The 71,683-nt window shown below is 47.2% G+C and overlaps 1 protein-coding gene across 2 annotated transcripts; it reads right to left on the reverse strand.

The window, feature by feature from the left end:
• Nucleotides 1-1,312: 1,312 nt before the first annotated feature.
• Cdh5 (cadherin 5) lies at nucleotides 1,313-40,389 on the reverse strand. Of its 2 annotated transcripts, none has more exons than XM_087594401.1 (12): nucleotides 40,336-40,389; nucleotides 28,919-29,117; nucleotides 17,539-17,827; nucleotides 16,615-16,731; nucleotides 15,030-15,194; nucleotides 13,768-13,955; nucleotides 12,145-12,395; nucleotides 8,456-8,598; nucleotides 7,382-7,506; nucleotides 6,932-7,040; nucleotides 4,976-5,221; nucleotides 1,313-3,418 (listed from the first exon to the last, which is right to left on the reverse strand). In XM_087594401.1, exons 2-12 carry the CDS (start codon nucleotides 29,096-29,098, stop codon nucleotides 2,898-2,900), a joined length of 2,334 nt encoding a protein of 777 aa, XP_087450527.1. In that variant the 5' UTR covers nucleotides 29,099-29,117; nucleotides 40,336-40,389; the 3' UTR covers nucleotides 1,313-2,897.
• Nucleotides 40,390-71,683: the final 31,294 nt, after the last annotated feature.

Genomic DNA, 71,683 nt, shown 5'->3' on the forward strand with positions numbered 1-71,683 from the left:
TCCCCAGGGGCTGTCCCTGGGCCTGTTGCTTGCCTGCCTGCTTGTGTATCCTGGGCCCCTAAATAGACCGTCTTGTCTGGCCTCAGTGGGAGAGGATCTGCCTAGTCCCACAGCAACTTGATGTGCTGGGGTTGGGGATTGGTGGTGTTGTGTTAGTGTGTGTGTGGGGTGACACTACCCAGAGGGACCTTCCCCTTCTCAAAAGAAAAGGGGAAGGAAGAATGGGGAAGAGGTACTGTAACTTGGTCATAACTCTATCTCCCGCTTCCTGCACCTTGGAGCCCTGCTTCCAGGAGCATCACCATTGGGAAGAACACAAGGGACCATGGAAAGAGTAGCCCAGAAGCTGTGCATCTTCACAATCTGTTCCCAGGTGACTTGCTGAGCTACCTGGTGGACTATCCAGACAACTCTTTTTTTTTTTTTTTCGGAGCTGGGGACCGAACCCAGGGCCTTGCACTTGCTAGGAAAGCGCTCTACCACTGAGCTAAATCCCCAACCCTCCAGACAACTCTTGCAAGGCCTTGTTCATTTGACTTGACTGGGAGGAACTCCAGAACAGTCTTTCCCGTTCTGGGCTTGTTAGAAACAGTCCCCACCAGCTGCTTAACATGAAAGGTGTCTTTGCCAACGCCAGGGAAGAGGTGATCAAACCTTCAGAAAGGGCAAATGGAAGAGAAAGCTTTTTTGTAGAAGGATTTGAAAAGCACAGGCATATGCTTTGCGACCGAGATGCCCCTAACCCCCCATGTGTGTGTGCAGGGCTGTGTGTCTCTCTGCCCAGGAAAAGAACCTACTTCTTTGCTCATTACAAATGGTGTTGTAGCTCCCTTTCCCAAAACAGCAGCCTGACTGCTGTGTATAGTGGAGCATTGAGGAAGTGGGGGGCGGGGGTTGGAGGGAGGCTGAATGGATAGAAGGTTGAATTAGATCTCTCTCATTTTCTGTCACTATTATTTTTCTCTTTTAAAAGAATAGACCTTTTGGTTATCTGTGAACAAGTATGCTTAAAGTCAAGTGTCCTCCAAGGTCAGAAGATGCCCTGGAACTAGAGTTACAGGTAAACTGTCCAACGTAGATCCTGGGAACTGACCTTGGGTTTTCTGCAAGAGCAGTAAACAAGCTTAACCAATGAGTGATTTATATAGCCCCATAATCCACTTTCTTGGTGACTTACAAGCTCCCTTGTCATCTGAGTTCCTCTGACGAGAGCAGTAGCAGTTGTATATGTATGTGCGTGTCTGTGTGTATGAGACTGTGTGTGCATTTGCACACTTGCACGAGTATGTGTTTCAATCAGCTCTCTCAGTTCTAGAAAGGGAAGAATTTCAAGAGGTCTTTATTTAGATATAAAAAAAAGGTACAGTACATCTCATGCACCAGGGTGACTAATAGATAGTCATTATCCTTACAGCAATTACTACAAAAGGAAATCGAAACTTTCGGGAATTGTTCATCTAACTAAGAAACCTGAATCAAAAAATTGTTAGCCTAAATAGCAAACTGCTTATTATGCAACAAGCCTTATTCTATGTTTGTGAGAACTAGAGACTTATAAGTGTCGTTAGTAAAAAAAAATTAAGAGAAACTAATTATTGATTAGACAAATGTCAGTGCTATCTATAGTCCCCTGCAGAGAGGCCTTGTTGGGGGAAGGGTCCACAAAGGAGGGTGAGCTGACGGCATGTTTCTGCCTCACCTGGACTTCTTTTTGTCTATATGTCCCTTCCTCCAGCTGTGACCCAGTGGAAAGTTACTCAGCTCCCTCCAAGGGAGAGATACAGAGACGCCACTGCTCCTGAAAAAGGACAGGGGCCTTGTATTCTGCAAGGCGTGCCCGGGGCTTGGGGTTCATTCCCTGAGATGTGGCAACTAGGCAAAAGGCAAGTGGTGTGGTGGCTCTGTGGATGCAGTTACATTTGCTTTGGGGCATTGGCCAGGCTTTTGGAGGCTGCCTTTTGGGAGCCTCCAAGAGATAAGCAAACAGCAAAAGAAAAGGAAGGGTGAGTGACCAGGCGAGGCAGGTACCTCCCACAGGTAACCCGGGCAGGTCTTAGCTCTTCTGGGATCTTTCTGGTGAGTGGGTTGGAGGCTATCCTTGCTCTATGACCCTGTCACCTATGGTCTCCACTGTCCTTCCTGGGTGAATTCACAGTTGCTTCAAAATTCGACAAGCCATTTCCCTGAAGTGGACAGAATGGGTCATTGCTCAGTAAAGCAGTAAATAGGGCTGGGCCTGCCGGATCATCTCAGGACCCAAGGTCAGGAGCAGCTGACTGTCTCCTTCCTCCCTGGACAGGCCTGGGGAGGGGCTGGGGAGTAGCTGGGCATTGGGTAGATGTGAGGGAGACTCAGCAGTGCTGGGCCTCCTGAGAGCAGGCATAATGGATCAGTTACAGCCTCCCTCTGGACTGGGCTTGAAGTCCTGTTCAATAGCTCATGCCATCCAGTCTTCTGCCATCAGACAGACAGATAGCCTTACCAGGGGCTCGGAGACCCTTGCGGAAGACTAGAAGTTTAGCATAGTCAGTTTTGCTTGGCAGTTTTGAAGGGACAGGAGGTCTGGAATAGATTGGGAGTGTGTGTGTGTGTGTGTGTGTGTGTGTGTGTGTGTGTGTGTGTGTGGCGGGGGGGGGGCAGGATGGGATCCCAGAGAGAATACTAGTCTCGCTTTTCCAGTTTTTTGGAGTGGCCATCAATAAGATATGTTTCTGTTCCTGGATATTTAAGGGGCCTGAAATTTGCTACCTTGGGGATGGAAGTGTCTTTGGTACCCACAGGCAAGGGCCACTGGGTTGGAGAGTCTGTGTCACACCTTGGAAATCAGGGAAGGCAATGTCGGGTGTCTGATCCAGGTTGCAATGAGATTGGGTCCCCAGGCCCAAAGACCACAAACCCTAGATGATGAGCTCTTCCTGAGGATCTGAGCCATACAGCTCTGCCAGCATCTTGAACCTGGGTCCCCAGTCATTGAGGAAGTCATAGTCGATGTCAGAGTCGGAGGAATTGGTGCTCAGGGAGCTGAGGGACTCTGCGATGGACTCTGTGCCCTCGTAGCCGTAGATGTGCAGTGTATCGTAGGGGGGACCACCGCCATCATTGTCTGCCTCTTCTTTCTTCACCTCGATCATGGTGGCCATCTCTCTGGGCCCTCCGTGCAGGCTAGGCGCCAGTCGTGGAGGCTTCTGCACCTGTGTGTATACTGCTGGCCGGGCATCCATCGTGGACCGCAGAGGCTTGTTGGAGCCGGTGCGCACAGAATTAAGCACAGACACGTCGTAGCTTGTGGTGTCCATCTCGCCACCGCCCTCCTCGTCGTAGGTGACCAACTGCTCATGAATCTCAAGCGCACTCTTGCTATGAGCATGTGCCTGCTTCCGGAGCCGCCTCCGCAGGAAGATCAGCAAGGTGATCACTGCTAGCCAAAAAGTCCGAAGAAGAGATGTGGGTCAGACAGGTTCATTGGATCAGCCTAGACTCCCAGGGCCACTACTATGACTGGGCAAACAGATTTGGTTTGGCCCAAAATATAAGTCAGTGGCATAATATTGACCCTACTGAAGACTGGGTGGGAATGGGTGTGGGAAGGTCCCCTGATCCTTGAGCTGTGGAGAGCTCCCTCAATGAGACCCAAGCCATCAAGTTTTCTAGCCTTGAGTTAGTTACTAATTTGTTAAATACAAAGAGTGACCCTGGCCTCCCCGAGCCCCAGTTTTCCTGTCTGCAGTGTGGATACATTGAATGCCCCCGTGACACTGGTATTTTGCGATTCTGTGATGTGGGTGGCATCAATACTTTCATCATCATCATCACCATCATCATCATCATCATCACCATCATCATTATCATCATCACCACCACCACCACCACCACCACCACCACCACCACCACCACCACCACCACCACCACCATCATCCATGAAAGAGAAGTCAGTCTCTAATGTCTCTGGCACAGAGGTCCAGGAAATGAACACACACAGTGGGAAGTTCAGAGGCCTGGAGCAAAGGCTGCCTGTACCTCATGACATCCTCGCTTCTCTGTGTGCGCCTCAGGGCTGGTACAGCATAGAGAAAGTACTTTCAAGAAGGAACATCCGCTCTCAATGGGAGAAGTCAGACTCTGCTGGGTGCTAGTGTAAAATGCCTTTCCTGGCAGCTTGCTCTTCACAAAGCCTTGTCTGAGATCTGTTTCTTAGGCAATGTCAGACCTAGGTGAAGCCTAAAGTGCCCCAAAGTGACAAGGCTCAAAATGAAACAAAAGCAAAAGCAAAAGCAAAAGCAAAACAAAACAAAACAAAAAAATGCAAACCAAAGCAAAAATGGACTCTGGAGGAATTCTAAAAAAGCAAAAAAAACCCTCCAGCGACATTCCAGGCTAGAAGTCTCAAAACTTTCCATTATAAAGGAATTTCAGAAACAATTAAAGCTAGAAATGGTGGCACACACCTTTAATCCCAGCACTCTGAGGGCAAAAGCAAGTGAATTGGAGGTCCACATGCTCTACAGAGTGAGTTCCAGGCCAGTCAGGGGCTGTACAGTGAGATCTTGTCTCAAAATAGATGAGTAATACAGTAAATAATCATTTTAATGTACATCGGTGCCCCAAACAACACCCAGAATATAGTATGCACTCAAAATATATTTAGCAAATGAAGGAATGCCAAGTGTAGATTCATTTTCTTTTTTGTTTTGAAATTGAAGGTGATATTGAACCTGGTGCTTGACACATGCTAGTGACCCTGTCACTGCAATACACCAGGTTAATTTGAAATGGAGTTAGCTTGAAGAATGATTTTATGGCTCATCCTCCTTTCCCTTATTCCATATAGCACCAGGTTAGTGGGGTTACCTATTTATATCTCTGTATCCTATACATACAAGAACTGTGAACTCCAGAGTAGTGCAGGATAGGGCCAGAACCCTGCCTCTTCTCTGAAGCCCTCTTAATGTCTCCTCCCTGTCTATGAGACACTGACCTGTGATGGTGAGGATGCACAGAAAGATGGCTACCAGTGCCTGGATGCTGACACCCGCCTGTGCGGCCATCTCCTCACAGAAGGTGAACTCGCCCTGTTCGTTGCATTTGCACACAGCCACTGTTAGCGTGCCGGTTCCAGTCAGGCTGGGCATCCCATTGTCGGAGATGAGCACAGGCAGGTAGTGGAACTTGGTATGCTCCCGATTAAACTGTCCATACTTGACTGTGATGTTGGCGGTATTGTCTGCAAGCATCAAGACCACAGAGTGAGGCTCTGCCAGGAGCACCTGCCCTCTTGTCCCATGGGGGGAAGCTGCCTCTTTCTGCGTGATTTCATTGCCCTCTTTGTTTCCCGGCCTCATGTTTGAACCCTTTAAGCACAGGCTTGTCCCTTTGCAGAGGATGTACTTGGGTGGCTGCTTTGACCCAGCCTAAGGGTGGCCAAGTCAGAGTGTAAGACCCCAATTTTCTGTTTCTGTGGTCAGTGGGTACACATTACTTTCTCCAAACCCATCCCAACAGGGGCTTTTGCTCAGCTCATTGCTGTATTATTTTACACACACACACACACACACACACACACACACACACACACACACACACACACAGACACACACAGACACAGACACACACAGACACACACACACAGACACACGCACAGACACACGCACACACAGACACACAGACACACACACACACACACACACACACACACACACACTGCTGTCACTGCTATTCAGTACTCAGTGGCTATGGGCAAAGGAGAGATGGTCTACTTTTTTTTTTTTTTTTTTGTAGGTTCCTGGGAGGTTGTAACACTAATGGTCAGAGGACTTACTTAGCCACACAGCCAAAAGCAAATTGGGAGAAATGAGAGACTCCAATATATAGAACATTTGTATGCAAACGACTCTGAGACCAACAGACCTGCTTCCTGTTGCACATGGGATATGAGTTTGGGGTAGCTCCTAAATTTTCCCTAATGGATCCCAGTTCTTAGTTCGTTCAAGGTACACAAAGGGAATGGGATGATGGGTATTTTTGCAATGACATTTTCTGAGTATTGAGTTGAGTCATTAACTGTCAGCACAGCATGGCTGCCTTCCTCATTCTGTGGGCCATGATGCTCATCTTGCTTGATGCATCTGTGGCTGATTGCCTATATATGCCCCTCACTCTCAGGGACCCTCTTCCCTAGTTTTCCCCAAAGATGACAATGGGCTGTTTCAGTATGGGACCCTCATTGTGTCATCAGTAAGGGACAGGGAGATTTCCTCCCATGTTCGGATGAACAGTTGCTATAGTCATACCTGAGGGTGTACATTTTTCTTAGAGGCTGTGGAAGCCTGGCCACTTTCAGATGGAAATCAGCTTAGGGTCATCACTCTACGAAGTAGATCTTCACCAGGCCTCTGACTGGCCACTACTGACCTCACAAGACTCTCTGGTTTCTGACTGGCTGAATAGATATGCTGTAATATGATGTGATTGGTGGACCGGATCCTGTTCAGGGAACACTTTATGGTTGATACCCGTTCTAGCTGAACTGCAAACAAAGCTCATCACATTTCTGGGGTTTATGACTTCCTATTTCCAAGTTTGAGATCTTTGGAATGATCCCAGTATTAGAAGGAGCCTTTAGATAGTTTGGCTGAGCTGGCTGCCTGCATCCCTGTATCCATTCTGTGTTCCTCTTCAATGAAGCCTCTTTAGGGTAATGGTGACCCTCTGGATTATGTCCTATGGACCATGAAGCCTGGCCAGGAGGCTTCAACTACAACATAGACCAACTGTGCAATCTACGTGGTGAAAGTTGTACAGAACACTCCATAACTTAAAAGACCCTCTGGAGACCTGTCACCCCATGTTGGACTAGTACTTGATCTTAGTGCTTCAAGACTTTTAACCGACACCTCTGACCTTCTAAGAGCCGACCGCCTGCTCTGCGGCTTACCGTGGTTGTTGATGAGGGTGAAGTTGCTGTCCTCGTTCTTCAGGGCAAACTTGAACTTTGTGTTTACTGGCACCACGTCCTTGTCTGTTGCAGAGATCTGTACTACCAGCTGGAATGTGAGAGATGGGGAAGGATCAGTGTGGTTTCCGGGTTCAAGGATGGGTTTAGACAAGGCTGTGGCTGCCTGTCACCTGCGGCACTATGGTCTCCCCCAAGACACTTTGTCTTACTACCATCCTGCACTCACATATCCCTGACCTATTCTTCAGACACTCCTAGAGCCTCCATTTCCCCGCCTGAAAAATGGGAATAGCACTTTATTCAGGGTTGTTATGTAGTTACTTTATACTTAGGTAACTCTAGGTGGGCAGGAAGGTTTTCTCCCAAGTCATCTACCTGAAAACACACTACTTCTTGGTCCCCCATCTCCTCCACTCGAGGCCAACTCACCTTGCCCTGGGCAGCATTCTCACATACTTTAGGTTCGTAGGGCTGGGCAAATTCTGGGGCGTTGTCATTCTCATCCAAAACTTCAATGTAAACCTGTACAATGGATTCTTTACCTACAGGGTTACCTGCAGGGGAGACAGCTTGTCATTATACTGGGCCCAGCTGATGCTGGCCTCTGAAGATGTTTTGATGGACAGTCCTGGGGCAAAGTGTGGTGGAGGCCATTTTTTTTTTAAGGAGGAAAGGCCAAAGATGACATTAGAATGGGAGGAGGACAATGTGGGGGGTAGACCTTCATATGTAAGCAAACTTGCTGATAAGAATTCAAGAGCTAACCATCCTCAGCACATCTGAAGAGGTTGTAAAAGAGTTAGTAAGTAAATCAAGCAAACAGATACAATTGATTAAAACAATGCAATCGGACACATAATCATGCACTTTTAAAAGTAATGTTGTCCCCTCTCAGGAACCCCCATGGGACCTGGTTGCTGTGGGAAATCGAACACTAGTTTGCTGGGTGATTGTTACAACTCCCCTTACTTCTGTCAGAATTCATACCAATTGTTGCAGAACGTTATAATCTCTACCTTTGAGAGCTGCTTCTTGGCTCTTTCACTGGTGCACACATAACTTTTTTTGTGCACAAAGGAGTGTTTGCCAAATGTGTTTGACACTAAGAATCGTGCAGCATTTGTTCCATGCACAGCCTTCGAGGCTCTCTGTGTTCTCTGGACCAAACCCTCAGAAAGTCTGTGTGTAGCATGTGCCTTTGCTGAGTCTCATCACAGAGACACTTGAACAGTGTGTTTTATCACAGAGCTTCTTAAACTATGATGCATTCAGTCTAAGGTGGTACTCTTATTATTCTGTCCTTCCGACAAGGTTTTGGGTGCTCTATATGATGGTGGTCCAAGGAGCACATTTAGAAATGGAAGGTCAAACTACCCCAATCAGAGAATGTTTCCCTGGGGCCCTTAGAATACATTTAGAGATCCGGAATGAAGAGTCATGTCGGTTTTGAAAGAATGAAGGAAAAGAAAGGGCCCAGGTAGCTTGGAAAGTGGGGCCACTCACCCCTAGAATCCAATTCGTTGGCCTCCACAGTCAGGTTATACCAGGCGTGGGTTTCTCTGTCCAGTTCTTTCTCATTATAGATGTTCCCTTGTTTGGTTATTCGGAAGTATTGGCCTCTGTCACTGGTCTTGCGGATGGAGTATCTGTCAGGAGAAATGGGTTCATGGCTTTCCTTGTCCCTTGCTGTTTCCAAAGTCCTCACCATGACAGAGAATTTGACCCCTGTATCCTTCCCCATACCCCTTTCTAGTGTTCCCTACACTTACCACCCCGAGTGAGTAGCCTGTACATGTTCCCAAAGCAGGAGGATGCTTGACCTGAAGGATGTGTTATCTTATGATTGGATGGGGTACCCAAGACTCCACCCAGCTGCATTTCAAACTAAGTAACTTTAAAATCACTTACACTGCAGTTGGAGTGTGTGTGTGTGTGTGTGTGTGTGTGTGTGTGTGACAGAGAGAGAGAGACAGAGAGAGAGAGAGAGAGAGAGAGAGAGAGAGAGAGAGAGAGAGAGAGAAGGTTGTTGCTACTACTGAAAAGCCATGGCAAAAAAAGTAACACAAAATATAATATGCTTTTTTGATAGGAAGAAGGCCTATGTCTACAGATTAAGCAATATTTTGACATAACTATAAAAAATAGCAATAATTAGGCATATTCTGTTAGTCCTTTGAATGTCCCAGTGATGTGAGAAAACTGAAGGGTTCAGACTCTCACGAACGAAAAGTAGATTCCCTAAGAGGAAAGGGAAATTAGACCCACTCCAGATGTTCCCACAAAGGTGAATGCTAGAACACACTGGTGGAACTTTTGAAGAAAAGTCTATGACCTGGAGATTGTACAAGTACATCATTCACAAAGATAGGTTCTGATTATGCACAGAAGAAATTGTTTTGAAGCTTTAAAAGTTGTCCTAATCAAAAGTAGAAACCTGGTTTGGGAGGAACTGAAATGAAGTTGTTGAAGCATGCATGAGTGATGCTTTTCATTAGAAAACATTTAAGATTTTGTAGACAGAAGTAAATCTGCGGTCAAATGTCTATGAGAAAAAAAAGGAGGGTTATAGAAAGATGAGGCACAAGAGGAAACCTGTCCCATCTGAGAAATAGGACATATAAAACAAGACAAGTGAGATCAAGCCCAGTACTGAGGATGAAAACAGCAAGCAGGCCGAACACAAACTCTGTTGAGATTAAAAAGCCAGCCCAACTGAGTGCTGTTTTCAAGAGACAGCTTAAAGCCATGCAATCTAGAAAAGTCAGAAGTAAAAGTCGGAGAATTTATCAAACAGAAACAACAAGCTTAATGTCACATGGTGTGGCACTGGGGACCAAAAGCATGAGAACAAACTAGATGGTTTCACAGAGGTGCAGAATTGCAGGTCCTGCACTCAGCTGTGGAGCACTGGCTCTGTGTGCACAGACCCTGGCTTTTAGCCCTTGCACTGGACAAAGAAGTTATAGGACATAAATGAAGGTAAAATAGTGGTAGATCTTAGTTAACTGGACAGAAAAATTAAAATACAGAAGTATTGATATTTCGGTAAAAAGAAAATGGGTGAAATACAACTGTATTATGTCACAGAACATATTAGACCACCCTCAATCCCCACAGCACTAGTACAAGAAAACCAAACCAAGCAAACCCAAGTCAATAAAGTCCCCAACCAAAGAAACAGCCAAAGTTATAATTATAAATCACTTGGAATAGATGACAGTGAGATTGGGTCCCCACATGCGTGAGGTGGACCCAAACTGGAAAGGCTTGCTTTGTTCTCAACAAGAAGACCTAATACTGCCAGGCCTGGTGATGCAGGCCTGAAATTCCAGGAAGCTGAGGCAGAACCTCAAGATCTGTCTGGGCCATCGTGTGAGTTCATGGCTGGATTGGTCCACTTACTGAGACCCTGTCTGAAAATGGGGGTGGGGGGAGAAGGTAGCAGAAGCCTGGGGGTGTGGTCTGAAAGGTAGGGTGCTTGGGAGGCTCTTGACCAGTGTTTGTATTGTAAATAAAGATTTTCCAAAATCAATATATAAAATCAATTCTTGGGTTGTCAAAACGGCTCAGTGGGCAAAGGTATCTGTGGCCAAGCCTGATAACCCGAGTTCTATTCCATGGTCTCACATGGTCCAAGGAGAAAACTGACTCCCATGGGTTACTTCTGACCTCTACATTTGTACTGTGGCACATACCACCTCTTACACACAGAATAAAGACAGAAAAGAGGAATAAAATAAAAAATACCTCATTAGGATATAAATATATTTTAAAACTATATGAAAACTACTTTTATGAAGCCAAGTATGGTGGAATGTATGCTGTAATTTTGGTACTAAAGAGGAAGTGATAGGATTACAGCAGTTCAAGGCCAGTCGAGGCTACATAGACCCTATCTTTAAAAAAAAGGAGAAAAAAATATACTCGAGTGTGAGAATGGTCGTTTCGGATTAGATAAAAATGCAGAGAGAGAAGGGTTCGAGTCAGCAGAAAGCTGTTGCATTGAAGCAGAGTGTCACAGAGGAGCAGGCAGAGTGGGGAATTCAGAGGTAGGGTCAAGGATGGGTAAGAACTTAAATATATAACGCCAGTGATGAAATAATGACGTCAACAGGCCTGGCACAGCTGGCTTCATGTGTGGGATAAAATTGGATTGGATTGAATTCATTCTTACTACCAAATATTAGGAAGTCTGAGCAGATCTATGTATTCCCTTTGTCCCAGAGGGTAGAGGAGGGAAATTTAGTTAAGTCAGAGGAACAAGGACATGGGGCTGAATGTCTCATTCCACACCCTCCAAAGTCCACGTATTAGAAACTCTATCCACAGATGCATGTATTTGTGGTATTTGGAGATTAAGCTCTTGGGAGGTAATTACCATTAGGATTAGGATTGGGTCATGAGGGGTCCCCACGGTGGATTAGTGGCTTTATAAGAAGGTGAAGAAAGACCTACACTGGCAAGCTATTAGGTCTCACCATGTTACAGCAAGTAAAACCTCATTAGATGGCAATCAGGTGCTGGCACCATGCCCTTGGATTTCCAAGCCTTTAGACCCTTAAGATAAATAGAGCTCTGTGGCTCATAAATTATCCAACCCATGCTATGAAGTTGTAGTAATGGGAAACGAACTAGGAACAAGTATTGATGGACTGTGCGGAACATGATCCAAGGAAAACAGCAGCGAAAACACAAACAGTAACAACAAACGCAGCATCAGTGCATTGGTACATTTGTGTGGCCATGAAGGGAAGGAAAGGATACTCAGCCCACCTGAGAATCTGGTGGGAGCAGGAACTACCATAGATCTCTTTATAGAAGTGTATAGTTTCACCAAGTGAAAGCAACACTCTGGCTTTGTGTCTTGGGAGAAATCTCTCTAAACTAGTTTTGGTGATGGGGCTTCAGGTAAGCCATTCCTTTTGATGGCATCATTAGACAGGAACTATGTAAGTCAAGGTCCAAAGTCCTTTAAAAAACAGAGGATGGCCTGGACCAGACAAGAGAGACAAGACAGGAGCTGGTGGGAGAAGAGTGTTAGTAGAAAGAGCCAAGGTTTAGCCTCAGCATCTTTCCATGGAGTTTTGGCAAGACCATGTCCTTCTCTGAGCCCTAGTCTGAGACCATTAGGCATAAGAATGACCATGCTAGGATCACCATGGCATCATCACTTCATGCCCACACTTCTTTACCCTATGCTGCGTTGAGCCTTGTCGGGGTCTTTGGCCACCACAGTGCCAATCAGTGGTTTCTTCTTGTTTTCGGGCAGGTGGAAGTGGTAGAAGCGTCGCTGGAAGACAGGGGGCTCATCCACATCTAGGACATTGATGATGATCTTGGCTTTGTTTTTGCCCGCAGTGCTGCTCAGGTATCCGAGTCTGATAGTGGGGTCTGTGGCCTCGATGTGGAACGTGTACTGCTGGATGAGTTCATAGTCCAGGGGCTGCATGGGCAGGAAGTATAGTGACTGGTTTTAGCCCATTTCGTTTGAATGGTACCACCTCTGTACCTGAGCCTGTTCTATGAATCAAGGACATGCCCAATCCCAGTCCTTCTCTCAAGGGGGCAATACCCTAGTGGTTCTGTTCAAAGGGAGTAACTTTCCTGGTTTTGCTCAAGAGACTTCTCCTGTGTTTGTCTGCCTAGCAAATTTCTTCCTGTTCATCCTGAGGAATGAGTAGTAATTTGCTGTTGAGCAGTTAGTAAGAGACCTTCTCAGCAAGGGGCAACACCTTCTTGTCTGGCATTATTGTGCAGCCTTGAATACACCAGTTACATTTTTTGTTGTTGTTTGTATGCCTATCTTCCCTATTGTCTGAGAGCTTTGTGGACTCTGGTGGCTGTCTGTGCATTCTCAGTCCTCTACTTTAAAATTCTGGAAGCATAAGGCTCCTTCCTCTCCCTACTCTTCTAGATTCAGTAAGTCAGACTGCTTGCTGTCACAGAAGCCACTGTTCATGGCTACTTGTGCCCTTAGTTATACATTCTTTACATATGCTGATAGATTTCTACTATTGGGACACAGGGAGTTAATGTTGGGGGCACAGTGCTGGTGAGTTTTTAAATGTCAACTTGCTGTATAATCTGAAATCACCTGAGAAGGGAACCTCAACTGAGGAACTGTCTAGATCAGGTTACGTATGGGTTTGTCTGTGGGGGATTATCTTGATTGTTAATGGACCCAGTCCATTGTGGGCAGCACCATTCCCTAGGCCTGGTCCTGAACTGTATGAGAGGAGAAAACTAGCTGAGTGCATTCATTTCCTTCTGATTTTGACTGTGGATGTGATGTGACCAGTTGTCTCAAGTTTCTGCCACTGTGACTTTTCCTTAACAATGGACTCAACTTGGAATTGTAAATCAAAAACAGTCTTTCTTCTCCAAAGTTACTTTTGGTCAAGGTTATTTTATCACAACATGAGAAGTGAGACTAGAACAAGTGTTGTCTGTCAGCACTGCAGGGTTTGTGGCTGCTTAGCCCAGAGCCCGATCTTCCTGCTGCAACTCTGAGACATACTCTGGGCTCCACTTGTACCTGTTTATCAGTGATTGCCACCTATCCTTGCGCCTGAGGCTTCTAGGGAATACTACCCAGATAAACATTTCACACCCAAAGTATTGCCTCTGCTGTATCTCTGGAATAACTCAGGCTGAGACTGTGGGCTATAGTCTCCAGGAACTCCTGGCCAACTCTGAGCTGAACAAGAGCATACTCCTTCAATGGCCTGTGGCTCAGAAGTGATCCCTGAGCATGTCCTTTGGATACTGCAAAGTCCACAGCCCATGAATGGATTCAGTTCTGCAGGTCAACGTACCTTTGTGGGTTTGATGATACCCTCATTACGGTCGGGGTCTGTCTCAATGGTGAAGGTGTCCCTGTACTCGCCCTGCATGATGCTGTATTTGGTCATCCGGTTCTGAGGCTCATCTGGGTCCTCAACAGAGAGAGAGCCCAAGGGCTTGCCCACACGGATATCTTCAGGCACCGAAAATGTGTATGTGGCTGATGAGGTGAGCATAGGATACCGCAAAGAGTTAATGAGATAGATAAGACAATTGTCTCTTCATATTATCTCACACACACACACACACACACACACACACACACACACACACACACCACATGCACACATTGTCCCTTCATATTATCATACACATGCATGCACGTATGCACACACAAACAATAGAAATTTTACCAAGGGTCTTACCCAGGCTAGGCAAGCACTCTATCACTGAACTATTCCCCTAGCCTTTGGAATTTTGAGATTGAGGCTTGCTCTGTAGCCCAAGGTGGGTTTGAACTTGCAAATCTCCTGTCTCTGTCTCTTCAATGCTAGGGTCACAGGCATCTGCTGCCACCTATCTGGGTATCAAACCATATTTTGCTACAGAAAACAGGCAAGAAACTTAGGATTGTGTGATTCTGGGTCCGAAGATAAGGAGGCCTGCCTTGCCTTTTGCCCATCTGTCAAGCTAGCAGGGAGTTAGCTCATTCTGTACATTGGAACATCAATAGACAAGAGAGACAAATCTTGCCTTCAGGAAGTAATAGAGCTACTTTAGAACTAGATAATTTGGGGGTCAGCTGAGGCCTGAATTTCCACATAGCTAGTGGGTTCCATGAACATACCAACTTACTTTTCCTGCCTCTCTCACTCGGAGCACAGGAAAAGCTCTTGACACACAGTTTCTAAAGGGAAAATCAATTTGTAGGCATGTTTACAGCAGGCTTTGGTTGTACCCTATTCTCTGGGATTTTATAGCTGGGCCCTCAGTCTCAGAGGATCTGGGCGAAATTGCTTTTGTCTCACAATGGGACTTGAAGCATTGCAGTGCTATCAGCAAGGCTGTGATTTTTTTTTTAAATCTGGTCTGTGAAGGACTCAGCAGTGGACAGTTGGGTGACTTGGAGAGCAAGGCATTAGGATGCACCAGGGTCTCTATATTCTGGCTTCAGAAGTGCCCTGGGATATGGCAAGAAGTAGAGAGATTTGGGGCACTGTCTGAGAGCTCCCAAATCACTGAATCTGGATCGTCTCAGCCCCTGTCTACTTAAGGGCCTATGAGAGGGGCTTACACTGAGTAAAGATGGGGAAGTTGTCATTGATGTCTTCCAATCTGATCAGCACAGTGGCTGTGCCTGACTCTCCCCGCAGACCCTGGGCATCTTGTGCTTCCACCACGATCTTGTATTCAGCCCGTGTCTCTCTGTCCAAGTTTTTGTCCTTTGTGAAAATGAGTCCTGAAAAGAAAGTGACCCAACAGATATTGTGTTACCTGAGGAGCCTTGAGAAAATCTGAATGCCAAGATCCTTTCAGAAATACACCGGTGACTCCACTATATATCTGAGATTGAGATCCCTAGAACTATAGTCCACTGCCTCCATACCTTGCCCTGTATGGCTAAAAGTTGGCCAAATGTATGGTTCAGTATTGTTCCTAGCCAAAGAGAATGTAATGTTGAGAAAGACCATACTGCCAATTCCAGACTCAGAGTGAGATAGATTAGTGATGTCTGCCCTGGTACACATAAATATGATTGGCTATGCTGTGTCTTAGAACTGAGAGTGCTGTACTCGATTAATGATGTCTGTATTGACATATGCAGAAGTGGCTGCCCTTTTTAGTGCTACGAGTGCTGTGATAGATTAGTGACATATCTCTTGGTGCCCTTAGAAGTACCAGTTGCTCTGTGTATTTGCTCATCTTCTGGAAGACAAGTGTGTCTGGCTAGACTAACTGGCCTTCTTTCTTGCTTCCGCGGTTCGGTTCTTACAGTTTTTTAAATTTGTTAAACACCAAATTTGGCCTGAGAAGCCTTCTGTACTTGCAGACTTGAATCCTGTGATGAACTGCAACCTAGTAGCATGTAAATAAACTAAAGCCCTAACTTAGGAGTATGCTCAGCCAATCACAGCAGCTGGGCTTCAGTTAATCATAGGCTGCCACCTGTTCAAAGCTATTCAAATAAAGCAGACACCCCAGCTGGAAACGACCGAGCTGTTTCTAGACTGCAGGTTTTTTTTTTCTTCCCTGCACTATAAATATCACCCAACTATGTGGCAGCCCTGGGGTTTCTCTGAACTTGTTTGGCTTCTGGGGTGTCCCAATTTGTGAACTGTTCTTTGCAAAAATTAAACTCGATAAAATTTAATTGGTCTAAAGTTTTCTCTTAACGAGGCACAAAAAAATTATGTGGCATGGCTGTGCCTATGCAAAATCTAATTCCAACTTCACAGCTACTGCACAAGGGACCATGAGCATTCCTGTTTTCTGGACAAAGGAAGCAAGGTTCTTAGGTGTTAGATAACTTTTCCAAGGGGCTGTAGGGCTGAGAAGCAGTTCTAGGCTCAAATCAGATGTCTCTGAACATGTACAAAGACCTTCCAACCACTATGTTCTTTTGAGTCCTGGTCTATGCTTGGGTGAAAAGGCCCTGATTTTCTTTCTGGACTTGAGTACATGTTTTGGGCAGTTGTCTGCTTTCTTCTCCCCTAACCCACTCCAATATGTCTTTATATTTATTATGCACTCCTTCTCTGGATCAGTGACTGGTAACACCCATCAGATTAGAGTTCTCTCTACATTGGCCCCTGCAATATTCATGCCCCTCTCCCATCCCTCTAAATAGGCACCCTCCCAAAAGGTTTAGTCATACAGACCAGAATTGTCGATGGCGAAGTACTCATTTCCTTTCACCATTTGGTACAAGACAGTGGCGTGGCCAGCCACCGTAGGGTCATCTGCATCCGTCGCTGTCACACGGATGACAGAGGTCCCTGTGGAGAGAGAGAGTTCTGGTGTTTCTGCTCATGACTGTGGTCCTCACCCCGTTTCCTGGTGATAGTAAATGGGGTTCTGCTGTTCCTACTTGCCCAAGCTGAGGGAATGAGGGTTGCTTTGTGCCAGAGGGGCCATCACGAGGACAAAGTGCCAGCAAGGGTGAGCCCAGCCAGATCAGTCAGAAAACAGGCAAAGAGAACAGGTGATTTGTATGTTTGCAGGAGAAATGAAGGTGTTTGGGTTTGAGAGAGTAACTTAGGTGATGTCTGGGTGGATTTTCCTTTTCTGAAAGTATGAGAATGTGGGACTGGGAAGGGTATTGCAAAGCCCCGAGAGGGATGGAGATCCTATTTCTCATCCTTTGGAGTTCTAGACTTCCTCAAGGAGGTCTGGTCCCATGGTCTTGAGCGCAGATCCTGGACAGAAGACTAGAGAAACACACTCTCTGTCTGGACCTTCTGGAAGCAGGTTGAGGATAGGTTAGTACCTCCCAAGCCCATATCTAGGGTGATTACACACTCTGGGGTCAGGATCAGGGCCCAGGCTATAAAGAGAGTCAGTGCTCAGCACATTATGAGGATTAAAACCCATCTATGGTTAGGGTCAGGTTTTAGTTTGGGACTAGATCAGAGGTTAGCCTTTAAGGACACATTTCAAAATCATGTAAAGGTGCAAGACAGCATCACAATTACTTCCTTGAGCTTACTGGAGCCCAGCCTTAAGCATTGAGGTGGTTGATGTGAGAGGTGTCTTCAGGCTGGTGTTGAGGAGGGGAGGAGAGAGAGGAAAGACTAGGCACATACCTATAGCTGACATCTCGGGCACAGATGCGTTGAATACCTGGTGCGTAAACACAGGCCAGTTGTCATTTACATCATGCACCTTGACAGTGAAGCTGGAAGGTTGTTCCAGGTTTTTGTTGGTCTTCTTGTCCACAATGAGGGCAGTAAGGAAGTACTCAGAGACTTTTTCCCGGTCTAACCTCTCATAGGCAAGCACATCCCCTGTGTCAGCATCGACCCTGAAGATCTTGCCAGCTTGTTCTCCTTGGAGCACATACTTAGCATTCTGACGGTTCACATTGGACTTGATCTGGGGAAGAACAGGCAACATGAGCTGGGAATGGGCAGTGGGTGCATACATGAGTGTGCATGCTTGTGTGTGTGCACACATGTGACGATGCATGCATGTATGCTGACCATATGTGTGTGTAGTGCTGAGTAGGGATGCTCACCCTGACACTGACGCTTTAAACAAGAACTTTCAACTGGTCACCAGTGAGCTTGTCTTCACCAGGTCACTGCAAGCACGGTAGTGATGCATCTTTTTTAGCTGTGTCCAATGCCTAGAATGGCACATGGAGCCTAGTCACGCATTTGCCACCAGAGAATAATAGTGTCTTTCTCCCTTGGAAGACATGGGTTTTTACTATCTCATCTTTAAAATGGACCCAATTGGATTCCTAAGGTTGATTTGCACTAATGGATACAGCTTCCCACTTGGAAATGAATGCCAGGAAAGCTTGGCTTCTCTTGTTCCGTGCAAAAATGGGACACGTGCCGGTGATGTGCTAGAACTGGCTTCTATCAATATGGCTTTGAAGACTTGGTTAGAGTTGGGGAATATTTGTGATCAGGCTGTCAAATGTGGCCATATTAAAAATTAAATTATCTGAATGTACAATGAAATAAATCATCATCATAGATGGTTTGTTGACCCAGGATTTGGGCATTTGGAACCAGTCTAGGAGACATGCCTCTGGAGATGGTGCCTGTTGCAATTTTCCTAGAGAGCGTTGACAGGAATGAGAAGGTTCACACTGAGTGTGGGCATCGTCGCCTTACGTACTGGGCAAGTGAAGCAGCTTCGTCCACCTCTCTCTGATTTCTCACTACAGATGCTTGCACTGTAATGTCTTCCCCACCAAGACGGATTGCACCTTTAAACTGTGAGCCCAGTTAGCTCTTCCTTCCTGAACTTTTGTTAAGTATTTTCTCACAGCAACAGAAATGTGACTAATATGGCTATTCGAGAAGCAAAGATTTACACATGCTCAGAATTCAGATGGGGTAGGGCCATGCACGTCTTGTACTAACTCTGCCTTCAGGGATGTCACAGAGCAGTTCAAAGGCTGAGTGTTTACACTGTGGGAATTGGCACGCTCTACACATCTGCACTCTCCCTGCAAAACCAGATGTCAGACATTTATCAGCACAGTTAAGTATTGGTCCCAGTAAATTTGCTTTTGGAATGAGGCACAAGACACTCTCTTCTTGGTGATTTGCAGTGTCTAACCTGCAGAGCAGAACTCCTATGAATTTTGTTTAACTCAGGATGTCATGCACCTCTTAGACCTCTGAGCTTTCTTTCTTTTATACATGCTATTAGTAGCTTAAGGAAAAGCACTGTGTGCCTGGCACCTTGCACTGAACATCATTGAGGTAAATGATAGTAAATGCTAATAATAGACCCACAAGTCAAACAATAATACGAAGTTTGAGAGCTGAATATCCTATATTTTACAACTGGAGGATATTTAGTCTAAATCTTTATGAGCTCAAAATAGTACTTTTTCTAGAAGGCTAGAATGACCCAAACAGAATTCCACTTGAATAAAACAGAAATTGGATGCCTACCAGGTAGCAGGCACGCTATAGAACCCATAGATATCCAAGGCCCCGTTCTGGCTCTCAGAACTGAGGCTGACCCTTTGGATCAGATGAGGCAATACCCTTGTGTGCAGGTGTGCAGTTAGAACTAGTTAAGAAGGTGGGAGAAGAGAGAGGGTGGTCAGGAGGTCAATACGGAAGCCTCAGAGGAGAAGGAGGTAACAAAAGGGTATGGACCAATCCTGGAGTTCCAGAAGTGTCCCTAGAGTTTAACAGTTGTTAGTTCCCATGTGCCTGTTTCCCCTTCACCTCAGTAGCACACGTTACACTAGTGTGGTCCCTTGTTACAACGAAGGGACCAAACGGATGAAGTATTATTGCTTAACACAGGTAACTTCTACAGATTTTCATGTTTTTTAATCTTGTATTTATGTCCCACTCACCATCCAACCATGCCATTTAGTTATGGTTTTACTTTGGTGGTGACAGTTTCCGAGAGTTGATTTTTGATGAACTTGATGGTTTGGAGGAGTGGTGGTCAGGACTCCCACTGGATGCCTTTCCATGTAAACTTCTCTGTTTTTCTCACCAATGAACTGGAGTATAGATTTGGCCCCGCCCCTTTCTAATATCATTGTGTTTGGGTGAAATATCTCAATGCCAACAGCTGCCCTACCCTGGCAGGCTACTCCCAGCTGGCTCCCATTGTCCATCCAGGTTTATAAACAAACGCTCCAGACTTTGACCCTGATAAACACGCACTTCCTTCAGATTGTGTCCTCAGAGCCAGGAGGGGACCCTTGGAGTCCTGTGTTTGTGTCTTGTGCATACTCTTCTTTTATCCAGGATGGGGTTCACGTGTGGTTCCTCTACTTCTCTGACCCCATGTTAGGTACCAAATAGATTCTGTCATCACAAGACACAGAGCATCTGACGCCCTTCCAAAGCTTGTCCTGTTTGGCTCTGGCCTGCACTTTCTGATAGTTCTTCATGACTCATCTTTCAGATCTCCATCACGGCTAACCATTCTCCTCAGAGGATGACTCATGTCCAGTTATCCCATTGGGAAAGCAATAGTTGGACTAATGGCATTTCCCTCTATGACACAGAGCTCACTGTGTAAGTCTAGATGTGTGTCTTTCCTTCTGACTGGTCAGAAGGCAGGATTTACATCAAATCCATTTCCAAAAAAGCCATTCTTGGAAGTCAGAGCAGCCTGTGTGCCCAGTCAGCGGGCTGTGGGTGGGGCTGTTAGTAGACACTTCCCAGACCACTCCACCTGCTTCCTTTAGCAGGAATTGGGGAGGCCATTCTGGTGTTGTGTTCAGACTTGTGCCTTCCCATCAAAGGTCCTCTTCAGCCTGTTTCTGTATCTCCAAAACACTTCTGTCCACACAGCTTGTGGGGTTCATTGATATATGCTGTTCCTCTAGATGTCAGGCTCTCAAAACCTGACATCGACCTCATGTTGTGTCACATGCCTAAATGTAGGAGTTGTGAAAAATTTGGCAACAATGAATACTTTCTTCATGCATAATGACAAAATTCATAATCCAACGTGCGATGGTATCTGTAGCAGTGTTTGCCTGTTCCATATCATAAAACTTCACCACTGCCTTGGTTCTCCACCCATGGCACATGGCATATGCACTAGGAGGCATTGTGTGTGCACTGGGCATTGTGTGCACACTAGGCATTATGTGTGCTGTTGTGCCACAAAACACCAACGAGTGACACCTGAGACACTTGGCTCAGATTTAACATTACTATATGGACTACAGTGACTTTCCTAGGCATACAAAGTTTCAGTTCTTATAGAAATAATGATATGGTAAAAAGACCTTTAATGATTATATATATCCTTATAGGAGATAACCTTTAAATATATATTTATATTTAATATGTTTATATCCTTATATATTTATATATCCTTATAAGATATACACACATATTTATATAATATTAATTGGTAATTTATTTAAAATTAATTAATTAATTAATTATTTAATCATTAATTTAAAATTAATTAATTATTTTTTGGAGATATGGTCTAACTATGTAGCCTTGGCTGTCCTGGAGCTTGCTATGTAGGTCAGATTGGCCCCAGACTCACAGAGATTCACCTGCCTCTCCCCCCAAAGCACCTGGATTAAAGATATATGCCACCATGCTTTGTAAAATAGACTTTTAACATTTTCTTGCCACCATTCCTCGGTGTAAAAGAGTCAACATTAGTGTGTCTTTGAATTGGATTGTGTCAGAGTAGTTGATTTTGAAAATTTCTGTTTCAGTTGTTGGCTTGAGTTTCATTAAAAAAGTAGTTAAATGAATTTTGTCTTTGAAGAAAATAACATAAAATAGTTCTAAACACGCGTCTGCTGTTGTGTGCTATGTTTTTATGCAAAGCAGTGTTTTCACACCGAGTATCACAGAATCAAAATATTGAGCCGGGGTGCCTCACCTTCAATACCAGCTCCTAGGAGACAAAGGCAGGAAGATTTTTGTGAGCTTGAGACCAACCTGAACAACATAGTGAGTTCCAGGCCAGCCAGGGCTAAAAGCAAGACCCTGTTCAAACAGATAGACAGGAAATAGACAAACATATCTATTGTTAAAAACACTGAATCCAACACACTTCATGCCTATAGTAACAAATATTCAGCCAAAGTTTTTTGAAATTTTAGTGTGTGTGTGTGTGTGTGTGTGTGTGTGTGTGTTAGGGGGAGGTGGTGTGTGTACACACATAGTGTATATACATACATGTGGTGGCCAGAGGATAGTCTTGGGTGTGTTTCGAGGCATAGTCCACCTTTCAGGGGGTACAATATGATCCCTTACTAGCCTGAAGCCTGCTAAGTAGGTTAGACTGGCTGGTTCACAAGCCCCATGGATCTACCTGTCTCTGCCTTCTCAGTGCTGGCATTGTAAGCAAACACCTCCATGCCTGGCTTAACAGTTATTTATACAAAAATAAGTGTCAATTTCTTTATGGTGCAAATTTGCTTTATTTTAATGAATGATAGTTACATGTATACCAAAGAATTGTCTAACAATGAGTTTCTTTATGATTTATTATCAGTAAGCCTGCTTTATGTTGACCTGTATACCTATTTTATATGTCTATATAACCTGTTACATAAAAATTCCCCAGGGACAAAGAGATTGTAAAGGGAAGAAGCTTGAGAAGGCCCACCCCAGGCCCAGGCAGAGGGTGGTAAGTGGTTTCTGTAATGGGTCAGAGAGAAAACAATTTTGGCTTTTTGGATCATATAGTCTTGGTCACACAGCACACTCATGCTGCTGTTATAACATAAAAGCTGCCATGGGCGATCAGTAAACTAATTAATGTATCTGTATTCCAATAAAACTTTATTTATAAGATCAGGCAGAGGGCCATATTTGGTCTCTGGGAAAAGGTTTTACATTCCTACTATCCAAGAGAGTGGTGAGCACATTTTTGCCCAGTGCTGTCTTCCTAGCATTCAGTCTAAGGCTTGGAACTGCTCATTCTTCCCCCAGTGCACCGACCTGGCCCTTCCTATAGCTGGAGTATGGATTCAAAGAAGCTGACATGGTGAGACTTCAACGCTGTCAGCTTTCTTCCTCATAGGGCTTAACAAGCTTAATCCATCACCCTCTGACTGCATGTGAAATCACTCTATGCACCCATTCCTTTGAATTAGAGTGGGTGATTTTGATGTTCATGACCCGTTGACACAGTGCGAAGGTTCATTCCTCATTTAGATAGTCTCTAAGTTCTTGGAAGATGGACTTCTGTGGATCATATTTTAGAGTTGGACAACAAAGTCACAGACCTTAACACTGCTTCTCCAGAGGTCAGGTCTAGGTCAAACACCTCATGAGTAGGGGGTCTTAACATTTGGGGAGCTGTGTGGAGTCATGGGGAGCCTAGCAAGGATAATCTGCAAGAACTACCCCTCCCCATTTTATTTTATTAATGTCAGTATCTAACTATATGTCTCAGGCTAGCCTTGAACTCTTGATATTTCTGTTTTGGTCTCTTGAAGGCTGGGATTTGAGGTTTACACCACTATGCTTGATGGAAAAGGTTTTTGAGGAGGCTCAGTGCCCATGAACAAGGTTGGCAGACGATGGCCTGCATGATCAGTGTTGTCACCCACGTGACTTTGTAGAAGGCTGCCAAGACCTTTTGTGACCTCTAAAGCAGGAACATCAAATACGGCCCTAGCTGATCCTTCCCTTAACTTTGAGTCTTCAGGCCAGACTGATCTCTTCAGCCTTAGCACAGGGTGGTCTTGTTAATGATTACTACTCTGCGGATTGACATGTGGGAGAAAAATGAACCACGATGCTCATGGCTGCTTCTGCCACAGGTACAGACCTCATCATAACCATTCTCTTTTACTGTCCATCACCAGAGCCCTCCACCACCATCAGTACCACATTTCCATAATTACCACCATTACTACTTTCTCCATTCCCTTCACCATCTCTGTCAGCACCATCACCACTTCCACCACCTACTCCTTTACTTTCTGCCATGCCCACTGAATCAATACTACCACCAGTAACTCTGTAATGGTCTCCATTCTTGGGGTGGTTTGAATAGGAATGGCCTACACAGGCTCATATATTTGGATGCTTAAGGAGTAGCATTAGGAGGTGTGGCCTTGTTGTAGGAAGTGTGTCACTGGGGGTGGGCTTTTGGGTTTCAAATGCTCAAGTCAGGCCCAGTGTCTCTTTCTCTCTCTTCCTGTTGCCTGTGGATCCAGATATAGAACTCTCAGTTGCCTATCCAGCACCATGTCTGCCTGCATGCCACTATCCTTCTCTCCATGGTAATAATAGACTAAACCTCTGAACTGTAAGACAATCCTCAATTAAATGTTTTCCTTTATGAGTTACCTTGGTTACTATGTCTCTTCATAGCAATAAAATACTGACTAGAACAACTCTCATCTCTCTTTATCCACTTCACTAATATTGTGGCTTAAAACTGAAGTGACGCCCATAGGCTCATGTGTTTGAACACTTGATTCTCAGCTGATAGCACCATTTTAGAGGACTATAAAACCTCTAGGAAGTAGATCCTTGCTGGAGGAAGTAGGTCATTAGGGTGAGACTTGAGGTTTTATAGCATGGACCTACTTCCTGTCCAGTCTCTGCTTCCTGACTGGAGAACACTATGTAGCCCTATTCCTCACACTTGACCCATCATGCCTTTCCTGACGTGATAGACTGCATCCCTTTTGTCCTGTAAGCCAAAGTAAACCCTTCCTCCTTTAAGTTGCTTCTTGTGGGGTGTATTTAATAAAGGATAATCACACTAAATCCAAAGACCGAAAGAAGTTAAAGAGGAAAGATCGTGTGTGTGTGTGTGTGTGTGTGTGTGTGTGTGTGTGTGTGTGTGTAAAACATATTGTCCTGCGAATGGGAGGAAGAATAGATTTTATGGATGGACTGGGGACAAGTGGGGATGGGAACAGGAGGGATCAGTTCGGGGAGGGAGAGATGGAAGGAGAAAGTACAGGGAGAGACTACTGGAATAGGCAGCACTTTAGGGGGTGATATAGAAACCTAGTGCAGTGGGAACTTGGGAATGAGGAGGGTGACCCTAGTGAGGACTCAAACACAACGATAAAAATAAACAAAGAAAAAAGTTAATGAAGTGATACCTAATGGTAATTTGCTATACTCTAGATCTGAGAGGAACCCAGACACCATCAGAGAGGCCTCCTCTAGTAGTTGATGGGAGCAGGTGAAGAGACCCACAGCCAAACACCAGGTGGAACTTGGGGAACCACACAGAAGAGGAAGTAAGGAAGGATTGTAGGAGCCATAGGGGTCAAGGACACTAGAACACAGCCATAGAATCAACTAAACGGGGTTCATCTGTGTTCACCAAGACTGAATTAGCAACCATGGAGCCTGCATGGGTCTGCACTAGGCCCTCTGCATACACGCTTTGGTTGTTTAGTTTGGAATTCTTGTGGGACTCCTAGCAGTGGGAGTGGGGCTGTCTTTGACTCTTCTGCCTGCTTACAGGACCGGTTTCCTCCTACTGGGTTGCCTCGTCCAGCCTTGATATGAGGGTTTGTGCCTGGTCTTACTGTATTTTCTTATGCCACATTCAGTTGATATCATTGGGAAGCCTTCTCTTTTCTGAAGGGAAATGGAGGAGCAGTGGATAGAGGGGAAAGGAGAGGTGGGGGCAGGTGGGAGAAGAGGAGGGAGGGGAGGCTGCCGTTAGGATGTATTGTCTGAGAGAAGAATTTTTTTTAAAGAGAGAGAAATGTGAAAGTGACTAATACAAGTGTCATTATCAATGACACAGTCACCACCACACCATCCATGATCACTTAGGCTCAGTGCCTTGACGTGTAGAAAGGCAGTATATCCTGGTTGAAGTATGTGGTAGAGGAGACTGGTTCACTAATGACATCCAAGAAGCCAATGGGATATGTTCCCATATTTTCGTCTAGGGAACATCCCTGATGACCTAACTTCCTTCTCCTAGGCTTCGCTCCTCAAGATTCCATCATCCTCACTGGGGCCACAACTTTTAGCACATGCTCTTTAGGGGACGTTGAAGACCTAAATATAACATTCTGTTTTAGTATATGTGCTGCCGAAGTGAGCACAACATTCTGTTTTGATCAATAATTAGTGTGTGTGTGTGTGTGTGTGTGTGTGTGTGTGTGTGTGTGTGTTGACCTCTGAGGACAACTTGTGGGAGTTGTTTGTTTCTCTCCTTCTGCCAAGTGGGTCTTGACAATTAGTCATTAGACTCTATGTGAATGCCTCTGCCCACTGAGTCATCTCTCTGGCTCATAAAAAAGCAAATGAAACAAACAAATTCTGTGTGCATGGACGTGAGGGCAGGTGTAAGTGTGTGTCACAGAACACATACAGAGGTCAGAGGACCACTCTCAGCATTCTCTTCTCTCTTGCCATATTTGAACTCAAGTCACTAGGCTTGCGTAGCAGGTACATTATCTGTTGCACCATCTCGCCAGCCCTGAGTGATAATATCCTGGCTCTGATTACCAAGAGCTCATGGTCATCTCCCAACACCAAATGAATGTAGCCAATCTGCAAGAGTCCATGCAGTATCTACAGTTCCTGTATTGCTCCAAAGAAGTTTCTTCTGAGACTGAAGGAAAGCTTCTGAGCCTTTAAGAATAAAAGCTGAGCTGGAAGACATAGTGTCACAGGTCAGGCATTCTTGTTTCATAATTGTGATGGTTGATGTTAATTACCAGCTTGGCTGGATCTTGAGTCAGTCATGAGACAAACCTCTGGGCCCACCTGTGGGGGATTATCTATGTGAGTATAACCTTTGGAGATTCCTTCGAATTCTTCTGTTAATTGAAGTGGGTCTACCCGCCCATTGTGAGAGGGATCATTCCCTGGGCAGAGGTCCAGGTCTGTATGCAGACAGAAAGCCAGCCGAGTAAGCATTCATTGCTTTGTTCTTGATCGTGGATGTAATATACCCAGCTGCTTTAACCCCCTGCTGCCCTGGCTTCCTCTTGATGACAGAGCGTACCCTTGAACTGTGAGCCAAAATAAACACTTTCTCCCTGAAGTTGTTTTTGTTAGATTTTCTAAAATCACAGCAAATGGAAAAGAAACTAAGACAGAAAGGAAGAGTCGGACTCATGTACGATAGAAACCCAGCATGGAAAACACTAAATCTCATAGTTCCAGGTCTAGCATCTCAGGCTCAAGGCAGAAGGATGTGAAATCCAATGGGTTTAGGGAGCCTGTTCCCCATGGCTTGTCTGATTGCAGTCTCAATGGCATCTCTCTTGATCTGGCTCTATGTCTGCACTTCTGGCATATTTAATTTTTGGGAATCCCCATTAAAGATTCACCTTCATTCTCCCAGATTCATAGACTACCTCTCAGGGGATGCCTTCATGGACTCCAAACCTACCATGCTATCTAACTTTCCAGACTTTCCTTTGACATTTTAGTAGAAGCCTGTGACCCCACAATTGTTATAGCTCCATACCTGAAAACCAACCTCATATGAATGATACCCAGGTATAAGGCTGGCTTCAGAAGCAGCCAGACTACCTTAGATTGTGAACTCAGTGGCCTCTGAGTGCCTGACCAGTCAAACTCAGGGAAGGAGATCCCAATCCTGTGGAAATGATTCCATTGTCAGTCCTGTGAGAGTAGGGTGTTCTGGGGTTCTCTTCTCAAACAAGTCTGTGGACCTTAGATGGGTAGTGTCTTGCTGATTTCTGAGATGACCTAAAGGCATCTTTCCTGTCGTCCTGTTGTAAAGAATTTGACTTATTTTTAATGCACCAATTTAAAGGCTCACAACTAAGACCTTTCCTTGAGTCTCAAAAGGTTGTGTGTCTTTGAGCCTGTGTAAAGGAAGAACAACAGGGAAAACCCACAGCAAAGCTAGTTTGTTCAGCTCATGCTGTGTGGGAAGTAGAGCGTGTGTGGTGGGGGATTGGAGTCCCAGTATCACCTTCAACTGCACACTTATAATGACATCCCACTATGCCGGACTCCCTATAACACCACAGGTTGATAAAAAAAATTAGCACATGACCTTTGGGAGGCATTCTAAGGTCCAAATTATAAACTCTCTCACTTACTCATTTAGAGCACTGTCACCATGACCACCAGTGTTATTCCCATTTCCTTCTTCTTGTCTACCAACACCGCAAATATTGTTACCACTACCACCACCACCATTATTACTACTATCTCCACCACCATCAACGCCTCACTTTCCCCTTTACCATCCAAACTATTGGCACCATTACTACTCTTGTCAAGACCAACATTGCCAAGAGCGTCACCATTACAATGACCCTCCCTACCATAACCACTCTCATCTTCCCACTTATTATAAATATGATGGTCACTATCACCACTTCCACCACCTTCATTCATCATTATTATTGCTGCCTCCATTACCACCACTACCACCACCACCACCACCACTACTACCACACCACATCATAGTCGTTGTCAGTCAGTAGTACTATTAACTCCCTTATTCCTCTGTCACTATCATAATTATACTTACCATTACTATCTGGCCATCATTGTCTTTATTATCTTTCCTTCATTTTCACTGGCATTACCACCATCATTTTTATTCCTATAGAAACACCTTCACTCTTATCAGACCCACCATCATCTCATCTCAACTGCCATCACTGTCACCAACCCAACCACTAACTCCCGTACCTTCTTTACTCTCATTACAATAACCTCCACATCTACCACCACCACCCTCACCACCACCACCACATCACCACCACCTCCAACAAAAACAACAACAACAACACCATCACTACTATCACCCTCACCATTACTACCATTATTACCACCACCATAATCAACATTACCACTACCATCCTTCTCCTTACCATCATCACCTTTCTCTTTCCTACCACAACTATCAGCATACATGTCGCCTTCACCATTCTCACCACCCTGTTCATCACCTCCTCCTCTTCAGTGACAACCACTGCTGTACTCATCACCATCTTGGCTACATGGTTGTGACTATGGTCCAGTGTTGATAACGACCATCACCCTGGAACCCAAGACTTACCTTTCCCACATAGTGGGGCAGCGACTCATTTTTCTCTTCATCTATGTGCATTTGATTCCAAATCCAGTCTCTCTTTTGGCGCTGGTGGACAGGCAGCATGTTGGGGCCTGCCATCGCTGCCACTGCCAGCAGGCCCAAGAAGGTGCCCAAAGCAGTGGCCAGCTCTGTGAGCCTCTGCATCCTTCTTGGAGGAGCTGATCTGGGGAAAGAGGATAGACACAATCAGGGCACAGTGGCCACTGTCCTATGGAGCAAGTGGCTCACTCTACATTCCAACATTCCTTTGTCTCTCTCCTTCTTTATCTGTTGATCAGCTGACACCAGCAGAGTGATATGCTGATCTAAGTAGAGAAGGCAAACCCAGAAACGATTTCTCCTTATACCCACATAGGATGACATTAAAGCAGATGTGGGGGTATGAGGTCCCAAGGAACCTGGGAAGGATACCCAGAATACTGATGTTCAAGCTCCCAAAGCACCATGGGGGCACTCAGAATATCACCATTTTGCAGATGAGGGAACTAAGGCACAGAGAGGTTAACTCCAGCTGAGAATGAAGCCCCAGCATCTGACCACAGCCAGTCAGTCACCTCCAGGGAGTGCTCATCATTGGCCTGGCTCTGTTCCAAGTGCTTTAGACACACGGTCTCATTTTCTCTACCTTCCAGCCTCCAAGGCTGGTGTAGTGGTGACCCTCATTTCACAAATGAACTGAGACACAGAGACACTTAGTAACACCCCCAAATCACCAGACTGTAAGGAACTGGGCCAAGGCTTGGACTAAGTCTGTGTGCCTCAAAATTCCAGCTCTTTCCTGACGTCTTCCACAGCTTCTCTGAGGTAGATTTAGTGGCTCCCCTAAACATCTCCAGCCTGAAGTCTCCTTTGGTATTGCTGTTGCTTTAGGAAGGCTCCTATGAAATCTCAAATATCTTTTTTAAAATATATTATTTATCTGTATGTGTTCCACAGAGCCTGGGAGGGGGCCCTGGATCCCCTGAAGCTGGGATTACAGATGGTTGTGAGCCACCATGTTGGTGCTAGGACTTGAACCTAGTTCCTCTGCAAGAGCAGCCAGTGCTCTCCGCCCTTGAGCCACTCCTCCAGTCCCAATCCCAAATACCTTAATCTTGAGGTTAGCTCCTCACTCTAAAACCTTTGGGTGATGGCTGGCCTATTGGAAGGGACTTGGGAGACTGGGGTACACAGGGCTGACTTCACAATTTGTTGGTTCAGTGTAAAGCAGAGTGTGGGTTTCCTTTTTGTTTTTTAATAGAAAATTTGAAGTAGAGATGAAAGAATTTTTTTTATTCTTTTTTTCAGAGCTGGGGACCGAACCCAGGGCCTTGTGCTTGCTAGGCAAGTGCTCTACCACTGAGCTAAATCCCCAACCCCGAGATGAAAGAATTTTAAACTACACAGGAACTACACAGGCTCTACACTCTGGAAGGCAGCTATAGGCTCAAATGGGCATCACTCAGAGATCAAGTTCTGCCTCTTATTTAAGTTTTAAGCGCAGAAAATTTCCAGTGCCTCATGGTGAGAGAGGCCTCGATGTCATCATCCCTATAGCTTCTCATCCCTGACCACCCCTGCCACCCACCCAGGGCCCCTGTCACTGACCTACTGTTCCTGGGATGGTATGGGGAATCGGTACAGGTGCCTGGAGAGAGATGAGGGACTTCAAGGAGCTGGAAGGGATAGCCTCCTGCCCTGCTATTGAGGGAAGGGGTGGGCCCTGCATATCACAGGACTTTCCTAAACTCTAGTAACATTGTCTCCAGACCATTGGTGCCACACTGGCCTCAGTAAGGGTTGGGCTGTCTGCGCTAATCTTAGCACCCATGGTTCCTTGTCTTTCAGTTCCTCTGAGTCTGTCCTAGAAGGAAGTGGACCCCAGTGTTCTAGAATGTTCCCCTAACCCCAATACAGGTGCTATGTGCCTAAGGGAGGTTCTGTATCCTCAGGTAATCATTGAAAAAGGGGTCTGCCTAGAAAATGCCAGGGGCTCTAGGAGTAAGATGCCAGGCAGGAGAACACAGTGACCAAACAGTGGAAAAGGGTAGTGGAAGCTGAAGGCCTGTTAGGAATCTGGTCCTGAGTCAGGGAAGTGACGCTTGACTTCACCTTGCAGGCTATGTGAGTCATTTCCTGCTTTCCTCGGGGAAGAACTGCCAGGCTTGGGTTTTTCTGTTCCCCTCAAGTAAGAAGTGACTAGGAAATAGAAACATGATACAGTAGGAAGTGAAACAGAAGATTGGAAAGAGTTCTCAGGCCTGGGGTGTAAGCAGAGGGCAGGAACCTAAACACTGCACTGCTAGGGGTGAGTACCTCCTGGATGTAGGATTCTTCTAGGCAGTAAGGCAGGCACAGCTGTGAGTCAGGAAGACCTGTCCTGGAGCTGTTCCCCTTCCTGTCCCCTACCCCCCGGCCCCACACTGGGACCAATAGGAAGATAAGAAAGTGGGGATTCCATTGGGAGAAGTACCTGTGAGGAGGAAGTGGTTAGCAGAGACTGGGAGGCCACGGGTGGCCTTTCTGAGGTGGTTTTCTTGTATTTTGTAGCACTGGGGGGTGTAACCAAGGGCCTCATGTGTGCTAGACAAGGGCTCTATCACTGAGTGAACTCCCAGCCCTGTCAAGAAAACTATTTAAGACCTGAGTGTAAGAGGGCCAGAAGAAGGAAGAGAATTTCAGCATGTAGCACTGGGAGGAATGACGCCCCAATGAAGAAGAGCAGTTACCACGTCTGAGGAAATGACGAAGTCTCCTGGGCCAGATGGAAATGAGCAGAAGGGCCAAGGCATTGGAGAGAGGTTATGTCAGTGTGACAAGTGAATGATGTCCTCCTCCAAATACCCATATCCTATACACTAGAACCTGAAAGTCACCTTACAAAGGGACTCTTGGGGGATATGCTTAAACAGAGTATCTTGCTTGAGATGGGGAATTGATCTTGGAATACCCAGGATAATCCCCAGGTCTTTTGAAGACAGAGGGAGAAGGATCAGGATCAAAAATCAGTATCAGGATCAAAGATGGCACTTATTGGTGGGTAGGCCAGTAATCTCAGCTACTTACGTGGCTGTGGCAGAGCTGTCTCAAGATCAAGGCCTTCCTCGGCTACAGGCTGAGTTCAAAGTCAGTCTAGGCAATCAATCTAGGGGGTTGGAGATTTAGCTCAGTGGTAGAGCGCTTGCCTAGGAAGCGCAAGGCCCTGGGTTCGGTCCCCAGCTCCAAAAAAAAAAAAAAAAAAGAACAACAACAAAAAAAAAAGGCAATCAATCTAGGGGAATTCTGTGTCACAAATAAGGATATAGCTCTGTGGGTAGACTGCTTGCCCAGTGTGTACAAAGCCTGAGTTTAATCTCCAGCACCAAGTAAATATATGGCGGCACATGCCCATAATCCCAGCATCTGGAAGGTAGAGGACCAGAAGTTCAAAGGTCACCCTCAGTTGCATAGGAAGCTGGAGACCAGCCTAGGACACTTGCTTCAAAAAAAAAAAAGAAAAACTGAAATAAAAGGAAGTGTGGAGAGAGGGCTCTGAATGTGGTTCTATAGTAAGGCACTTGTCTTGAATATGTGAAGGCCTGGATTCTGGCACCATAAAAAGATGTAGTGAGATGAGGCTGGGGTGCTGAGAGACTACCAGCTAAGGGGTGTAATGGCTGCAGGAGCTGAGAGAGGTCTGGCCATGGGTTCCTTCTGAGGCCTGTAGAGGGGTTACAACTCCAGCTTTATCCCTCTGAGAACCATTCCAGACTCCTGGCTTTCAGAATTGTAAGGCAATACATAAATAAACACGTGTGGCTTTAAGCCCTCAGATCTGTGGTAGCTTGTCACCATCATGGAGGATTATGGTCTGCTTACTGCGCTTGTTCCTGAAGCATGAGCATGCATGCACTTAAGCGGTGCGTGCCTATGATCCCGGGACTTGGGAGGCACAGGTGGAATGACTGTCAGAAACTTGAGGTCCGTGCGAGCTATATCACAATATCTGGTCTCCAAAGAGCAATAACAATATTTTCAGAGAGTTTCTGTAGGTCATTCTTTTTTCTTTCTCCTAGGCACTCTTCCTTGCCCTTACCACCTCTGCAATGAATCACAAAGCTTCTTCTAGGACTACTAGTCTTAGCCTTGGCCTCTGGCTGGGTTTGGCTAAAAATGTCCAGCTGGTGCTCTGGTGATGGGAGGAGAGAAGTGGGCCACTCCCTCCCTGTTCCTCTGGTCTCTCTTTCCCTTTGTGGTTGCAGCCTACAACATGCCAGATCCTAGTGGGCACCCTCAGTGGGATTTTGTCTCTGGGTTCTGCAAATGTTTCTCTTTTGCCCCTTCAGGCCTAGAGTGATAATAACTTTCCCCCATTGCTAATCTCTGGGTGCCTCCATATGTAGCTTGGTCCCTGCCTTACCACCTCCAGCCCTCACTGGAAGCTCCTTCAAAGAGCCCACATTGGACATTGAGTTCCCTCAGGGGACTCTGTGTGACACACAGAGCAAACACAATTTCTTTACGGGACCTGTTGGAATGAGAGATGAGAGAAGGGTTCCGAGGGCCAACGATAGCCACTGGCTATATGAGGAAATTATTCTTATATTAGGCTTCAATGAATCAGAGTTCACCAGTGCACAGGGGACACTAGCCTGTTGACCTTTGGCTGGCCACATAGAATTATCAAAGATGCAGAGCTGACCTTCTACTCTATGTCCAACAGAGGTCTTGTTGTGAACCCTGAAAAGAAAACCTCTAACCCACGAGGTTACCTGCAACTTCTCAACCTCTACTAGGAATGCCTTTTGCTCTCACTGTGTCCTTTACAGCAGGGGACAGGGAGATCTGTTCACTCTGACTTCTTGTCAGTCAGCTGTTGGTGAGGAGGGAGGGCCATAGAGTACAGGCCCGTGGGAGGTGGGATCTTGTGAGGCTGGACCCTATGGTGTAGAGTAGGCTGGCCTCCCTCAGCATATTATCTGATTTAAACCTTGCTATAGCTTTGAGGCAATTACCAATAGTCCCCCTTCTGCAGTTGAGGAGGAGAAGGCTCTGTGGGAGCTCAGACTGGAACAGCTTGTCTTGCATCACATCTCTCTCTCTGGCAATACTTGTCATAATAAGAGTTCTCAGTGCGTGGCTTTCATAGATATCACTTCATTTAAATCTCACACTCTCCCTAGCACGTTTAGGATGTAGAAATTCTCATTCCCATTTTGCAGATGAGGAAGTCTAGAGATTGCCCAGCGCACAATCTGCCCTCTTCTAAATTTTGATTTTCTACATACAGTCTCAGAGGGATCCAGGGGGGTCTTTCCATTCCCATAGCCACACTTACTATTACCTTTAATGTTAGAAATTCAGCAGAGAGGAAGGGTTTTGTGGGATAGCCATTGTCCTTTCTTCCTGTGTAGGGGTGGGAGCTATGATGGCTGTGGTCTCTCTGGAAGCTGAATCTCCTGAACGTTTAGCCACTGCCCAGGTAATGCTGTCTCTATCCTCTTATTTTCCCTAGCAGAGTCTCATCTCTCTTGGCCTTTCTTACTAGCTTCAAAAGGCTTAGAATGTCTCTGTTTGGAATCAGGGCACCAAAGATATCTGAACGGCGTGAGGACCTGTGTAATGACGTGCTGAGCATCTCTGTTGAGTAGCTGGGAACTTGTGTGAACACAGCAGCCAGGGCACAGTGCATAGTGGCTCAGATGTGGGTGTGGGACACTCAGGGGTTGCCCGTATCCCTTGCCAGCCAGGAGCTGTGACAATGCCCTACCTCTGAGGACATGCTCATGTGTTGAGAGAAAAAGTCCAAGTGGATGACAGGGCTTGCTAGGGTTAGTCAGTCTAAGAATGCCACGTAGATTCTGATTTTGAAGACAAAGAATACCCTAATGTTGAGCATACACAGAGCTTGGGGCAGTGGGTATTTGTGTCTCTGAGAACCTGAATATGGCTGAACTCAACTATGCCCTGGAAGGTAAGGATCTTGGAGGCTCTTGGAGTCTGCATCTCGGGAGGCTATGGATCAAGATATCAGAAATGAGATACCTAGGCCAGATTCTGGGGACTGAGTTAGACAGGGCAGGGCCTCATGGCTGTATCTATTGCTCTCTGGGTTCCCTTTGAGGCTCCAAGTATAGTCCTAGCTAAGAGACCTTAATTCCAGGACCTCCTATTTCCAGAGGGCTCGATCACACCACTTTCCTGAAGGAAGCCAGGAGAGGACAAGATTACACAGTCACTTGCACACTAGTACCTATCTTATATAGGCCTTTGTACCTGTGGACCCAGGATGGAAACTACATCATATAAAAAGAACTTCAATGTGTGCTGGGAGGAAAGGATTTGAGAAGCTGTGAGAGGGTGTGTGGGTGTGGGTGGGGTAGTTTGGGGGACAGAACTGGCAAGCAGCCTGAGTCCCAGGAGGGAACTACGTTTTTGTTTTTGTTTTTCTCATTCACCTACTGTGGGACAAACAAGTAAAGTCTCCCTTCCCTTTGACTTTATAGCCCATCCGTCCCTGTCCATAGCACAGCCTCAAAGACCCTAGGAGATGGGTTCAGCCTTGAGTTCTATAGATTGCTGGCAGAAGGAGGGCTTTGGGTCCAGCAGAAGTGGGGAGGGGTGTGGAGTAGCTGCAGTGTCTCTGGGGCTCCCTGGGACTAGGTTCTGGCTTTGTAACTGAACAGATGTAGGAAATTTGGCTCTAGCTAGAGCCCCTCAGCGGGGTATAAGGCCAGTGTTTTGGGTTTGTCCGCCCCTGACCACAGGCATATGATCAGGGCCTAGTTAGATTTTAGCTGCCAGGTCCTGCCAGTTTGAGGAGGCTATTCACTATCCTGGAGGGTTCCAGGGTGAGTAAATGATCTGTCTATCTGTCTGTCCATCTGTCCGTCCACCTACCAACCTCCCTCCCTCTATCTCCCCAGGGCCTCATATCCTAGGAGCTGGTATGAGTGACCAGTGGCTCTGTATATAGACACATTCCCACAGCAATTCCACAGAGCTGACTCCCTTATGTCCTGTACAGGGCCCTCTCCTCTATCTACCCTACAGCCTTCAGTGAGGACTTGGGGCTGGATCTAATGGCTAAGTGGAACCCCAGGGAGGGCCTCTGAGGATGGAATGCTCAGCCCTACCCCAGTCCCCTGCAGACTGTGGACTCCAGCTGGAGGTCTGGGTCAGGGATGAAGGTCAGGGCGGTGGGTGGAGATGGCTCAGAACACATAGCGGGTGTGCCTGTGTTCCGTGGCTTTGGAGCCTGAGCTCTGTGTGTGGCCCTGGGCAGTCTCAGCCTGCCTACCCTACACTTTGAGCCTCAGCTAGGATAGGACTTGGATCTAAAGGTACACGCACCCCCATTCCTCTAGTGATTCCTACCTCCTCCTCTTGAGCCTCCATGTTTGCAACTGGGTTTTGTCAGTGTGGACGTTGGAAGGGCGAAGCCCATCAGCTATGAGCTGACCCCTTGGGGGCTTTCTCCTTTCTTGTAGCTCAATTTAGCATGGAGACCTGTTCCTAGAGGTTCCAGACCTGCTCCTTCCTTGGGACCGTTTCCTGGTTTGGCTTGAGGCTTTGTTCCTTTCTGAATCTCCCTTGTCTAAGCTCTTCTTGCAGCCTTTCACCTCTCCAGCATGAAGCCACGCTCCTGAGCCAGCCAGCAGACTGTCAGCCCCTCCAATTCTTCTATCTTCTACCTTCCTACCTCCTTTCCAGACATGAGGCATCCTAAAGGTTTCTAGAATGCACAGTGATTGTCCTATACCCAGATTGCTGGAGTGTCCTTCCTAGTTTTACTCTCTGAGTGAGTGCAGCACCAGGCCACCTCCTCCATGAAGTCTTCTAGTTGCCATCAACTCCCAGCCCAGCCTCTGCTTCTTAGCCTGAGCATCTTCTTCCCAGAAACATTCTGGCTCCAACTTTGTACGTCATCCTAGTGTTTGGGTACATAACCTCAAGGTAGATCTGGAGTCTGGTGGTGTAGAATCCCTCTGTGACTCAGTCTCCTATTCTGAAACTGCTTCTGGTTCTCTTTTACTCACAGGATTTAACCATGTATATTTGCAGACAGCACCTTGGGTGGTCAAAGCAAATGAAACCTGTGGTTTAACTGAAAAAAAAAAAAAACACCTCTTGCTTATTCTCAAATACCACCTCTAACTGCTGTCATATTGCTAGATTCCATTAAAACTTGATCTTTTAGGACAACAAAATAATTTTCCCTACAGGTCTTCAGAGAGAACACACATATCCCTGAGCTGTGAGTCTCTTAAGGTAAGGCTGCCAAAATAGAACTCATAGGCTGTTGCTGCTTACCTCTTCCCATACCCATGGCAGACATCACTAATCAATCACACTGTTAAAATACAACTTTTGAGATAGAGACTTCCAATAGGACCAGATCTTGTCTGCAATTTCACTGATTTATGGTGAGTCTTTGAGTGCTAGGTCATAAACTAGCTCTCTGTCTCCTATGGGGAGGCTCAAGCATCAGATAGAGGACTCCCACCCTAGGGAGTCTTTTGGCCTCCTCTGAGCATCCTCACTTGGGCTGGGTTGGTGAAGCAATTGTGGGGCATCAGAACAAGATCCATATGTTTGTCTGTTTGAACCTGACCTATGGCTCATGTGCTCTGTGGTCTGCGTTTTGCTCTATCTGGGCTTCAGTGGCTGCATCTGTAATAAAGGCAACAAACACTGAATCCCTGGAGAGGAGGTCTAGAAGATGTGACACCCCACTCTACACAGACAGCGCTCCCAAGTATGCGGGTGTCTTGACCTCTACCTACCCGTCCTCTCAGGTCTAGAGCTGTGCCTTCCACTGGCTGCCTCACATCTGACCTAATTTCCTGGTCTTGCCTTAGGCTCATCTCCTATTTCCCTGATCCTCTCCAGGGGTAAATGTTATTCATCACTATCTGTTCACCCCTGATCTCCATTTCTTCCTGCTAGCCTGCACATCTGCCAGGTTGTTCCTGAGTGGATTTAAGAGTCATCCTCTGACACAGAGAGATGGGAGACCAAGGCTGAGTTTGTGAGAGCTGTGCAAGTCTTCCTGGAATTCCAGGTCCCTATTCTTCCTTCAAGAAGTTCTCTGTCATTTCTCCTCTCAATGCCAACAGGGTTATGATGGATTTTTTTGTATTTCCCCAATAACAGTAGAATCAGTCTCAGGACAGTTCCTGCCTAAGTTATATATGATTGTCTATTCTCTAAATTCCAATACAGAGTATGGCTATGCGGTCAGCCTATCCCCTCCCCTTCTCACTCTATACTACTATGTGCTACTACGTGACCCCATGTCTGGCTAGCCTCTCTGGATCCCAAAGGTCCCATCAGCCATGTGGGTATTATTCACATCAACTGAGGGAGTGCCAGCAAGGTGATAGAAGCAACTAGAAAGGTCCACTCAGCCAAGGGTTGAGATTTTTGCTGGGATGGTGGCTAGTGTTTGCTGTCTCTGAGGTTCTCGTGCAACTGTGACTCATTTAACTTTGGGAGAAAAAGTGTGGCCCTTCGGGCTTCCTGTTCCATGTCCGGTTCTTGTTTAGCTGCACAATGGCCCGGCTGAGACTAAGGGGTGAGCAGGTTAACCCCTTCAAGCTCCCGGGAACTTCTTCCAGTTGCTTACTCTGAAAGTTAGAATTTGAAGGGCTGCCCTGGGCCCCTTGGCGTCACCTGGTACTCTCCGGTCCACAGATGGCTGGGCTTCGGGTCAGATGCAGGGGAGTTTTGTGACTTTCTTGCCCACCAGAGGACAGTTAATTGTTCTGGGTTGTCAAAATCCTCCCTGAGACTCGGCATTCCGCCACACTCGAGAGAACCTAGAGCCTACCAGTTTCTCAGACCCTTCAAGCTTCCTACCTTGAACCCGTCACCTGTTATTAGTGTCTTGCCTGCCTGCCACATTCCTCCAGGGGTAGCTAATGAACATGGATGCCCAGAGGAGCTTGCAGCAGGGGTAGCTAAGTATATGACCTCTTACTTCAGCTCCTCCTTTCACATGCTGGGTGCCACCCCCTAACAGGGGACTTGTGCCTGTGCTTTGGGGTTCCAAATCTTTGTGGTAGTCACACCCACCTATTGCTATGGGGCAGTGGGTAAACCCATTCAGGATTCCCTGGTTATCTATCTGCCTCTCATTATGATTTAAGCCCAGAGCTGAAGGTGTATATCACAAGCAAGGACTGAAGATGCTTTCTCAGTTTTATGGTCTAGGAGCCAGAGATCTCGTGTAACCACAGGTTCCAGAAAGAGCCTGTTCGTGGAGGATTAGATCTAAGGTCCAATCGTCATCCTGACTCAATTTTCACACCGACGCTCCTCCAGATCGAGGTTGCTTTCTCTGAGTACAGAGAGACCCTATTTCTACCTCCTTGGGACTGGATTGGTAAATGCAGGAGCCATTGTTTTATTGGAGTATTCTTTCTGCATGAACCATCTCCACTGTTCACCACAGATTGTGAATAGAATTGCACCCAAAAATGTCCTCTCCTAATGAAGGTTTGGAGACCTTAGGTTACAGTCCCAAGGCCACACGGAAATGAGTAGGCTGGGATCAGTGCCGAGGGTCACCGTCTCTAAGCTGGGCTTTTGGCTCAGAGATCCTTGTCTCCAGGGCCAGAGACTTTACTGAGCTGCATGGCCACAGGGATTCTTGAGCTCTAGGCTCTGAGTATCTGCTGTTGGGGGAGAAACTACAGGCTTCCTTCCTGTCTGCAGCCACAAAAACACAAATCCCTGAGAGTCTAGGGGAGATGAGGGAAGAGGGTTCATAAGTGGGACCCCAAGTGCCCAGAGCTGAACCTCAGAATGCCCATCTTGAAGGTGGGGGACATTGACAGAGGGAACAAGTACCTGTTTCAGCTCCCCAAATTCTATTCTAGTTCGTTGAGGAGTTGTGGGTAGGGATAATGGGGGTGGGGAGGAGGTAAGTCAGACCCTGGTAAATCTACTCTTTTAGCCCTGGGCCAGCCTGTCCTTTGGGCAGAAGGCAGAGCTAACCCTGATAGATAGGGAAGGGAAGCACAAAGCTGTTATTTGGCCGTTCCACATAAAGCAGATTCCACTCAAATCCAAGGTCCAGACTCCAGTCTGTCCTAGCATGCTGAGGGACAGTGGAAGTCCTCTCCTCTTTGAGCCTGCTAGCCACAGAAACTTCGGGTGACTGGAGTTTCACTGAGTAAGACAGTCTACTTATAAGGCTGATGAGCCTTTCATCAGCTCCGAGATGGCCATTTGCGTCCTTGCACACTAAGAGATATACATTCCTTACCCCTACTCTGGCCCCAGCAGAGACTCAGTCTCCGGAGAGGCAGTCGTCCCTTGGGAGTCTACAATGCCCATCCCATATGGGGGAGCCAGGATGCTCCCAGTTTTAGCCCCTATGGGACAGGAGTAGAGAGAGGTTTGTGAGCCTCACTTACCTTGTCCGTGAGCTGAAGACTCTCCTCTTCAGTCTGTCGAGGGCTGAGCTTTGTGTAGAGCTCTGTTGATTGCCTCAGGAGGGGAGAGGGGAGCCACACCCAGGCTGGGAGGGAGGCAGGTTTTCCAACTGGCTCTGGCCCACTTCCCCTCGGGATGGTTTCCTGTTATTGTTCCTTTGTGAGCTGCCTTGCAGATAGGCAAGCCCTATGGTGGGGCGGCCTCAGCCTGGTTAGCCTGGCCCCGTGGATGCCTCGGACCTGCCTGGATATTCAACTCATACCTCAAGTCCAGGTCTCATCTGAGGAGCTGTGAGCCTAGGGCTGGCTGTGGGGACCCTAGGCGTTTGCCAGATCGTTCAACCATACCTGGAAGGCAGGTGTCATATCCCCCACTTTACAGTTCAGAAAGCAGAGGCTTACTGGGTTGATTCTCAGCTCGACAGAATAACCAAGACAGAAACCCAGCTACCTCAGCTTCTCCACAGAGCTGACTTTCCATGAGGACTCTGCAGTATGGTGGAATGAAAGGGGGCTGTGGCAGTCTCAGGAGTGAGATACCTGAGAAACGGGACAGACAGTCACTTCCAGCACCAGAGTGCCTGTCAGCTTCTTCCAGCCAGGGTAGTATGGGTTTCAGTTACAAGGTAGCACCAGCTGTTGGTGGGCACATCTCACTTTACAAATACTGGGTGATTTAGTTTTACTTCTCATGTAATCATGGGTCAGCCAGAGATCAGTCTCCTCATCTGTATAATGGGGATAGTCCTAGGGTTGAATCATCAAAAGAAAGAAGAGCTAATAAGACAGCAAAGCAAAAGGTGGACTCGAGTCCCTCAGAATCAAGAGATTGGTGAGAAGAGGTCAAGATTCTCTTCATTCATTATGTGATGGGCTAGTAAAAATTTCAGGCTACTCGCTCAGACTGAATGACTTGGGATATATAGGGCAGGCCCCCTGAGTGTACCCTTTGGCAAATTGCCTGGGTTTCTTCATGCATAAAAGTTTGGGAAGTCCTCAACTTGTCCTGCTTTTCAGTGAGGCAAAGAGAGACATAGGAGAGCAGATTTTTCCAGGCATCGGCACCTTCATGGAGAAAACATGGGCAGGGTTGGGGGATTGGGAAGAGAGGGTTTTCTGCTTGGTGTAGGGGGTATTGGGGATGCCCATTAGGCACCCAAGTAGAAGCATTGGGCTTGGTGAGTGGGGATGGGTTTCTTATCCAAAGAGGAGCCATGTTGGTCCACCGCAGTAGACCAGCTTGCAGGGAGAGAGGGCTCATCCTCAGAAGTTTATGGATCGGTTACGGGAGGGCTCTGTAATAAAGGGGTTGTGGAAACTAATGAGGTCAGGAGGGAGGCCAGCTGGTTTTGCCTGGGTAAGGGTGTGACTAGGAGAGTTCCAGACACTGACTGTAGCAGGTTAAACCAAACTGATCAGAGGGGATAGTCAGGGTGAAGGGGTGGGGGAGCATCAAGGCAGCAAAGTCCATGTAGTCAATCAGTCCCTCCAGGCCCTCTGAGAAGGAACTGGAACCGAGGCCCGGGACAGAGTCTAAATTATGTTGGAATGTTATCGTACTGAGACTGTGTGAGGACAGATGATGACATCAAAGTAAGAAGGGTGGCCAGGGAACTGTTGCTGGGGCTGTTCTGAGCTCTGAGTGGGATCCACAACATCCAACCACTGTGTGGTGTGTGTGCTTCCAGGATCTGTTCTGTTCCCTGCCCAGTATAGACTGCTCCCCCGTGAGAGCTGCCTGTCCTGGTGGTCTGTGTACTGGACAGATGGACACTGGTCTGTCAGGGTAGCACTTTCCACTGGGTCTCAACTCAGCGCTGGCAGGCTGCCAGGGGTGGGACTGTCCTACCTTCAACGCAAGCTCCTTTTGTACTCTAGCCCTGGTGGATATTTCTGCCCTGAAAACAGCCATCGTTGTTGTCTGTAAACAATAAACAACGGGCAGGCAAGCCTTGAATGTGTCCTGGACTCCAGGGATGGCAGTGGAGGTCTACATAGCAGAAGTTCAGTCCCAAAAGGCTAGGCTAGTGCTTCTAAGATCCCCTTTGGGTCCAATGCCTGATTCCACCCACTTCCTGATCCCTCCCCCACTCCAAGCCCATTGGAGGAGGGCACATGCTCAGGGAGTGGCACAGAACATTCAGGAGGCTTCCAGGAGGACAGGAAACATGATAGTCTGCCAGAGCAGATTAGACACATGCTGCAGGAGGAAGTGGTATGAGGGGCCAGGGGATGCTCACCTAGCCTGGCCAAGAAGGGAGTCCTGTGCGAGGAGCTGCAGGTCACGAGACTGGGAGACCCTGGGGCTAGATCCTGTTTGTGTGTCCTAGACCAGCCTATTGGCTTCTCTAGCTGCTCTCCTCACCTGTGAAATGACCTTCAGGGCACACTTTTCAGGACTAGGAGGAAGTCATGGAGACACTGGAAATCATTAACACAAGCAAGGCATACTGAACATGCGCTTCATATGTGTGTGATCTCTGGGGCAGGAAGGATGCCTCAGTGGCTAAGAGCATCAGTTGCTCTTCCAGAGGACCTTGTTTCTGCTCCTAGTACCCTTATGGCCACTAAGAGCTGTCCGAAACTCTAGTTCCAGAGGATTGACTGCCATCTTCTGGCTTCCTCCTGAACTGCAAGTCTATGGTGCAAAATATCCCTACGCATGAAATAAAACATGAGGCGTGATCCTCAAGCCTCAGAATCACTAGGGAGTTGGAAATGTAGATTCCTTGCCCTCACCTGAGGTGGGTGGAGACAGAGTGCCTGGAGATGGAACCCCAACATCTACGGTCTGGCAGCCCCTTAGGCCTTGTAGCTGAGCACTCACATGGAGGCCCACAGCCACACACACACACACACACACACACACACACACACACACACACCCACCCCACACGCACGCACGCACACACACACACACACGCGTGCGCGCGCGCACACACGCACGAACGCACGCACACACACGCACACACACACGCACACATGCACACGCGCACACGCACACGTATGCACACACACATGCACACGCGCGCACACACACGCACACACGCACGCACGCACACACACGTACACGTACACGCACATACACATTACACACACACATCACGCACACACACATTACACACACATTACACACACATGCACACACACACGCGTGCACACACACGTGCACACACACATGCACACACACACGCGCACACACACACATGCACACACGCACGCACACACACACACGTGATGTGTGCTGCTGATAACTAGATCTTCATTTAGCCCCCGGGACATGCCTGGGGTTAGTTGTTATTAGCCTTGCACAGATGGGGAACATGAAGCTGGGAATTAGGTGCTGCCTGAGGTTTGAGAGCTATTGCTGGTGTTGTACCAATTCTGAAACAGGCTTTCCTCGTCGCAGGGAACCTCTTTACCCACCAGGCTTTCCTGCCCTTCGACCATGTGTCAACAGAACTCTTCCGGGTCACAGTAATTTTCCGTCAATAAAAGTTCCCTACTGTATGGGGCATTCGACTTGAGGGCAGGAAGGCCATGCCTTCCGAGTCCTCAGCGGTGATGCTGGATTTAAAGGAGGCACTTGAGCTCCACCTTCTGGGATCTGCCTGTGCTTTTCTGTTTCCTGCGTTCAAATCTTTCTCTTGTTTGAAGAGCCCCTTGATCCTCTCTCTGACTTCACCTCCTCTGTACCAGCTTTAGGACTCACGAGCTCACCCACGGCTCATCTTTCTTCTCCCAGCCAGGTGTGGTGCGCTTGACCTGGTGTGGAGACAGATGGAGTGCTCCCTACATGAGGCCTTCGGGTTATGCAAGCATCAGAATCAGGGGTGGGACACTGAGGGTGGACCTACAGCTTCTCCAGGGACTGTATGCCCCACAGTGTTCCCAGGAGTGTGTCCCACACTCCACTCTGCCTGTGTGCATTCAGTAGTGGGGATCCCAGTACTTCCCCTGCCCCCCCCCCCCCCAGCCCACTGCTGCCTTGTCTGGGAACCAAGTGACGAGCTGTTTCTTGTACGGTCAGCATTATTGCTAGTTTGTCTTCTCTTCTTGCTTTTCTTTTCTTTTCCTTTCTTTTCTTTTCTTTTCTCTTCTATTTTCTTTTCCCTTCCCTTCTCTTCTCTTTCCTTCTTTCCATCCTTTTTCTTCCTCTTTTCCTCCTCCTTTCTCTTCCCTCACCTACCCCTCCTCCTCTCCCTCCTCCCCCCTCCTCTTCCCTCCTCTTCCCTCCCCCTCCCCCTCCTCCCCATCCTTCTCCTCTTCCTTTTTTCCCAGATATCCCAGGCTGGGCATAGACTCATGATCTTACTGCCTCAGACTCTCAGATACTGAGTTCACTGGTTTGCACTAGTCCTACCTGGCTCTTGATACCTTTCCATTTGTCTTGTTTTTGCCATCGTGGGCTGACTGCTTGGTACTCCTGACTGAGCTTAGTGTCGCTGAAGAACAGGGAGCAGATCTCCTTTGGAGAAGCTGCCTGGTGGCAGCAAACTTCCCTATAGTCTGTCTGCAGTCAGATTTGGTCGCTTCAAAATTTTCCTTTTCTCCATATAGATGCTTCTGATATCAGAAGGTGTTCTGAGGCTCCTAGTATGAGTCCTCCTGTCTGCCTCCATGTCCTAGGCTTTAGAGCTTCTCTCAGATGTGATGGCCTTGAGAGCAGGGATTGGATCTAATCTTCTTACAGCACTGAGCGACTGGCCCATGTACTTGTGCCTGGCTCCAACTAAGCTCCTTCTTATATATGTCTGCCCGGCCTTGCTGAACACTGTCGATTAGCCCAAGGATGGCCACGTGCTTCCTGCTTCTGAGCCAAGCTGTCCTTCTCTTCTAGGATGGTTTTCCTTCCTCACCGTGCCAGCCAAGGCCTCCCAACCCTTCCATGCCCAACTCAAATGCAACAGCTTTCATTGAGCCTATCCTGTTCCCCTTCCCCACTTGAAAGTCCTCCAACTCTAGTTGCTCCATCTGTTCAATTGCAAAGCCTGCCACCGGAGCTCTGGGATGGTGACTCTTCACCGACAACTTGACGAGATTTGGAGTCACCTAGAAGACAAACCTCTGGATGCGACTGCGAGAGGGTTTCCAGAGAGCTTTCACCTTGTATATGGGCAGCACCAGCCTATGGACTGGCATCCCAGACTGAATTAAAAATAAAAAGGAAAAAGGAAGAAACAAGCTAAGCACCAGTCCGCATCTCCCTCTGAGCCAAACAGAAGTTGCGTTTCTCATGTGTTTCAGCGCAGCAATGAGAAGTCACTAATAGAGGCTCCTTCCTGGGAGTCCTCACCACGTTTCCCCTGGCTTGACTTGCCCAGGGTCTCAGCTCCAGCAGCTGAGCCAGGATCCCAACTTTCCTTGTTGTTTGGATCTCAGTCCTCCCTGTGAAGTGCCACCAGATCTCAGTACCGGGCGCTGTTTGTCAATGTCTTCATCTCACTAAACACAAAACACACACAAACACCCACCCAATGGTGCCCAGGCTTTTCCTAGCTTTGTGCCAGGATGGAGGAAGCTCATCACCTACTAGGAGATGCACAGATGAGCATGAGTCATTTGGAAGGGACCCAGACTGGGTTGGGTGACTGCTTTCATGCTAGGTATTGTCAGAGAGGTGACCTGATGTCCCCCAAGCGGCTTTGAAACCATAGGCCCAACCTAAGAGGTTCTGTTTTAGGAAGATCCCCGTGGGGTGGCCGTGTGTGTGTGTGTGTGTGTATGGTGTGTGTGTCTGTGTGTCTGTGTGTGTATGGTGTATGTGTATGGTATGTGAGTCTGTGTGTGTGTGTGTGTGTGTATATGGTGTGTGAGTGTGTATGGTGTGTGTGTGTATGGTGTGTGTGTATGGTGTGTGTGTGTATGGTGTGTGTGTATGGTGTGTGTATGTGTATGTATGGTGTGTGTGTATGGTGTGTGTGTGTATGGTGTGTGTGTGTATGGTGTGTATGTGTATGGTGTGTGTGTATGGTGTGTGTGTGTATGGTGTGTGTGTGTGTGGTGTGTGTGTGTATGGTGTGTGTGTATGGTGTGGAGAGAGAGAGAGAGAGAGGACATGAGAGTAGGGTGGGGGATGGGGGCATGGTCTGAATCTTGATCACAGAAGAGGCCAGAGGTTAAGGCAGTTAAAGCTGCAGCCTCAGGAGCCTGAGAAGGAAGAGGGGTGTTGGGCAGCCTGTCCCAGGCCAGGAAGGAGCAGAGCAAAGACTGCATTCCTGGTGGTGAGAACAATGGCAGTTAGAGAGCTTCTGGGGGTGGAGGGGGGCTAACTCCCCAGAAGAGTACTTTCCCAGCTGTCTTGCTTTCTCTCAGACATCCTTTCAATGTTGTTGAGGAAGTGGGGCCAGAGGACCAAGAACCCTGAAGCTGGAACATCCAGGCTGAAAGAGCTCAGCACGGAGCCTGACAAGGACCGGCTGAATTGTCCTTTTCAACTTTCCTGACGCCATGACCCTTTAGTACAGTATCTCATGTTGTGGTGACCCCCAACGGTAGAAGCATTTTGCTGCCACTTCATAGCTGTAATTTTGCTACTGTTATGAATCATAATGTAAATATTTATGTTTTCTGAAGGCCTTAGGCTACCCCTGTGAATAGGTTGTTCAACCCCCAAAGGGGCCAAGACCACTGATCTAGCTGCCCCAGACCAGCCGCTCAGCTTTTGCTACCTTATTTTCCCTCTCTGTAAAATGGGGGTGATTATGCGCCTTCTTCAAGGGTTGCTGGGAGAAGTTATTGAGAATATTTATGCAAAGTATGCAGTAGTTACTCAGTAAATTGGGAATGAAACAGCAGACGTGGAGACAATGGTGAGTTTACATGGAGCTAAGACTGTGTTCGTGGCATTTGTCTGATAATGTGAATGTGTGAGACCAGGCACAGAGCATACAAGGCATTTCTGTGGATGTGTCCCAGGTTCAGTATTTGGAGTGTAATTATATACTGAATGGTATAGCTGGGTCCGGGGAGGCCCACATCTTGGACATTGCTCTCCTCAATTCCTCTGGAATTCCCAGCTCAGGCCAGCACACAGACAGAGCCTCCTGTACTCCATCTCCTACAAGGGCCCAGAAAGGGTAAAGCATTGCTTGGGGTGGCCCAGCAGCTGGGCAGGACAGAATGAGACCAAGGACCAGCCTTCCTGTCTGGAGGGCAGGCGTGAGTCTGGCAGACCTTGGTGACCGGAAGCTGAAACTTCCGGTCTCCAGGCCCCACATTCCCTTCCCTCTCTGTCAAAGCATCCTGGAGAACAATGGGTAGGAGCCTTCCCCATCTGGGGGGCAGGAAGGTGGGTCTGGCCTGGCCAGCTTGTTGGGGCAAACAGACGCAGGTCCTACGCCAGTTTCTCACCTAAGCAAGTCTTCCAGCTCTGTTCACAACCCTTCCTAGACCCTCAGTGCCGTGCACAAAGCCTCCTGTGGCCCAAGGCCAGTCCTTTGAGCATAGTGCAGCCAGAGGAGAGGAAGTGTGAACTGTTCCTGCAAGTGCAGCTGCTAGAGAGAGCCTAGCTTAGGTGGAACCAACTCCTCAGGCTGGTATGGGTCTTGAGGAGCTCCAGTGCCCCCTCCTTCCATGTCACTGAGACCTAGGGGAAAGCAGGAATAATTTCTCTTACCCTACATTGTGACCTTGGTTTCTCCAGGGCAGAGGAGCTCAGTGGATGAGAGCAGCAGACCCAGAGCTCCCTTAATTTCGGGATCTTCCCTTGGCGGTCCAGTCTACCTCCATCTACTTTTGAAATGATTGAGTCCAGATTTCACAGGCAACTCAATGAGTAACTGCTCTCTACAGACTCCATATATTCTGATGAAGACTCTCTCCTTCCTGGTCTGGTTTTTCTGCAACTGTCACCAAGCTGGGGAGGAGACCACAGGTGACATAAAAGAGGGATGGCACTAACGGAGGCAAGGGGAAAGAAAGGACAGGAATGCATGGGGGCCTGACTTCCTTGAGGAAAGTCAGGTCAACTGAGGAGGAAACAGGGGTCTTCGGTCTAGACAGATGCCCCACAGGATGGTATTATTTCTGTAACCCCTCCTCCACTCCCTATCTGATATCCTGGCTTCCTCTGGGATTCCCCAGCCTGGGTCAGAGAATTCATCTCTCTGATTACAGTTTTCCCAACCATCATACTGCTGTTAGGTCACAGTATTTGCAAAAGTCACATCCACTGCCTGCTGCCTGGGATTCCACTCCTAGCTTCTCCAACTGAGTGAGTAAGTGTGTGTGTGTGTGTGTGTGTGTGTGTGTGTGTGTGTGTACTCTCAAACCATATACTGATCCTCAGTACTTAAGAGTACTGACATCACCTTCTGAAGAAATCTAACCCCCTTGCCCAGCCCCTGGTGGTAATCTTTCTGACACAATGAGTTTTCACACAAATGGACTCATGTTTATGAGGCAGCCTTTTGTGACAGGTTTCTTTCACACTGTACAATGTTTTCAAGGACCGTCGTAATGTAGCATGCATCAGTACCCCGACAAAGCATGTTCACTCTATGGGTCTACCATATTTGGTTGATCCAATCCATCAGTTGAGGGATATCTGGGTCATGCCTTCCCTTTCGCCATCATGAATAAGGCTGCTGTGAACATTGCTGTACAGTGTTTTGTGTGAACATTTTTAATTCTCCCAGCACCATAGATCTAACAATGGATTTACCAAGTCACAGAACCCACAACTCCATTTTGAAACTTTACAGGTTTTGTCAAACCATTTTCCCAAGCAGAGGAGATAATGTTTCTCTGTCTCTTCACTAATGTATGCTGTTATCTGTCTTTTTATTGGACTGCTCTTGGTGGGCGGGCACGAAGTCTCATTTCTTTGTGATTTTGATTTGCATCTCTCCAGGAACTTTTCATATGTATATGAATATGCATAGCTTCTCTGGGAAAATATCTACTCAAATCATCTGCCTTTTAAAGCTTTAGTTGTGTTGTTTGCCTTCTTGTTACTATATGTTAAAAGAGTTTGCAAGGGACTGGAAAGATAGTTCAGCGGACAAGTGCTTGTCTAGCATGTGAGAAGCCTTAATTCAACCTCTAGCAGTGGGAAAAAAAGCCTTGTTTCTCCTCCTCCTCCTCCTCCTCCTTCTCCTCCTTCTCCTCCTCCTCCTCCTCCTCCTCCTCCTCCCCCTCCTCCCCCTTCTCCTCCTCCTCCCCCTCCTCTTCCTCCTCCTCCTCCTCCTCCTCCTCCTCCTCCCCCTCCTTCTCCTCCTCCTCTTCTTCCTCTTTTCCTTGTTTTTAAGTGTTCTGGGTATAAGTCTATCATTAAATTCGTTAAATATGTAATTATAAATATTTTCAACTAAACTCCAAGCCTTTGAATTCTATTGATAGCGTTTCTTGAAATACAAATGTTTTCAGTTTAATGAAGTCCAATGTATTTACTTTTGCTGTGCTTTGATATTTAAGGGAAAAAGAAATATTTTTCTTCCCATTTTAGGTTTATGACTGAGGTCCTATAATAGCGACAAGACGATGAAGTTTTACATTATGACAGACATGAAGAACCAAAGGCAGAGGGAAACCTCAGTATTTTACGCTGACATTTGCCAGACTGTGGATAGTTGTAGGAACTGTGATGGAGGTGTAAGCCAAGGATCATTAACTGAGGGAGTCTTGTGAGGCCTGTGCATTCGGATTCCTTTCTGAGTCTCTACTTTGCATGAAGTAACAGCCTTCCTGCATATAAGGAGAATACTTCTTTTTGTTTATTTTAAGATAATATTTCTCTATGTAGCCCAAGGTGGCCTTAGCTCTTGCCTCTTCTTCCCAAGTGTTGGGATTATAGCCTTGCACCAACAGACTGGGCTCAGGAGGGGAGGTCTTGCTGATGGTCTCATGACCTACTTCACAGAGAAGCCTGGAGAGAACTTCTGCTTATCTCTTAATCGCCAAGGTTCTCTATTTTGAACTATAGCATCCAACCTAAGAAGCCATAGTCCAAGGATATGAGGGAAGGCTGTGATTGAGGTCTGTTTTCTGTGTGACTCACCCAGGCTGCCATGAACCCACTGACTTAGAGCTGGAGCGACTTTGTGGGACTGAACCTGTAACTTGCCCTAAACGCCTGGTTAACATCAGAACTCGCTTGAATTGTTGGGTGCGCAGTTGGTGTTGCAATCAGAGAGAATGTGGAAATAAAACCACTCAGCCTCCTTTGGGGCAGCCTAACACCTTGATTTCCAGAAATTCCCCCCCCCCTCTAAGTGTGGCTCTTAAAGTGTGGGTTGACTAGAAACATTGGCAAATCCTGAAGGCCCACCAGGTTTGGGCGTCAGGGTCCCAGGAAGTGAATGACTCTTGCCTTAGGTTGCAGTGGATTGTTGGGGGTGGGGTACAGTGGGCTTCCCCCAGCCCCCCAGCACTAGGAAGGGAGTGCATATCTAGAAATTCTGACCTACTTGGCCTGGGATGGCTGGATTTCACTGGTTTTAAAGCTCCATGCGTACGTGCGTACGTGCGTATGTGCCGTGGTGTGCACCCTGTACTAGATCACTGCTTAGGAAGACAGTCCTCCAAGGTCAATCCCCCAGCGGAGAAGCAATATCTCTGAATGAATGAGGGTACCGAGGAGAAAGGAGGGGCAATAGTCCTAAATGCTGACATTCCTTCGCCCATCTTACTATCCCTTTATTTAATGCAACCCCTTATGAGATCCCACTGAGTTCATTTTGGAGAAGAAAAAGATTTTTGACGTCGCCATCTAGCGGCCAGTGGTGAAATAGACGTTTCTGAGTAATTTACAAAAGGCTTCCTTTGAGGAGTTTAAAGACTACTGATTGGGATGATATTTTCAGTTCGTAGGATACTTGTTTAGCATGCAGAAAGCCCTAGGTTTGATCTCCAGCACTTCTTAAAACCTGGCCATGGTGGTGCTCGCCGGAAACTCCATCACTGGGGAGGTAGAGGCCAGGGGTTCATGGCTGTCTTTGGTCACATTGTGTGTTTAACGTGTGGGTCATTCCATCTCAGAAAAAAACTATACCTTACTGGAGACGTGGGTCCCAGGCTGCACAGAAAATGATGAAGGCTTCACCTGGAAGGACAGCTCTGTCTACCCTCAGGGCTAACTGACATTCCTTGGACAAACAGCTGGAGGAAGATGCTGGCTTTCAGATGTCCGTGGTGGTGGCAGATTATTCCAGGTGCTGAGTGCCTCAAGGAGAAGGCAGATATGTTCTGACCAGAAGAGGCTTCCAGAAGCTGCGTGGGGCAGGGTGGGGCGGGGTGGGGCCGGGACAGCAGGAGGAGCAGTGATGAAGTCGTGAAAGGAACCACTTCCTAGACGTTTTGTTCAGGATCTTGACAAGGGCTCAGAGTGATGATGGCTCCTGCTGGGGCCAGACAAGAACCCAGAAAGGATTTCAGGACTGGGCTGCTCCAGGGTCTCACTGCAGCAATACATGGGGAAAAAAAAAACCTTTTCAAGAGGATAAAGGGGGTGTTGTGAGCTTGGGATGTGTGTGTACAAAGGAAGAGGTGATTTTTTTTTTCATATAAATAGTTCAGTGTGGACAGAACAGATTTAAGAACTTGAATTGCTGGAGGTAAGGCCTGGCCTGAAAGTCCCCATGAGATGTTTGCCCTTGTTGGCTAACATTAGTATTAGTATTAGTATTAGTATTAGTATTAGTATTATTATTGGTATTAGTATTGGCATTAGTATTGGTATTAGTGTATTAGTATTTTTGTATTTTGGCTAGGGTCCTTTAGCCACAAACACGCCTGCCACTTCAAGGGAAGCCAAAATTCCAAAGAACACAGTTCAGGAAACACTGACCAGTTAGAAAGTCTCCAGTACTGTGTCATGGGACCCTGTGAAGTGGCCTTTTGGATGAGCATGCCTCATTGGTGACTTAGAAGACACCCAATGTCTACTGGTCCAGTCAATAGGCCATGAGAACCCAAATTGGATGGAGATGGAGATGGAGTTATCGATGGCTTTGACAGGGTAAAAAGTAGTTCAACAAACTCTGAAATACTGCCACTGAGAAATGAAGACCCCAAACTTGGGCTTAAAATGCAGAGTGGATGTAGGCATTCTTTACTTTCTTGGACTATGGAGACTGAGTTCTGGGCCTAGCACATGCTAGGCAAGTACTCCATGACTGAGACACATCTCCAATCCTTAGTATTACCATTGAGCCCCAGTCAACTACAGGAAAATTAAATCAAATTTCATAACTTGCCTAAGATCATACAAACTAGCAGGCGTCAGAGCATATGAGGGACAGGACCCCTTTAGGGTCCGCTAACTCTGGCCTGGACAGAGCTGACTTGAAGCATCATGCTCATTCCTTTCTGAGCAAGCAGTGCATGGGTGGGGAATGGCTGTAGGACAGCTTAACTTAGGGCAGAATAGGAGGCAAGAGATAGCAAGTCCCTCACTGTCAGGGATGCTCAAAGTATGGCTGGGGAGATCCTGCCAGAGTTCGAGAGATGGCTCCTGCAAAAAAGGCTCAGGTCATTTTTTTCTTTGCAATTCAGCATTTCTGTCAGGACTCCTCCCCACCTGTGTGTACAATGTATGTGCATGAGTTCTTGTTTGGGTGTGCATGTGTGTGCAAGCTGGAGGTTCATGTTGGATGACTTCCCTAATTATTCTTCCCTTATTCTCACTGAATGTGGAGCCCACTGATTAGGTTAGTGAGCTCCAGGAGTCCTCCTGAATCTACTTCCCCAGGACTGGGGTTAGAGGCATGCTCTGCTGATCCAGCTTTTTATGTGTGGGTTGGGGATCCAAACTCAGGATCTTGGGCTCTCCTGGTAAGCTCTTAAACAACTGAGCCATTTCCCCTGTCCTTTGGTAGTTTTTAAAGTCCTTATTATGTGGGAGAATGGTAAGTTTGATATAGGGAAAGTATACATTATTTATACTATGCTAGGGTTTCTCCGAGGATACTCCTGAGTTCTGGGGGTGCCTGGGACAGATGTCACACAAATGTTTAGGGTTCACCCTGCAGCTAATCATCACGACTTTGGAAGTTTTGTTCATTTCTGTTTATGATGAAGGAATCGGGCTGCTTATACTACCTGGATGCCCAGTTGCTGGTAGCAAGATTTGTTATTCCATGCTGTTTTTAATGGGGTCTTATGACCTGATCCTCACTTTGGGGATGTGGTTTCAGGAACTGGGTAGACTTACTTTGGGATTAGAAAGCTATAACCACTGGATTCAAGGAAGTCTCCCTGGCATAGAGGAAGACAAACCCAAGCTATCAACTTAGCTTTTCTGTGCTCCAGTTTCCTCATTTAGTAAGGGAGGGAGTGGTCAGGAGACACTTGCTGAGGTGTGTCTGGCGCTACCTTCTGCACATGGGAAATACTCAGTGCTCATGTTCCTGCTCACTGGTCCTTCTTGTCACAGATGGTGCCAGTTCCCAGGCCTCATCCTCGAAGGCCAAGGCCATTGCCTCTCGGGACTCTGGCTTTGGAAGGCTTCCCAGGAGTCCTGGAGCTGAGCGTTCGTTATCTTTTCAGCCAGTATGAGACTTTTGCTTGGGGCCTCCCAGCTAAACTAGTTTCGCCTTAAATACAAGGAATCAATCCTTGTAGCCAAGCTGTTATTCCACCATTGATTTGGCATAAATTTGGAGAGAAGATGGCTAATAAATACTTGCAGAGGCGATAAACACTGGGGAGAATTATCTCTGAGGCAGCTGCTAGGGGTGGGTTAGGTGGGACAGTCAATTCCCATCTTCCCACCCCGAGCTTCTGCTCCCACCCTGAGCTCCTCATTAGCTGCTGGATGAACTACAGCAGCAGAGAGCTGGCAGTATTGCTTGGTCTGTGGTGGATTTAGGGAGGAAGTGAAGGAGAGGGGGGAGGGGGAGGAGGGGAGGAGGAGGAGTCGCTGAGGTCTTCCTGGGACTGCTGCTGAGACCAGCTTAGCAGCACAAGCAGTGAGGGGAAGGCCTGTCCCTCTTCAGTCCTTGCTTCCCACTACCCACTTCAGTGTGAAATCTAGGCCCCTACCTGTGTATTTATGGGTGGGCAAATTAAGCTCTATGCCTCTGTCTTAACACCTGCAAAGCATACATTCCTTGGGAATTCCCTGTGCAAGATGCTGGGACAGTGTGCTCCACAGTCAGTGTCCCTGCATGTGCCAGTGGTGACAATAACTATCACTTTAAGAGTCAAAGGAGAAACTGTCTCCAAGGTTTTCAGACCACAGAAGGCACTGAGTAAGGGTTTCTGCTATCTGGGGATACACTAAGAGGATTGAGGGGGGTCACCCCTCAAGACCTGTACCCTGTCTTTCCTTACTATAGCCTGCTCTGTTGCCAGCTCTGCTGCAGCCATCCCAGAAGAATGATTGTCATTGTCCTGGGATCCCCCGAGCCCCTGAATTTCATGGACTCAGTTTCATGAGTTCCCCACAAGGTGGCAGGCCAGGAAGCAGATACTGGGGACTGGTGTCACCTTCAAGGGCTTCTGCCAGCCAGGCTCCACTTTTTAAAGGTTCCAAAGCCCCCTGAAGTTCCTCTGGGGAACAAGTCTACAAAATACAACCCTCCATTAAAACAGAGCACCTCATCCATTCTTGCTCATAAAGGCTGCATTAGCTATTTTCCTTACTTCGGTGGCAAAATACCTGAGGAAAACACCGTAAGGAAAGGAAGGTTTATCTCAGCTTGTATCTGAGGGCGCAGCTGCAGGAGTGGGAGGCAGCTGGTCACCTCTGCAGAAATCAGGAAGCAAAGCGACAAATGCAGGTGCAAACTCACCCTCTCCTCTTTATTCAGCTGGGGACCCCAGCCCAAGGAATGGTGCTGCCTACAGTTAGTGACTCTTTCTACTTTGATTAACCCAAATCTAGACACTCCAGAGCAAAAGGTTCCAGAACTATGTTTTAGCTAGGACACATAGCATTAGCTGCAATAAGACCCCGTCCCCAAAGCTTGTTCACTTAGGAAAACAGTGGTTTGTAATGTGAGCTAGTAATAAGCGAGTGTTTTCCGAAGTGACCGAGGTATGGGGACTGGGTGTTATTGTAGCTAATGCTGCTTATCTTGGCTGACACATCATTCTAGAACCTTCCCCAACACTCAGTACCAGTCATTGTTGGCCACCAGTGACAATTAATTTGCTGTGCCTGTTCCATATTTTAATTAATACTTAGAAATCAAACTGAGTATTTTTTTTTTAATTGCAGACCCATTTCAGTTCATAGCCTTCTGCATAGTTCCAAAATGGACCCTCCAATTATGGACCAAATCTGGTTTCTAGCATGCTATCGGGTTTAGCTGCGTGGAACAGTTCTATCATTCAACTTCTCCCCTTTTCCATCCTTCACGCGCCAGCTATTCTTTATAAGAAGCCTTCCTCTTAAGTACCTCGTGACCTCAGGCCTCTCTCTCTCTACTTGCCGCCTCTACCTCCCTCGTGGGGCTTCTTCACAATACAGGCCAGTCTTGAGGTCAAACTTAGCTGCCCTCAAACTCTCCAGACTCCAGTCTGGTTGCCATAGCGATCTGTCCCCTATGCAAATCTGGACACATCACTTGCAGATCTAATACCTTTCTACCTGTGGAAGTATTTTCCAGGGACCCTCAGAACCAAGGGACCTCCCACCCCTTCGAGAGCTCAGCAACTCGAGATGGTACCTTAGGACTTGGAGGGATAAGGAATGTTAGACTTCAAGGGTCTTTAGAGGGTGCGTCCTGCCCTACCCGCCCCTCCCTCCTGCACCCCTGCAGCAGGTCTCTCTCATGGCTTTGAGGCATGGATGGGGTATGGGATGAACACGAGACAGTTCCCGTCTAGAAGGGGTGAGGTTATGTCTGTCTTGGAACACTTTCTACAAGATCCATTTAGCGAGGCCAGCTGGGGCAAACTTGCAGTCTCTTGGGAAGAGAGAACAGCAGGAGCGAGGGAAACGACACAACGGCGCCCCCTTCAGGCCAAGGTCAGTAGGTTCATTTCCACAGCTAGGCCTCCTGCGCTTGGTTCAGTTAGCTCTTACCTCAGATAGTGAGCAGGCTTCCTCTCTTTGAATACTCATCATTGAAGAATGGCATGCAAACTGTGAATTTACATAACTTAAATATATGGTTCAATGGGGGTGGGTGAAGAAATACATTTCTAATTACCCAAAACTTGCCTGATGTCCCTGCTAAGTCCACATCCACACTTTCCCTGCCAGAGGTGAGCATGAGACTGGCCATGCCAATTCTTCATGCAAGTTATGGAGCTGTATAAAAACAGGGTCTCCAGGCACAGGTCCCCTGTGTACAGGGTCTTTCTCAACAGTGTGCCTGTGTGATTCCTTTGTAGTTATTGTATGGATTTTAAACTTGCTGGAAAATACTCCATTATGTGCTGTGTACAATGCAACTTGGTACCTTTTGTTTACTCAGCTTTCCTTTTGTACTTGGGCTTTCCCCCCCTTCCTCTGCTTGAGGCAATTACAGACAGGGTATTTCCTCCCGTCAGGGTTTCTGTTCCATGCCTGGCATTGTCCTATTGTGCTCTGGTCCTGGTTATCAGTTCTGTTTTTCCCCTCTCCGTGGGCACCTGTTTGACTGCTGGGCCTTAGGGTGTTTGACCTGGACTTGTGATGGTATCGTGAGGTCTCTCACTACTTTGGGAGGCTCAGCTATGACTCTGTCAGCCTTAGTCTGGGGAGAATACTGGGGACTACGTGTGTTTGCTCCTCTGTTCTTACTGATGCTGACATTTGTGGGCCACCTTTTAGCACTGGGTGCTCTTGCCTAACTCTCTCTTCATCTGCATCCCTTGGCTGTCAGCCAGTTGGGAGGCCGCTTGTATGCCTCTAACCAGCCTTCAAGGATGCTTCTGGAACTGGGATATTTATCAGAGACAGATCAGGAAAGCCAGCACCATGAGACAGGCAGCTCTGTGCTGCCTTGGGGGACACATTCTTGGCTGTCTTCCCAAAAAGCTCTTGGTGTGGTACTGTCTGTCAGCATTAACAAGCATGGGTGTCCTTAAATGTTTTTATCTTTGTGTGTGTGTGTGTGTGTGTGTGTGTGTGTATGTGTGTGTGTGTGTGTGTATGTGTGTGTGTGTGTGTGTGTGTGTGTGTGTAATCTCAGAGTCTGGGAGGCTGGGGCAGGTGAGTAAAAGACCAGCCTGGGCTACATAACAAGACCGAGTCTCAAGAAAACGATGCAAAACCAACAAATTCGAGATTTCTCCTAGACGGTGTGGTTTTGCTTTAAAGGTGTATGCCTTGCTTCCATCCTTGTCCCCTCCAAGATCTTGGCTAACATAAGACAGCAAGGCAAGGAAGCACCTCCTTTGTAGATGGAAAAGGTGAGCTCCGTGTTTATTCTGCCTTTTCCCATGGCCTAGCTACAGGCAATGTACACTTTACCTCCTGCCCTAGAAAGGGCAGGAGCTATGTTTGGAAGGGACAGGATCCGGGGCCCCCACTTAATGCTGTAGGGTGATAAAGAGCTGGAAAGATATGACGAATGTTTGTTGACCATGCATGCAAATCTGAGCTGTAATGCGTTACGTTTAGCTGTGTTGATCCTGAGAAAACTGCTCTCTGTGCTTCAATGCCTCAAAGAAGCCATCTCCGTTTGTGATGGCCAACGTGGCAGATGCTATTCACCTGTGGTCAGAGCGCTTGGAGCTCGAGACCGATTTTAGTTTAATTTTAATGATTCAACAACATTTAAATCCAAATTGCTGGGACCAATGGCTGTGATATAGAATCCACCACTAGAGGGCAGTACTGGTTGTCTTCAAGCCACATACATACACAAAACCCCCAAACACAGTGTAATCCAATTTAGTGTTAAAAAAAAAAAAAAATTAAAGCTTTGCCTGCTCTTTCTTTGTTTCCCACATGTATTTTCCCTTTCCTTTTGGACTACGGATGTCAACGCCTGGGAGAGACTGACCTTCTTAATGGGGACACTGGAGGGCAGCAATGGGCATTTCCAAAATGCTCAATCACAGGTTTCCTGAGGCCCCTGGCAGTGTTTTGTGTGTGTGGCTGATGGCCAGCAGCCTCGGGGGGAATGCCAGAAAGCTGTGTTTGCTGAGCTCTGTCCTCTTTTCCTGAGCTGGGCAGCCGGGTGGGGAGGTCGTGGAAGTGGGGGTTGGTTATTTTATAAACAAGTTCAAGTTCCCTTGTCTGTTGGTCTCCGTAGCAATTGTGTTGTCAGTTGCTCAAACCGTTTTATTCTGCAGCCGAGTTTGAAAATGAGCGTAAGGAAGAACAGACAGCCCTGAACACGGAGTCAGGAGACCTGAGCGTGAAGCCCCGCCTAGCCACCTGCCTGCTGTGGACCTTATACAAATTGCATGGCATTTCTGGGTCCCTGGTCTCCTCTTTTGACACATTATGACCTGACGCAGAGAGCTGCATCTGCATGAAGTCATCTCCTTTTGGTTATTCGCTGGGCCTGTGCTAGTCAGTTGTTGACCACCTTAAAAGAATAACCGAGGGAGGATAATCAACTTTCAAGCAGCAAAGACTTATTTAGACTCATGGGTTTGGAGGGTGCAGCTCATGACTTACTGGGTCAATTGCTTTGGTCTTTCTTACGGTCAGGCAGCCCATCACGGCAACAATATGATAGCAGAGCAAAACCACTTACTTCATCGGCCAGGAAATAAACGAGAATGAGGGAGTGAACTGAGCAGTCTCTTCCAGAGGCCACCCATCCCCAGTGACCTAAAGACCTCAGTAAATCCCACCTCTCAAAAGTCAGTTTACCTTTCAACTGCACAGTCATGGGCACCACATCTTAACCACAGCCTTTGGAGAATATCACAGATGGAAACCAGCAGGGCTCAAAGCCTGGCCCACCTGCTGCCCTGCCTTTTCTGCCTGACCATGCTGCTGGCATGGACCCAGGAACCGTGTAATAGTAGGGACAGAGGTGGCAACAGCAAGGAGGAGGAAGGACTGCAGGACTAGGCACTTCCAGGCACAGTGAGTGACCATCAGCTGCTTGGACAGATGAACCGAGGGACCCCAGTGTCTTCATCTGATGGACTGAAGTGGTTCTGCTGACAGCTTCAGCACCCGTTTTGAAGATAAAGCAGGACCTTCATGATGAGTACATCTGGCACAGCAGGTCACCAGCCCATATTTGAAAAGCAACAGGAGGCCTGGCATGTCAGGAAAGTGCAGGAAGAGGGCCACCAGCTGAGGGTCTGGACACAAGGTTGTAGAAGTGGAGGGAGAAATGGGAAGGGGTGGTTGCAAGGGTCCACAGTCCCTGGATCTGGCCCAGAGGAGCTCTGGGAAGCTGGGTGAAGTTACACATGAGTTGTGCACTAGGTGTCTGTGTTCTTTGGGTTCTAGAGGGAAGAAACTAGATGAGAATTATTGTTTTTATATCTTTGTCTCAGGGAAACCATAAATGATTTCCTATTCACCACTGGGTTAACCTCTTAGGTTGCTTAGGAGTCTCTTGGCACTGTAGTGGAGTGAGGGGTCTGCATTTGTGTTTCCTGATGCACATCAGCCTTTCCTGTCTCATCTATTAGCCTTCTGCTCATTACTGTTTCCCATTTTTCTTTGCGTGTGTGTGTTTGTGTGTGTATGTGTGGTGTGTGTGTGTATGTGTGTGTGTGTGGTGTGTGTGTGTTCATGGATATGTGTGCTTGTGCATGTATGTATACATCTGTGTGTATACTTGTGCAGGCATGTATATGTGTTATATACGTGTGTGTGCTTATGCATGTGTGTGTATGTGCACATGTGTGTGATTGTGTATGTGTCTGTAGGCCACCGGTCAACCTGAGGTGACATTCCTCAGGTGCTATCCACCTTATTTTTTGAGACAGCGTCTCTCACTGGGATCTGGGTCTTGCCAGTTAGGGTAGGCTGGCAGGTCAATGAATCCCAGGAAACTCCTCTCCCACCTCTGTCTTCCCACCCCTGTATCACAATCACACACTACTATAGCTGGCTTTTGGTGTGTGTGTGCTGGGTATTGAGCTCAAGTTCATATACTTGCATGTCAAACACTTTACTGACTGAGCTACCTCCCTGAGCTCTCCACCTTCCTTGAGACCTCACTGTGGTCTCCCTCTGGGGACTGATTGTGAAGGTAGAGGAGTGTGAGTGTGTGTGTGTGTGTGTGTGTGTGTGTGTGTGTAGTAAGAAACCCCTCAGACTCTATTTGTGGAATTCAGTGTCTGAGAACCAGTCAGAGCTCTCACTATGTGGAATTGCTTCTCAACAGCCTGTTGCCTGGAGCCCTTCCTGAAGTTAGGATATAAAATGGCCTTCTTGTTGATTTGCTCACCTTGGGGTAGGGCAAGGCAGTGCCAGGCTGCAGGAAACAGGTGGAATCAGTGTCGATAATATTTATTAAATTTAATTGTTTGAAAACATCATCAACTCAATAAAGATTTGGTATAAAAATGACCCTTGTGGAGTAGGGAGAGGGCTCATTTGGCAAACTGCTTACCTTGTAGGCACAAGGACCCGAGTTCAATTCTCCTCAGGCAGGTGTGGTAGCATATATGAGTAATTCCAGCACTGGGGAGTTAGGTGGATTCCTGGGGCTTGCTGGCTGGCCAGCCTAGCTCACTGGTTAGGTACGCCATTGGGGGAGCCTCTCTAAACAAAGTGGGCTGTGCTCGAGGAATGAAATCTAAGTCATTCTCTAGCCTCCATGCACATCTAATTATGCATATGCATCCCACACATGCACATACATACACCGGTCATTTGACCAGTGAGATATTTCACTCCCAAGTTTTGACACTAGCATATATCTCTACAGTTGGACAAATATCCACTAAACAGGAACCCTTCATTGAGAATACTGGAGGCACACTGGAATTCAAGGCTACCAGTACTGTAACCCATTAGCATCTATACGGTCCAATTGAAGACTATCAAATGCAGGGTAGTCCATCCATATTAGTCCATACATGATCCAAATTATTCTATTTGCTTGCTGTGGCACGATTGATACACGAAGTCGTGCATTAATATTCCAAAAAGCACACACACACACACACACACACAGACGGACTTTGTGTGGGTTATGAAGTGTTTAAAACATTCAAATTGTTTTTTGACATTTCAAGACCAATGAGTTTAATACAGAAGCCTGGATTCCTAGTTTACTGGACAGCGTTGTCCTCACGGGGACCCAATCCCCATTTTGTTGCTACTACTTGGGGCTCAAGTGTTCCCTCCAGGAGGAGGTATATGCCCTCTCACTGTTTGTGATGGTCACTTGATTCCTTTGAGCATTTGAGTGTGTGACCCCAGGTCTGTACTGACCTATGCAAATCTATGCAAGAACTTCAGAGCCTCTGATGCATGGAGAAAACAGCAATGCCTCCTCCCTAGGGGTGAGGCTCAGAGGGAAACAGCACAGCCTTCCTCTGGACCAAATGTAGATACTGAGAGTGTACACAGCAAGTGTCCACCATAGCTTTCTCTCCCTGGATATTTATGGTCTGAAAACCATTCCCCTATAAAGCCTGTTCCTACTAAGATTAGCTAAACCTGTCCACTTGATCCAGCTGTATACCATAAACCCTGCCTCCTTTGTTTATCTGTATGTAATAAATGCAAGACCTTGCTCTGCTGTATGCATTAACCCTGCCTCTCTGTTTATGTAATAAAAACACTGTGTTTCCGGGGTGCTGAAGTATCTTCAACTGAGAGCTCAGGCCACACAACTTTGGCTTTTCTGTCTCTGTGTTTGTCTTTCCTTTATTCCCTTGTACCCCAGTCAGGTCCAAGTCCAAAGAGCCGTGCTAGATGTGGCAGTGTTCTCTCCTGCATGGGTCTGTCCTTGAATCCAGCACTGGCTAGAGTCTGAATGCTTTGAGGATTCCTGGGTCAGGAGGCTGACTCTGATTCCAATAGTTGTGGGTGCTTTAGTTTGCTCCTCTGTTCCCAAAACACTCACCAAAAACAACTTGGAAGGGGGAAGGGTTAATTTGGGTTATGGGTCACAGTCCGTCACCAAAGGAAGCTAGTGCAAGAACTCAAGGCAGGAACCTGGAGGCAGCAAAGACCGTAGGAAATGCTTACTGGCTTGCTCCACGTAGTTCACTCTGATAGCTTTCTTATACAACTCATGACCATGTACCCAAGGATGGCACTGCCTACAGTGGTCTGGGCACTCTCATACCAATTAGAAATTAAGAAGATGCTCCCACAGACATGGCAACTGGCCAATCTGATAGCGGTGATTCTTCAGTTAGGGTTCTCCTTTTCAAGGAACTCCAAGCTTGTGTCAAGTTGACAACAGAAGCTAGCTATGATAGGAGTCTTTGTCCAGTTCGTTTCTCTGGACATGTATCCATTTCTCTGTAGCTGAGACGATCATTTGGTGGGCATTGTCCTCAGTTAGTGGACACTTGAAAAAAAATCCTAGATTCTTAACCTGTGGGTAGTGACCCTTTTGGGGGTTGCTATCCTGCAGCCTAGATATCCTGCATATCAGATATTTACATTATGATTCATAACAGTAGCAGATTTATAGTTATGAAGTAGCAACGAGATAATTTTATGGCTGAGGGTCATCACAACAGGAGGAGCTGTATTTAAATTCCAACCAGTGTCTTAGATGGAAGCCTGTAGTGAGCAATGGCTGGCACAGGTGGTACTAAGCACCTTCTTCTCTGAGTTTGGGCCTTCCCAGCTCCCGTAGGACTGGTTGAAACCTCAGTAGCAACTACATTGAGGCTCAGCTCCTCCCTCCACCCAACTCTGTCTTTCTCACTTTCTCACAAGTATCTTGCCCAGGACACTTCCCAGCATCTCTTCCAGAGTGGTTCCTAAGGAACACATTCCAAGACTTGGCAGGTCTTTGTAAAAACCTGGCATCCTTTTGGCATGCCCCCAAACCATCTTAGAACATCTGGATTCTTTTACAGCTGAGAATTCCATAGTGAAACGGGCTTTCCAGCTGTGGTTTGTGGCTGAACGTCTGCTGTTTGCAGAGCAAGTCCTTGGATAATTTGGATACTGTTGTGGCCACCTCAGATGTTGATATAAAACAAGGAGAGACAGAGAGAAGCACATTCTATTTAAATAATCAAACTAAATCCAAGCACTTGCACACCACAGCTGCTTGGGGGAAAACAGTTCCAGCTTCTTGCCTTCTTCCAACCCGGGGCTTTCTGGTTTTTCCAAACCGGTGTTTGTCTTCTGGCTTCCACTTAGAAGAGAAGAAGACATGGGGCTTTGTCTTTTGGTTGACCAGTCCAATCAAGAAAGGCATCCTCGTCCAAAGATGAGGTTGTGACTTCATCACCCAAATGATACATCTCGTTTCAGAGTCTGCAGACATAGTGTCATCTTCAGAGTAAGATTTCAACTCTTTGGTCTGGGACTTGGGACAAAATCCCTAATTCAATGACTTCCTCTCGACACTGTTCTCATCTCCTACAAGTTCCTGCCCAAGCAAATCACCTAAATTTTTCTTGAACCTCCTGCTCCTTTGTATCTGTTTATCAATGCAGGAATGGATCTATCTCTCTACCTTTTGTTGTTGTTGTTGTTGTTGTTGTTGTTGTTGTAACATTTATTCACTCCCACACATAATGATACAAATACTTTTTTAAAAGCTGTGTATTTGAAAGTTTTAATGGAAGCCTCGCATCCAGCCCTGGCCCCTGTGGCTAGGAGTTGTTCTTGACATCTGCTCTAAGTCTTGCTTCTCCACTTACCCAAGCTGTTCTTGCTTTAGGACAACTGAACTGTAGGAGCAGAAGTCATTTGGAGAATTCATATTAAACTAGAAAACTTCAGGGGGCCGGCAAGATGGCTCAGTAGGTCAAGGCACTCTGCTGCTAAGTCTGATGACCTGAGTTCGATTCCTGAAACCCACGTGGCAGGAGGGAACTGACTCCTGCAAGTTGTCCTCTGACTCCCACATGCTTGTAGGAATAGAGAAGCCTGTGTTTTGTATGAGCATGGACACACGCACACACACTCACACACACACACGAGCACATGCACATACGGGGAGGGGGGGGGGAGAGAGAGAGAGAGAGAGAGAGAGAGAGAGAGAGAGAGAGAGAGAGAGAGAGAACAAATAGGAAAAATTCAAGTGTAAAAAAGAGAGAAGTGAGACTGGAAGTCATGGTCTTGTCTTACATTTTCACGAGTCTTTGTGGAATGGGTCTGGCTCCCTTCTCTCTGTCTCAGGGAGTTGGGCAGGGCTCTCCTGCCAAGACAGCATACACTCAGGCTGTGCTTCCTTCACTTATCCTAGGCCAGTGGTTCTCGACCTTATGCTGCAACCCTTTAATACAGTTCATCACATTGTGTGACTTCCCCCCAACCCCCACCATAAAATTATTTTTATTGTTATTTCATAATTGTAATTGTTCTACTGTTATGTATCAAAATGTAAATATCTGATATGCAGGATGGTCTTAGGCAACCCCTGTTGCCTAGTATGCAGTGGCGAGGATTAGGGGTGGGGGGCAGCAGCGGTGTGACCCGCTGGTTAAGAACCGCTTGGATGCAGACGCTACTTGCTCCCAGGACACGGAGGCCCCCTGAGATCTGTTTTATCTCTTTAGGTCCAACAAGGCACATTTAAAAACAGTGATCATTATGTGCCCCACCCTTCTCTCAGCCATCTCAGTCAGTCTGCATCTAGATGGGCATGGTGCGTGTTTGTGAGGGAGGGGAGGAGGCTTAGGATCCACCTCTGGGGAAGCGATCAGCAGCTACAAGGGTTGGGCAGAGGTAGTGGCTTTGTGAGCAGTGTAGCAAGAGCTCAGCTGGCCTCAAAGATCTCTGGGTAACCCGAGTTAGGGTAGGCCTTCTTCACACCCCTTCACTGCTCAGTCATTGTCACGGGCTCCCTCGGAAGGAGATGGGACTCAAACGCGCTGCGGTTTTCTATAGTTGATAGCTGAACACTGTCTCCTGGCAGCAGGTCAGTCTCGGGGAGAGGAGGGAGCTTGGTTCCGAAGTTGGGGTACCACAGCATCTACCACCCACGTACTATCTCACTTAACTTTCTCAGAACTCTAAGGAGGCTGATTCTAGCGCAGTCTGCTTTACAAAGAAACACAGGGAGGCCCAGAGGAGTCTCTCTACCCCACTCACTCAAGGTCATGGCACCAATGATCGATCGAGCCTTCATCTTTTTGGAATTCCCCCAAGATCCTTTCTTACAAAGACTCTCAGTGTTTCCCAGTAGCTTTGTAGAATTAAAACGCACTGATGCCAAGGGCTGGGGACGTAGTTCATGGGTAGAACATTTGTGTAGTTTGCAGAGCTTCAGTTTTGAGCAGCACTGAAAAAACGAACAAGCAAAACCTTATAAACTCCTAACATTTGAGTCAGACATGGTTAAAAGGAGGAGCAGGAGGCTGGAAGCCTGAACTGCAGGTACCTTGAGAGGCCAGGAGCAATCTGAAAATGCAGAACTTAGGATTAGCCATTAGCTTTTATTTAGACAAATGAGAGAAGTTCTCCAAATATTTACATACCAGCTACCGTGAAATTCGAGTTAAATCTGTATTTATTTTGTATCTTGTCATCATAAAGTTGATTTTCTGTCCGAGAAATCTTTCCTAAGGGGGTGAGACACTTTCCTAAAATATTGAAAGGTTTATTTTAATAGTTCCAAGGACTGTAGACTTTTACATCGGAGACCGTGAATATCTGTTACGGAGACTAAATTTATTAGAATGTTTGGAGGAAACTGTGTTTGTTCACTCCAAGTTGTAAACTCTGGTTTTCGTAAGAGGTTAGGCTCTCTCACCAGCTCTGTGAGAATGAGCCTGCTTGGGCCTCGCTCTAATGAGCTCCGCCCACACAAAGCCCTGGGTTGCTTCTCAATTAGGGGGCATGCATGAAGTCATTTGTGGAAGATGAGTTTGCAGGAACAATAAATAAATGACTGGAATGGAGAACTTGAAAACAGTGCAGAACTTTGCAGCCTGGCGTTGACGGGAGCCCTGTAAATGGGGTTATGACACACGGGTACTAAGTATAACCCCAGGGTCCTTGCCAGTGATGTTATTAAGACAGTTTGCTTTGGGTGTGTTATGGGTTGAAATGCCCCCACCTCCCATTTATGCTGCAGTCCTAACTCTCAGAACTCCAGGATGTGACATTTGATGGAGATTGGTGACTTAGAGGCAGTAGCCAAATTAAAACGAAGGTGTGGGTGGTGGGCTCAACCTGCAGGACTGGAGTCTGTACACAGAAGGGCTATTTGGGCACAGACAAGTGTACACGGAGGAAGAAGAGGTGGACATACACATAGGGGGTTGACAAGCCACAAAGAGAGGCCTGGGATACATGCTTCGATCCCAGCTCTCAGAACAAGCCAGCTAGAACAACACTGTCCACCACCAGAATAGAAACAACACATGCTAGTTTTTAAAGCTGCCCATTTGGTGTCCTTGGCTTCCATTGCCTTTGTGTATTAGTTAACGTTCCTCGTTGCCGGGACAAAATATCTGACATGAACAACTTACGGGCAATGATTTATGTCGCCTCCTAGTTTCACAAGGTTTTGGTCCTTTGTGGTGAAGATGCATTAGAGCAGGAAGCTCATGGTGGTATAAGCTTGTTCTGAACTGCGGCAGGAACCAGGGCCCAGATAGATTGGTAAAAGGCCCATCCCTGGTGATCTATTTCTGTCAGCCAGGCCCTAGTTCTGAAAGCTTTTAGAACATCTCCCACATAGGGCCACTAGTTGAATAAACATTCAAAACACAAGCCAGTGGAGGGGTACAATTCAGACCCGCACCAAGGCAGCATCTTGTGGAATTCAGTTCTCCAACCCTGACTCCTCTTATTCCAATGTGCTGCACTACTCCATTCTTCTTATCGATCTTTTGCCTCTGCTTCCTGATGAGAGTTCACATTGCCACAGTGACTCTCTGGAAATCTATTCAACATCCCTTCATCCCTGCTCCCTTGGCATCCACTCCTGCTGGTACCGCCTTGTTAGTACCGATCACGACCACAGAGAATGGCCTTGCACCTCTCACTGATGCTCCAATCCTCTCACTCTTGGTGTTTCTTTGACAAGAAGAGCCTGGGCTGGCCGTGAACTTACAATTCTCCTGCCTCAACCTCCTGAGAGCTGTGACTACAGGTGTGTACTACTGTGCCTGCTGTACTGGCCCTCCCTTCTCTTCCCCCCTCATTCACCTGCTTGCATACCCACATCTCTGTCCTGTAGGTCATACGTCATCCCCTCCCCACTCCTTGTCTGACAGTTACCCACAGCACTAGCCCAGTATGCCTATCCTCAGGTCCCCCTCTGCCCATGACCTTGCAAGCATAGCCACAAAGACAGGCTGTTCGGCGCCAGCAACACTGTAGGGAGGCTCTGGCACCAGTCCACCTGTCGGGACCGAGATTCATTTTCTTTCTAGGTTCTTGTTCTTTCTTGGGTATCATTTTTTTAAATGACAATTGGCTCCAGGTTGATGATAGCAAATCTGGAAAGTGAGAAAAAGAAATTTATTTTTCACTGGTGAGCCAGGAAAAAGCATTAAATATAAGCCGTGGGTGCAATTGGGAAGTTGGGCCCTGTAAGTGAGAGCTCTCTGTGTGTGTGTAAATCAGTGAATTCCGGCTCGTAGCTTTCAATATATGGCTGTGGACTGGTAGGTGTATATGGAAACAAGAGGGATCTGTATGTAGTTGCCCAGGTGGATTGTGTGTGTGTGTGTGTGTGTGTGTGTGTGTGTGTGTGTGCGCGCACAAACACTATTGTGCATGTAAATGGGTCTGATGAAGCACAAGTGTACACAAGTATTTGTGAGTGTGTACACATTTATGAGTGTGTGTGTGTGTGTGTGTGTGTATGGTGATGTTAGCTTCGCAGCAAGCAAGGGAAGGAGTTACTGTGGAACTCTCTTTAAGCAGTTGGTAACTGTGACACTCTCCTTGCTTCTCTGCTGGTCTGAGGTTTCTGAATTTCAGAGCAAAAGGAACTCTTCTTACGTCCCTAAGATTTGTCCTGCCCTTCTATCCTGCCTCAGGACTATCTGGGATGAGGCATCCTTCAGGAGATCTGCTGAGGAGGAGCATCCAGCATTCCCTGCTCATCTCTGTTCAAGCCAAGTGTGTTCCAGCTCTACCATGATCTAGCTGTGCCAGATTCTTCAGTTCCCTGGGTGAGTGAGCCATGTCCATCCTGCTGGCCCTGGCTCGTGCACACGGTTTCTGCCAAGAGCTTGGAAGAACATGCAGGGTCCCTCTGCCAGGACCAGGCTGCCAAGCCTCTTCCAGTTTGCACGTGCTAGGAGGAGAACACCCAGCTCACTCGTAATAGCCAGCTCCTTCCAGGGGCCCAGACTGAACGCAGCTGTGACCCAGGCCTGATCTCCACATGGCACAAGAATGGTCCATCCGTCCTTCCTTCCTTCCTTCCTTCCTTCCTTCCTTCCTTCCTTCCTTCCTTCCTCCCTCCCTTTCTATATATATGAATACACTGTCACTGTCTCCAGACACACCAGAAGAGGGCATCAGATCTCATTGCAGCTGGTTGTGAGCCACCATGTGGCTGCTGGGAATTGAACTCAGAACATCTGGAAGAGCAGTCAGTGCTCTTAACCGCTGAGCCATCTCTCCAGCCCCACAAGAATGGTTCTTAATTCTACCCTCACCAGCTATTCCTACAGTCGGCCATAAGCTTGATTTAACCATGCAACCTGATAACCCCTCTTTCTACCTCTCGTTTTCCCTAGGTTTCCAGTTTAGAGAAAGGGGTGCCTGAGAGAGTGCCATGGGCTTAGCATGTCTTCAGAAGAGTGGCTGACACTGCTGGTGGAGTCCAGGGAGGGGACTCTGGATGGTGGCCTCATGATTTGGGGTACTTCCTCACCTTAGCTTCCCAACTTCCTCCTCCAGCTCCCAGACTGGGTTCATCTCAACCCTCACTGAGAAGAGGGCATCTGGGCTATTTCAGGCTACTATGGCAGAATACGTCACCCAAAATACTACAGAAGAATACTTTCTCATGGTTCTGAAGACAGCCTAAGCACAAGTCCAAGACTGTACGTAGTGAGGTCCAGCTCTCTGCTTCATAGAAGGCTGTCTAGTTGCCTTGTCTTACACAACAGAAGAGGCAGGGAATCTATTTTTATGATGGTACTAACTCCATCCATGACTGCACTTCTCGTATTCTCCAATCTCTTCTCAAAAGTCCCTACCCCTAATATTGTTTTGTTGGCCGTTATACATACGGGGAGGATGTAAGCATTCTGTAGGTATGTGTGTTGACTCACTGAGAAGTATCTAGTCATCAAGACTTTCCAAAAGACCCAAAGGAGAGAGTTGTGTGGTGACAACCTAAGGGGCATGTCAGTGACTCTGCCCAGCAGTTCTGAGGACCAAGTGGGACTGAGGAATTGGGATGTAATTTCTAGTATAGTGAATGCAAAAGACATTCCCAGGTCCTATGACTTGGGTATGTGGCTGTCAGATCCAATATAAGGCATCCTTTTATATTTAAATTTCAGATGAAGAACAGGTACTTCTCTGTTGTAGGCATAGCCTATGCAACATTTGTGACATAGTCCATTTTGTAAGGTTACGTCTTCCCCAAAAGATGTGTTCAAGTCTAACCGCTGGAAGTGATATTCTCTGGAAATGGAATATTTGTAGGTTTTACTAAGTAAAAGTTGAGTCCAGCATGACTGGTGTCCTAAGAGAGAAAAAGAAGAGGCCATGTGAAGACGTGGAGACCCACAGAGAGAGTTTCACATGACTGAGGTAGAAAACAAAGTGCCATTCCCACCAGCCAAGGGATGCCAAGGAGTACTGGCACCACAGGAGCTGAGAGACAGGATGGAGTGGAGTCTTCTGTGAATCCTTCAGAGAGCTAGCTAGGTCTTGCCCACCTTGATTTCTGACACCCATCCTCCAGACCATGATAGAGCATCAAAGCCCTTGGATTTGTGGTACCCAGTTACAGCAGAGCTTGGAGGCAGATGTGTTTATAATTAGCCTCTGTCTGAAATGCAAACTAAGAAGATGCTGTTATTTGTTGACTTGGGCACCTCAACGGAGGGCATCATCTCTGGTGCTCTCTGTGAGACCATCAAAGGCATGTTGCCCTTGCCCCAGAGTGAGCGCCCCTGATGTACTCCAGATATGGGGGCAATATTGTTTGTCTTTTGGGGGAATCTTCTACTTAGTTCTGTAGGCCAGTTATCATACCTTCTGACTTCAATGAGACCCTCAAACTCTTGTCAGCATTGAGGCCTGTGGGGTGGGAGTTGACAGTACGATCAGAAGATCAGAAGCCTAGAATCATCCGGAAAGAGCTAACCTTAACTGAAGAATTGTCACTATCAAGCTGGCTGGTTGTCATGTTTGTAGGGCCATTTCTTAATTCCTAACTGATGTGAGAGGGCCCAGGCCACTGTAAGCAGTGCCATCCCTGGGCCATGGTGCTGGGTTCTATTAGAAAGCTATTAGAGTGGACCATTTGCCTCAAGCCAGTAAGCTAGTAAGCTCAGTTCCCGCCTCCAGCTTCTAGGTCAACCCCATTGACCTCCATTTTCTGGATGAGGTGTGACGTTAGCAGAGAGCTCTCAGGATATGTGGCTTTCCACCCAGGGGCAGGGCCTCTCTCTACTTTCGTCCTGCCGAGACCCATGGGGCAAGCTCCGGGAAAGCAGGAGCTTGCTTCCCTCCAGAAACTCACAGCTTAAACAGAGAAGGATGTGGGTAGAATGTGGTCAAAGCTATGAAAGCCAGAGAGCCACCCCAGGAAGGAGTGGACCAGATGTCACGTGTCTTGAGAGAGTGGCAAGGGTGAGGCCAAAGCTGACTTTGGGCCACTAGCTAGGAACTGAAGCTGTTTCTGTGCCTTTCCCAATGGCCCACCCTCTTGCCTGGTTCAGGGCTGATTGGAGCAACCTATAAATTTCCCCCATTCACAATCGCTGTAGCCTCTATGGGGCTGGAATTGAATGGAAAGTGGATGTGAAGGGTCCCTGGCTGAGCAGGTTTCTGTGGCAGGGAGGACAGCCTTGCGGGGACAGCTGTGTCACAAGGTTGCCATACCCCACTGTTCCCAAATCCTTCCCAAACTGTGGAATGATTGGGCTTGACACATTCATTTGCTGCCCGTTAAAAGTCCATTTTCTGAACCTAAGCTAGAGCCCGTGGGCGTGTTTGAGGGTCTCACTGTGAAACAGCCGCTGCAGCCACTTAACACACAGCATAAATATTAGTCTGTCCCAGAACGAGGCTCAGCTGCGGTTGTCTTTGGCTCACACATCTGGCTGAGCTGTTTGCCTTCATTCCATCTCTCCACGCCTGGCTCAGGGGACATTTCAGAATCCAGGCTGGGTGTGTTTGGCTGACCTGAGTCCACTTGGGGGATTCAGCCCCAAAATCCTGATGGGGAAAAAGAAT

This window comes from Rattus norvegicus, chromosome 19 (assembly GCF_021556685.1).
Source record: "Rattus norvegicus strain SHRSP/BbbUtx chromosome 19, alternate assembly SHRSP_T2T, whole genome shotgun sequence".
Lineage (NCBI taxonomy): Eukaryota > Metazoa > Chordata > Mammalia > Rodentia > Muridae > Rattus > Rattus norvegicus.

Coding starts and splice junctions, on each gene's coding strand:
- Cdh5 (XM_087594401.1), bottom strand. CDS start 29,098: ATGCAGAGGCTCACAGAGCTGGCCACTGCTTTGGGCACCTTCTTGGGC. Junction 8,599..12,144: donor AAGGCTCAACGCAGCATAGG/GTAAAGAAGTGT, acceptor TTCTCCTGACAG/ATACTCCATCCGCAAGACCA. Junction 7,507..8,455: donor CAACGAATTGGATTCTAGGG/GTGAGTGGCCCC, acceptor TCTCCCCTGCAG/GTAACCCTGTAGGTAAAGAA.